Source organism: Eutrema salsugineum, unplaced genomic scaffold (genome assembly GCF_000478725.1).
Source record: "Eutrema salsugineum unplaced genomic scaffold, Eutsalg1_0 scaffold_2, whole genome shotgun sequence".
NCBI classification, from domain to species: domain Eukaryota; kingdom Viridiplantae; phylum Streptophyta; class Magnoliopsida; order Brassicales; family Brassicaceae; genus Eutrema; species Eutrema salsugineum.
The window spans coordinates 411,387-475,150 of NW_006256829.1; the positions used below are offsets into that span (position 1 = coordinate 411,387).

General features: G+C 35.8%; 19 protein-coding genes and 1 non-coding gene across 24 annotated transcripts in view; 11 read left to right on the forward strand and 9 right to left on the reverse strand.

Annotated features, from left to right (window-relative positions):
• Window positions 1-1,771, reverse strand: part of LOC18019407 — a 1,909-nt gene extending 138 nt beyond the window's left edge. Inside the window, exons 1-6 of the mRNA XM_006398601.2 lie at window positions 1,436-1,771; window positions 912-984; window positions 680-828; window positions 341-401; window positions 179-241; window positions 1-91 (exon numbers count right to left, since the gene is read on the reverse strand). The exon at window positions 1-91 is cut by the window's left edge and continues 138 nt beyond it. Coding sequence (XP_006398664.1) covers window positions 225-241; window positions 341-401; window positions 680-828; window positions 912-984; window positions 1,436-1,585 — 450 coding nt within the window. The 5' untranslated portion in view covers window positions 1,586-1,771 and the 3' untranslated portion in view covers window positions 1-91; window positions 179-224. The remainder of the gene's footprint in view (window positions 92-178; window positions 242-340; window positions 402-679; window positions 829-911; window positions 985-1,435) is intronic.
• Window positions 1,772-4,278: 2,507 nt separating this feature from the next.
• Window positions 4,279-5,573, reverse strand: LOC18019408 (MD-2-related lipid-recognition protein 3). Its single transcript, XM_006398602.2, has 4 exons — window positions 5,384-5,573; window positions 5,042-5,143; window positions 4,797-4,939; window positions 4,279-4,574 (listed from the first exon to the last, which is right to left on the reverse strand). The coding sequence occupies exons 1-4, from the start codon at window positions 5,475-5,477 to the stop codon at window positions 4,452-4,454; spliced, it is 462 nt and encodes a 153-aa protein (XP_006398665.1). The 5' UTR covers window positions 5,478-5,573; the 3' UTR covers window positions 4,279-4,451.
• A 1,776-nt stretch (window positions 5,574-7,349) lies between these two features.
• TRNAG-GCC lies at window positions 7,350-7,420 on the reverse strand. The gene has a single exon. It is a non-coding gene; the product is annotated as a tRNA-Gly (tRNA).
• Window positions 7,421-11,704: 4,284 nt separating this feature from the next.
• LOC18019409 (BEL1-like homeodomain protein 9) lies at window positions 11,705-15,269 on the forward strand. Its single transcript, XM_006398603.2, has 4 exons — window positions 11,705-12,539; window positions 13,273-13,667; window positions 14,124-14,184; window positions 14,593-15,269. The coding sequence occupies exons 1-4, from the start codon at window positions 11,817-11,819 to the stop codon at window positions 15,178-15,180; spliced, it is 1,767 nt and encodes a 588-aa protein (XP_006398666.2). The 5' UTR covers window positions 11,705-11,816; the 3' UTR covers window positions 15,181-15,269.
• A 3,896-nt stretch (window positions 15,270-19,165) lies between these two features.
• On the forward strand, window positions 19,166-21,341 carry LOC18019410 (PRA1 family protein A1). The gene is made up of 8 exons (XM_006398605.2): window positions 19,166-19,548; window positions 19,834-19,874; window positions 19,955-20,033; window positions 20,165-20,251; window positions 20,334-20,422; window positions 20,520-20,591; window positions 20,668-20,777; window positions 20,974-21,341. Exons 1-7 carry the CDS (start codon window positions 19,391-19,393, stop codon window positions 20,769-20,771), a joined length of 630 nt encoding a protein of 209 aa, XP_006398668.1. The 5' UTR covers window positions 19,166-19,390; the 3' UTR covers window positions 20,772-20,777; window positions 20,974-21,341.
• Window positions 21,342-21,526: 185 nt separating this feature from the next.
• Window positions 21,527-23,020, reverse strand: LOC18019411 (uncharacterized protein At2g39795, mitochondrial). The gene is made up of 3 exons (XM_006398606.2): window positions 22,643-23,020; window positions 21,910-22,256; window positions 21,527-21,826 (listed from the first exon to the last, which is right to left on the reverse strand). Exons 1-3 carry the CDS (start codon window positions 22,916-22,918, stop codon window positions 21,667-21,669), a joined length of 783 nt encoding a protein of 260 aa, XP_006398669.1. The 5' UTR covers window positions 22,919-23,020; the 3' UTR covers window positions 21,527-21,666.
• A 401-nt stretch (window positions 23,021-23,421) lies between these two features.
• Window positions 23,422-24,819, forward strand: LOC18019412 (CASP-like protein 5B1). 2 transcript variants are annotated; one of them, XM_024155394.1, is made up of 4 exons: window positions 23,422-23,575; window positions 23,918-24,039; window positions 24,303-24,435; window positions 24,564-24,819. In XM_024155394.1, the coding sequence occupies exons 1-4, from the start codon at window positions 23,573-23,575 to the stop codon at window positions 24,753-24,755; spliced, it is 450 nt and encodes a 149-aa protein (XP_024011162.1). In that variant the 5' UTR covers window positions 23,422-23,572; the 3' UTR covers window positions 24,756-24,819. The 2 variants fall into 2 exon arrangements, with proteins under 2 accessions (XP_024011162.1, XP_024011161.1); XM_024155393.1 differs by having other exon boundaries at window positions 23,422-24,039.
• A 3-nt stretch (window positions 24,820-24,822) lies between these two features.
• Window positions 24,823-27,277, reverse strand: LOC18019413 (wall-associated receptor kinase-like 20). The gene is made up of 4 exons (XM_006398608.2): window positions 26,834-27,277; window positions 26,190-26,574; window positions 26,037-26,096; window positions 24,823-25,950 (listed from the first exon to the last, which is right to left on the reverse strand). Exons 1-4 carry the CDS (start codon window positions 27,275-27,277, stop codon window positions 24,857-24,859), a joined length of 1,983 nt encoding a protein of 660 aa, XP_006398671.1. The 3' UTR covers window positions 24,823-24,856.
• Window positions 27,278-29,766: 2,489 nt separating this feature from the next.
• Window positions 29,767-31,670, forward strand: LOC18019415 (phosphopantothenate--cysteine ligase 2). The gene is made up of 9 exons (XM_006398610.2): window positions 29,767-30,012; window positions 30,114-30,231; window positions 30,310-30,354; window positions 30,448-30,533; window positions 30,662-30,714; window positions 30,797-30,856; window positions 31,008-31,109; window positions 31,210-31,329; window positions 31,416-31,670. Exons 1-9 carry the CDS (start codon window positions 29,889-29,891, stop codon window positions 31,653-31,655), a joined length of 948 nt encoding a protein of 315 aa, XP_006398673.1. The 5' UTR covers window positions 29,767-29,888; the 3' UTR covers window positions 31,656-31,670.
• Window positions 31,671-31,843: 173 nt separating this feature from the next.
• LOC18019416 lies at window positions 31,844-32,464 on the reverse strand. The gene has a single exon (XM_006398611.2). The coding sequence runs from the start codon at window positions 32,396-32,398 to the stop codon at window positions 32,162-32,164; it is 237 nt and encodes a 78-aa protein (XP_006398674.1). The 5' UTR covers window positions 32,399-32,464; the 3' UTR covers window positions 31,844-32,161.
• A 5,290-nt stretch (window positions 32,465-37,754) lies between these two features.
• On the forward strand, window positions 37,755-39,516 carry LOC18019417 (putative cyclin-D7-1). 2 transcript variants are annotated; one of them, XM_006398612.2, is made up of 5 exons: window positions 37,755-38,022; window positions 38,468-38,554; window positions 38,637-38,931; window positions 39,044-39,159; window positions 39,247-39,516. In XM_006398612.2, the coding sequence occupies exons 1-5, from the start codon at window positions 37,765-37,767 to the stop codon at window positions 39,514-39,516; spliced, it is 1,026 nt and encodes a 341-aa protein (XP_006398675.1). In that variant the 5' UTR covers window positions 37,755-37,764. The 2 variants fall into 2 exon arrangements, with proteins under 2 accessions (XP_006398675.1, XP_024012552.1); XM_024156784.1 differs by lacking the exon at window positions 38,468-38,554.
• Window positions 39,517-39,898: 382 nt separating this feature from the next.
• LOC18019418 (light-harvesting complex-like protein OHP1, chloroplastic) lies at window positions 39,899-40,656 on the forward strand. Its single transcript, XM_006398615.2, has 3 exons — window positions 39,899-40,102; window positions 40,191-40,313; window positions 40,402-40,656. Exons 1-3 carry the CDS (start codon window positions 39,962-39,964, stop codon window positions 40,468-40,470), a joined length of 333 nt encoding a protein of 110 aa, XP_006398678.1. The 5' UTR covers window positions 39,899-39,961; the 3' UTR covers window positions 40,471-40,656.
• LOC18019420 lies at window positions 40,474-42,971 on the reverse strand. The gene is made up of 12 exons (XM_006398613.2): window positions 42,665-42,971; window positions 42,434-42,560; window positions 42,259-42,332; window positions 42,138-42,184; window positions 41,899-42,037; window positions 41,759-41,803; window positions 41,484-41,667; window positions 41,327-41,388; window positions 41,146-41,246; window positions 41,017-41,071; window positions 40,891-40,935; window positions 40,474-40,810 (listed from the first exon to the last, which is right to left on the reverse strand). Exons 1-12 carry the CDS (start codon window positions 42,861-42,863, stop codon window positions 40,632-40,634), a joined length of 1,257 nt encoding a protein of 418 aa, XP_006398676.1. The 5' UTR covers window positions 42,864-42,971; the 3' UTR covers window positions 40,474-40,631.
• Window positions 42,972-43,935: 964 nt separating this feature from the next.
• On the forward strand, window positions 43,936-45,107 carry LOC18019419 (thaumatin-like protein). Its single transcript, XM_006398616.2, has 2 exons — window positions 43,936-44,169; window positions 44,405-45,107. The coding sequence occupies exons 1-2, from the start codon at window positions 44,103-44,105 to the stop codon at window positions 45,079-45,081; spliced, it is 744 nt and encodes a 247-aa protein (XP_006398679.1). The 5' UTR covers window positions 43,936-44,102; the 3' UTR covers window positions 45,082-45,107.
• Window positions 45,108-45,185: 78 nt separating this feature from the next.
• On the reverse strand, window positions 45,186-47,171 carry LOC18019421 (hsp70 nucleotide exchange factor fes1). Its single transcript, XM_006398617.2, has 6 exons — window positions 47,001-47,171; window positions 46,427-46,569; window positions 46,292-46,342; window positions 45,977-46,198; window positions 45,756-45,858; window positions 45,186-45,645 (listed from the first exon to the last, which is right to left on the reverse strand). Exons 1-6 carry the CDS (start codon window positions 47,084-47,086, stop codon window positions 45,300-45,302), a joined length of 951 nt encoding a protein of 316 aa, XP_006398680.1. The 5' UTR covers window positions 47,087-47,171; the 3' UTR covers window positions 45,186-45,299.
• An 88-nt stretch (window positions 47,172-47,259) lies between these two features.
• On the forward strand, window positions 47,260-48,357 carry LOC18019422. Its single transcript, XM_006398618.2, has 2 exons — window positions 47,260-47,650; window positions 47,969-48,357. The coding sequence occupies exons 1-2, from the start codon at window positions 47,382-47,384 to the stop codon at window positions 48,105-48,107; spliced, it is 408 nt and encodes a 135-aa protein (XP_006398681.1). The 5' UTR covers window positions 47,260-47,381; the 3' UTR covers window positions 48,108-48,357.
• An 835-nt stretch (window positions 48,358-49,192) lies between these two features.
• LOC18018334 (amino acid transporter AVT1D) lies at window positions 49,193-52,275 on the forward strand. Its single transcript, XM_006398619.2, has 11 exons — window positions 49,193-49,440; window positions 49,532-49,812; window positions 50,104-50,318; window positions 50,428-50,451; window positions 50,562-50,745; window positions 50,839-51,058; window positions 51,141-51,276; window positions 51,354-51,519; window positions 51,671-51,714; window positions 51,802-51,864; window positions 52,009-52,275. Exons 1-11 carry the CDS (start codon window positions 49,220-49,222, stop codon window positions 52,102-52,104), a joined length of 1,650 nt encoding a protein of 549 aa, XP_006398682.1. The 5' UTR covers window positions 49,193-49,219; the 3' UTR covers window positions 52,105-52,275.
• Window positions 52,276-54,121: 1,846 nt separating this feature from the next.
• Window positions 54,122-55,812, forward strand: LOC18018335 (aspartic proteinase PCS1). Its single transcript, XM_006398620.2, has one exon. The coding sequence runs from the start codon at window positions 54,264-54,266 to the stop codon at window positions 55,599-55,601; it is 1,338 nt and encodes a 445-aa protein (XP_006398683.1). The 5' UTR covers window positions 54,122-54,263; the 3' UTR covers window positions 55,602-55,812.
• Window positions 55,813-57,459: 1,647 nt separating this feature from the next.
• On the forward strand, window positions 57,460-59,175 carry LOC18018336 (protein FAR-RED-ELONGATED HYPOCOTYL 1-LIKE). Of its 3 annotated transcripts, none has more exons than XM_006398621.2 (3): window positions 57,460-57,579; window positions 58,310-58,800; window positions 58,891-59,175. In XM_006398621.2, exons 1-3 carry the CDS (start codon window positions 57,536-57,538, stop codon window positions 58,962-58,964), a joined length of 609 nt encoding a protein of 202 aa, XP_006398684.1. In that variant the 5' UTR covers window positions 57,460-57,535; the 3' UTR covers window positions 58,965-59,175. The 3 variants fall into 3 exon arrangements, with proteins under 3 accessions (XP_006398684.1, XP_024012203.1, XP_024012202.1); XM_024156435.1 differs by having other exon boundaries at window positions 57,521-57,613; XM_024156434.1 differs by lacking the exon at window positions 57,460-57,579 and having other exon boundaries at window positions 57,627-58,800.
• A 357-nt stretch (window positions 59,176-59,532) lies between these two features.
• On the reverse strand, window positions 59,533-59,796 carry LOC18018337 (cyclin-dependent protein kinase inhibitor SMR4). Its single transcript, XM_006398622.2, has one exon. The coding sequence runs from the start codon at window positions 59,766-59,768 to the stop codon at window positions 59,553-59,555; it is 216 nt and encodes a 71-aa protein (XP_006398685.1). The 5' UTR covers window positions 59,769-59,796; the 3' UTR covers window positions 59,533-59,552.
• Window positions 59,797-63,764: the final 3,968 nt, after the last annotated feature.

The window sequence follows — 63,764 nt, forward strand, 5'->3', positions numbered from 1 at the left end:
TTCTTCCATACTTTTTGTAATAATAAGATGAGAAGTTACTAAACAGATCCACCAGTACTACTCTCTGTTTTTTTCTTTGGTTCCTATGTACCTGTAAATTCAAAAACAGAATCAAACCAAGATCAATTTTTAGAACCAGACCAGAATCAGTTCTAATGGAAACCCGGGTTTACTATACCTTGTTTTCGTATTTTATAACATTAGCTAAGTATCAAGATCTCTACTTAGTAATACAGAGATCCTGCAAGTTACAAAGTTTTCAAGAACGGTTAGAGAAGAGAAGGAAACAAGATTTCTCCGGAATGGAAACAAAACAATAAAAAAGATGGGAATCAGAGACCTTGCCACCAATTTCCTCTTGAGGCACTTCCGGAATCATCTTCGCCTCCGTCTTTCTTGTTCTGCAAAACAAGAAAACACACCCGAAAAGATTCTTAAGAAACAGCCTTTAATACTCATCAAAAAGCTCCAAAAAAACTAACTCTAATCAAAAAGTTTCTAGCTTTTAGTTCTGAAAACACACATAAAGCTCAGAGAAAGTTTCTTTGGCCAGATTCTTTTGATGAACAATAAATAATTCCGGTTCTAAACCCTTTAAAGCTCATCAAAAAGTGTCATAAGACAAGCGCTACAAAACAGCTGAATATATAAAGTTTATAGCTTTTTCTCCGGAGAATACCGTAGAGTTGACGCTCGAATTCTGAGGCTGGTAATAGACATCTGGGCCACCGTAATAGATGGAAGAACTAAGATGACAAGGTTGTACACTCTGGTCCTGATAAATTTGGCCAAGATTCTCTTGTTGTTCCCTGTTTCTACCAACATCACCTGCAACAATAAATTCATTGGTAACAGAACAAAAACCTGGACTTTCAATCAACAAGAACATGCAAAATCTCGATTAAAATTACCAGTCTTTGAGCTTTTGTCGTTCCAGACACCAGTCACAGCCTCCTGTTGTCGCATAGATTCTCTTCCCAGAACCTGAAACAAGAACAAACCCCTTAAATTAGGTTGGAGAACCCTGTGTCCCAAGCCACTAATCATTAAAAAAAACTTTTCTTTCTTTTCTGTGTTCTTATTCTTAATTAGGGGCTGTGGGGTCTTCCGTTATTTGTTTTTTGATTCGAACAAATAAAAACGCTCACAATTTAAAAAATCTGAATACGAAATTAAGAAAAAAGGATAAAAAATCAATCAAAATCCGCTACGATCGAATCAGAGTAATCATCCTTTCCATATCGAAAGCCCTAATTCCTAAAATCCCAATTCCATTCCCTACGAAATTGGAATCGTAAATCTATTAAAGGAGATCGAAACCGAGACAACGATTAGTTTTTAAAAAAACATCTTTCAAGAGATTAAACACCGACAAAAATTGAATTCACAGAAGCAAAGAAAAAATCGTCGGTCTCTGGAGGAGGGTGAAAATTACCTTGGAAGGAGGAGCGAAAATCGATTCGAAAATCCGGGAAGAGGAAGAAGAAGGAGAAGAAGAAGGATTTTCTCTTGAACCAAATAGCTCAGAGGTTAACGAGGAAGAAGAAGAAGAAGAAGCAGCAGCCTTCTTCTTTCTTCCTTCCATTGTCTCTAAAAAAAAACCACTCTTTCAGCTAAACCCACGAATTTGTATAATATACGTATATATATATATATATATATATAGAGAGAGAGAGAGAGAGAGAGAGAGAGATCTGTGTGTGTATGTATGGATTTATACGAAGGTGAAGATAATTGGGAGAATTAGAGGAATGAGAAATTTGGGAGAGGAGAGGGGAAGTAAATTGGTGGGTTGGTCTCGAGTATTTATAGATGGATGGATACGAGTTTGTTGAATATTTATCGTATTTTATTTTTCAATGTAATACTTTTACATTAAATAATTTCATTTAGATAAATTAAAACTTAAAACTTGTCACCGTAAAAATTCCGAACCAATATCATGCATCTAGTGAAAAATTAGCCTTACTTTTGCTACGTTGAAGCATTATATCAACGGAGATACTAAATGATACACACACCCACACAAAAAATCATATATTATACGACTATTATGAGAAATCTGGTTTCTAGATTATAGCTTTAATATATATAATAACGTATAACGTATGTGTTCAAAAAATACATTTAATCGCCTAATTAAGCAGCTGAATATTTACAATAACAATTTTCAACAAGTATAGTCATAATATATATATATATATATGCCGAGAGTCAACTATAGTTTTTTTTTTTGTCGTGAGTCAACTATAGTAAGTTATGTCTTTTGGAGGTTTTCTCTAAAATAAAATAAATGAAATGAACGTTTGTAGTTGGAATATTAATATATGATGTGAAAAAAATGTATAAAAAACAATCGTATAAAAAGTTTTATGGAATAATGTTAACACTATAAATTACCGTTATCTGGTTACTTACGTACAACTCCCACTTGAGGTGTCTGATAAAAACAATCGACACCTGGCAAGTGAATAGAAAGTGGGACCAGATCTAATCTTATTTTTTTGGTGTGAAGGACCAGATCTAATCTTAGGTCGGTAGTTGCCACGAGTAAAAGTGTAAAACAAAATCCAAAATGGATAATTAACTAACTTTACCTCTTTGAAAGATGAGTCAAAGTTCGTTGCATTTTTAATCTTTGACTCTTCTTCTTCGCTCATTCGCTCTCTCTGTGGATATCAGTTTCACGTGACAGTTAACAAAAAACAAAAAAAAAAACCTTATCTCTTTTATCTTGTCGGTTGCAGCATTGAACTTGACCTCTCTATAATATCTCATCGCAATGAATGAGACGTTTTATTAAATGCCAAACACTTTCTTTTTCTTTTCTTTTTTACCCCAACTTCATTTTGCTTTTTGTAACTTTTGATATTAAGGTTTCGAGATGTGAATAAAGTTTGAAAATTCGTGATGGACTAGTGTGGGACAATAGTCTCCACTTTTATTTGCATTTCCATCAAATTCAGGTTTCGAATTTGGTTGTTGACTCTCATGTCTCATGTTAAAGTGTCTAAAAAATCAGAAAGCTAGAAAAGGTGAGATCACGGATAATATGGATTTGACGATAAGAAGGAAAAGGTAAAGGTTAAATTGCGTATTGGATTTTGTGATTTCTTGAATTAAAGTCTAGGAAAACTAGGATTGGAAACTGTATTCTTATGCTTACTCAATCAAACAGTACTTATATTACGATGAAATACATAAGAAAACAAAAGAAAATAAACTATAAAACCAGAACAATAAAAAACTAGTACATATTATTCTTTTAAGCTAAGACTTTAAGTCTAATTTTTTTTTCTTAAGCGTAGAAATTATATATAAATCTTAACAGTTCTGATACAGAATAACTTTCAAAATTGTATAAATTAAAAAATGTTAGTTTTTTATTTTATTATTTATGTTTTGGAACTCGGTTTCATGCGGAAGATACGTCGTGAAAACTGCTTACTGAAACACGTATTCTTGTTCTCTTCCCGAGATTATAATGGAAGGATCTTTCTTTGGTCCTAAAATTCGTAATGTTGCTTAATTTACTAACCCAGTTTTTATTAACAGCATCTATCAAGATTTTAATTTTTAAAAGTAGATATGATTTCTAGATGCAAATATATAGATAGACTCAAACCAACTAGAGATTCCGAGTTTTGAACCTTTTTAATTTTTTTTATATATCTTTTTTCTTTTTTGAAAACTAAATCTTATATATAAATCGATTTAGACATGTTTGATTTTTGTTAGGACTCAGGTTTTAGTCAAAAAAAAAATCTATGGAGTTTTTCCAGAGCGTACCAATAAGAGAGCAAACTACACGGAGATAATATACATAAAAGAGGAAAGAAAAGGAAGAAGTGAAAGAGGGTTCGTTCTTATCCTTGGAAAGAGTCGAACATATATAATAGAAGGAATCTAATCTATAAGTTACGAAAACGGAAATGTCGTTGTGATCATAATAAGACAAATCAAAACTCACATGCTCTAAAGATTCCACTTCAAAATAAAACCAAGGTCACATGGTCTACAGTTTTTTACATTTTTTCCCCCGTTTTTTTCGATTTGGTTTAAGATACTAAAAATTGCTTCATTTTGAAATTAGTATAAGTTGATTTTTCACAATCTTTTTGTATCTACATACATATCTCCTTCTTTCTTTTTTGTTACTTCAGTAGATATTTGGTTTGATTTGAATTAAAACCTTGCTAAAGTATTCAGATCGGATTAGCCATACATATATATATGTATATGTATATGTAAGACACTAAAAATAGATTCCATGTTCATAGGATTAGGGGAAAACCAGTGACGTGCCATGTTCATAGGAACCAACCCAAAAAATACAAGAGAGAGAGATCAATCTCGGTTAAGGATTTTATTTTATTTGTTGCACAACATAAAAATGGGAAAACATGCAAGTCGAGAGAGAGTATAAACATATTTTCCACCTTCCAACTTGACTAAGCAGATACCAATGTGAGAACTGAAGTAGGTAAACTGAAGTCGACACACATTCTCTCTGCTGGCTCTTCAGAGTTTCCCACATCTTTATCAAGCAAAGCTACAACATATTTGTATTCACCCTTCACAAGTTTTAAACAAAAAAAAATCGTCAGTGGCAAACTAAAGTGGAAATGTAAAAATGTGAGGATTTATGATTTTTTTTGTTTTTCTGGGTTTTGTAAAAAAGAGTGAAACCAAAAAAATATCCGGTTCTCAGCAAATACCGAGACTTAGTCTAGGCTTCGACCTCGGATTCCCGGTTAAATGTATATGCAAAGAGTGTATGGATAATGGACCATTACCTCCAGTACATCCTTAGGAACTTCGGAAAGAGGTAACACAAAGTTGGTGCCAGCTTCAATAACGCATGCCTGACGTCTTAGAAGGTCGGTAACTTTTTCTGATTTAGCGTACACCTCTATGGATCCAGAGTCGATGCTTTTCTCTGTATAGGTCAAATATTTTATATATCAAGAACATATTAAGAAATGGAAAAAACAAAAAAGAGGGTTGAAATTTGCGAAGATCACAACAAATTATAACGTACTTGCATAACCGAATACCGTAATGCTTAGCTCGAAGTCTTCAGGCCCAATCGGGTTTGGAGATATCTCCACATGAGTGACGTTACCGAAATCGTATCCACTTTCTACAACAGTCGCAGAGATTAATTTTGAGACTTATGAGTCAAGCAAAAGTCAAAAACTTGGTTCTATACATCTTTCTTACAAAAATAAATCCAAAAATCGAGGCCTGTTTATTATTATTATTGACTTAAAAAAAAGAAGAATATGAGTTCTATACTTCTACTAACACACACAAAACATATTAACATATACATATATAGAAAATAAGAATACCAAATCCACACGGACCACACCACACTTACTGTTGCAGTATTCGAAATCGACGGCACGTAATGCAGGTAAGGAGAAGAGGGATACGAGTAGAATAAGCATAGGCTGGACGTGAGATACCGCCATGATTCAGTTCGTTGAACTTCAAAGAGGAAAGAGTTTTTTCTGTTTGTGTTATGTTATTACTTCCACGCGGACCACGCCTATGATTTTATAGTCTATAGATTATATTAATACTGAATTTTCTAAATCAGTGATATATCCCTGCATCTTGCGATATTTAATCTCCCACGTTATACACGAGAACGTAAATTAAACTATCATTGGTATTGTTAATGCCTTATCACCTACTTTTTCATTTACAAGCACGTGGATTCATCTCGGAGAAATTAAAGCTTTAGCTATTCACTGAATCTGTCTTAAAAAAAGGAGTTTTTGTTGTTTTTTTCTAAATTGTAAATATCAATAGATAAAAAAAGATTTACATAGCAAACCTAAAGTCTGCGCTACTTTGATAAAAAAGAATTAAAAAACAAGGCAGAGCAAAGTGGTTACAAGTCTAACAAGTTATCCTGACGTGAAAATTTATCTGAGCCAAAGAAGCATAAGATTCCAGAAATGCTTTTTGTGTCTTCTTGCAAATATTAAGTTGCGCAATTCCCTGTCGATACTCTTGAAGATCACATGAGCAGGGATGGCAGTTTGGTTGTGGAGAACATTGTTTCTCTGCTTCCACAAGTGAAATATCGTTGTTTGCACGACGAGCTTCCTAAAGAGAGACGGAGACGAAGCGGAGCTATCTCTGATCCATGATAAAAGCTCAGGCCAATTTTTAAATAGCGGCTGCGGTGAATTTAGATGAGAGATCGCAAGATGCCAAACATCCACACTGAAGTCACAGGTCAAAAGAAGATGGTCCCTAGTTTCGGTGGAGGAAGAACAGAGACAGCAAGTAGGTTGGATCTGCATTCCCCAAGCTGCTAAACGAGCTCTGGTAGGTAGACGGTTTAAATTGGCAATCCACCTGGTGAATGAGTGCTTGGGGATACAACCCTTGAACCAAATTAGATCCGACCAAGGTTTCTTCGCTGCTCGAGGTCTCATTACCGACCAAGTATCAAAAGCGGTATAGGAAGCACAGACGTTACCATGGAAAGATGAGCATGAAGGTTTAAGGCCTCATCAGTTCTGGGGCAGCGAGAGTCCAACGAGTGGCATTTGCAGCAGAAGCGACGACAACATGTAGAGGAACTTGCAAACTCCTCGGACCACCATCCCCAACATAATTAATAAGTTGCCTGAATGGAGTCCAAATATCATACCAAAACCGAATAACCTTTCCATCACCCAGAACACCCTTGATGAACTTCAGGGCATCTGGCCGGAGCTTGAGAAGCTGATTCCAAGTCATTGATTCTTTCAAAGCCCAAAAACTTATATTTCTTAAATGGTGGATGTTCTGCTACTGAACCCACAGAGATGCGCCATTGGAGAAGAGAAGCCAGATGAACCGAAAGCAGAGAGCTCTGTTCCAAGTTGAGAGGCGGCGAAGACCGAGACCCCCTTCATCACGAGGTAGGCATACAGTGCTCCATGCCACCTGAGTTTTTGTTGTTGTTAGTTAAAATGTTAAGATTATAAAATAAAGGGGTTTGTTTTTTTTTTTTTTAATGAAGAAATTTAATCTCAAATATGATCCATATACTTTGGGGAATTGATTGTTTGATTTTCGGAATCTTTAAAACAAGCAAATGACAAAACATTAATACATATACAGTATATTTTTTTTACAAGTCGGATTAATTACTGGAGCATTGGAAATAATTAAGTGGGACATTCTTTTAAGAAAGGGCCCTTTTTAAAATTGCCAGACTCTAAAGTCCATAGAGTGAATAGACAAAGTGGGCTATGCGGACCTTAAATTGGGCTCCTTAGTTTGGGTCTACTGGATCAAAGAGTAAAATGGAGTTACTTATAAACAAAAAAAAAAGTAAATGTTGCACCAGCCGGGAATCGAACCCGGGTCTGTACCGTGGCAGGGTACTATTCTACCACTAGACCACTGGTGCTATTGTTAACGTATTTGCTTAATACTTTTAATATATCATATCTGTTTATTTTGAAAATGGAGCAAAATCCACCGTTCGTTGAAGCTGATACTCTTCTCTGATTCGTCCAAAAATAATAATCAAACAAGTGTCGCCTAAATAAATGTTTTAAAATCGCATACCAAATCCGATCAACAAAATAAATTGTAATCAATTTCTCAAGTGAAAAGAAAAAAGAGAGATCTGAGTATGGAAGATAGCGTAATACAGATACAGCGCCCAGGAGTCACGCAACCTAACAGGTGACGTCATCACAGTGATTCTTTCTGTACTACTACCCCCATGGGCCCATTCTCTGTATATGGTTCGGGAGAATAATAAATAATCAAATACCATCTTATCAAAAAATATTATGACATGACTTAAATTACTTCCACATATTTAAAATATTTATAAGAAAAAGAAATAAATTCATGGCATTTCTTAAAATATTGTTTATCATCAAAATTATTAGAGAAGTTAAGTTACTATGCACAGATAGCTTTAAATAATGCTCAGAAAAAATTTTATATAACTTATGCATTATCATATTCATGGTTAAGAGATATTTATCCTCTAACTTGTGTGCTCAATCATGCATTTTGTAGCTACATTTATTCATTGTGCACTATGTTATGGTTTGACATTCTTTAGTCGTATATCTTAATTTTATCAGAACAGTTGTTAAAATTGTACATAAACCATAAAATCACAAAGCTTTTCACATAGATACTTAGTTGGATTTGATGGAACATAACATAATATAGTCGTCAACAAGTGGTGTGGATTTGTCGTTTTTTTTTGTTGTGATATGACCATTTATTAATCTAATTTAAAGCTCCTATCTAATTTGATTAAAGAGCAATAATTATACATATATATCGGTTCAACTTAAAAGAAAAAAGCATCGAATGACTGATGTGATTTATACTTTAAGAAGTGAGTTGTATTATTTTTCCATGTGCCAAAATATGGTATTGGTACCATGATATATGGTTTCTATTTTCATAATTCTCCTTTTTTACATTTCGTATCAAATTCTTTTTTAGGTCGTGTAAAACTTTAATTAGTAGTTCTTCTACATAAATCATGATGTTTCGTACCTGTAAGTGTAAAAATTAATCTAATGACTCTAATTAATTCACGGGAGAGTAAAACTGATTACTACGATTTTATTTGGGGCGCGTGGAGTGTACACGCGAGTGGATGGAGAATGAGTAGATAGAGTATTACTTTCTGAAGACGTACGGAGTTTTGTGAAGAACGAGAAACGCCGTTACATCAACTGACGGCAAACTCGGTGGATTCTCGCTAAGCAAAAGATTTGTGCAGAGACAATCAAACGTAATAATGTTTTATTTTCTTTTAAAAAAGAAAAGTCTAAACGACGTTAGCATGACGACGTCACCTGAAAATCCCAATGGACATTTATCAGAACTTGAGTACTTGTAAGCTACTTTAATTAACTCATACTAAATTTTGTACTGTCTCTATAGGTTCACACTAAAATAGTTTTTTTTTTTCTTTCTATTCCCCTTGCTGTATATATAATATACTATCCAAGAAAATAAAAATGATTAAAAATCCATGGAATGAACCTATTTATTTGATTTTGCTTATTGTGGTTTCAATGAGCTCCTACCAAAATCACAAATTCAAAATTATGCAGAGTTGGGTAAGTAATCAAATCATGCACATCTAGGTTCTGCTTTAATTATTCTAATTAAAAAACATATATAGTATCGATTTGCGAAAAAAATTGCTCTAATTGTTAAAGAGAAAACAAATATTTCGAACAGATAGTCATATTTCTATGTCACGGCATATTGTAATTTATAATAACCCTATCGGAAGAACTTTTACCAAAGTCAACTATACAAGTTACATCAACTTAGTTTATAGAAAGAACGATTATTTCTTAATCAAATCATCTTCGATTGCTTTAAATCCTCTTTAGTTATCAAATAAAGAAATTTCAGGTCGCCTATCATTGCTATAAAATGCCGAATAGAAGCAACGATTGAAGTATGACTTCTTATCTCAGACATTAGGGTTCGAGTCCTTCCTTTACCATAGTGGGATCAAATGTATATGCCAGTGGCTCCCACCAGAAAAAAGATTATATCTATTTATTTACAGTTTTTGTCAAAAAGATTACCTTAAGTTAAATTCCAATAGTTCTTGTGGTTGGGATGTTACCAAGCCATTAATATTTTGTGCATTATTATGTTTTCACTTTCTGAACTTTTATACGAAAGAGGTTTAAAATGTTCATACATTCTTAGGCCGGGAACGAATAGTTTAATAATTATGGACACTACAACAAGAGTCGCAAAACACCAATAGTATATACAGAGAGTGCAAAACACCAATAGTATATACAGAGAGTTTTTCAAAAAAAAAAATAATGGAAAGAACGATTGCTTGGAAAAATATTCATATAATGTGGGTAAACCCGTGATGTAATGTAAAAAGAATAAGAGAAGAACTAATAATTACGTGCACTTTAATTTACTGTAATACTTTATTGGAGTGCATTGGTTCTTTTTCAATTTTGTGGTCCATCTTAGCCAAAAGAGGAAATACTTTATTTATAAATAAATACAACAGGAAATTTTGTTTCTGCTTAATGTTCGAAACACATTTTCAAATGATTTACGTCGCATTATTCCCATGCAAACGAAAATCCTCTAATGATTATTTCAAACACGATTATTACAGTACAGTGGAATTTACTTTTCCGTTTTTGATCATTGTCTAGCAGATCTTAGATTGCAAATTTATTCGTTACGTTGTTGAACATAAAATCTAACTCACTGAGAATAATTGCAATTTTGCCATTCTTAAGAATTTTTTTTTATCAACTGTAAATGCATGGCTGATCGCACTAATTTTTATTAAAATATTTACTGTATATGTTGATATATATTGAGTAACGATATGTTACTATGGTTTACCTTAGCAATTTGTTAAAAATAAACAAAAACCATTGTTATTGCTCTTCAACTCTATACAAACAAAAACAAAAGGCTATATACCAAAAAAGAATTGAATTGCACAATGCATTCTCGTTAAATTGTTGCGGGAACATACCATCCACGCGTACTAGAGCGATCAGTATGATTAAAATTTCAAGAGTAAAAAGGTATTTAGTCTTTTATTTTTGTGTGCAAAAAATGAAATTTAGTCCAGCAAAATAAAAGAAGAAAAACGACAAAAAGAAGACTTAAAAAGTAGTAGAAATGTCAGTAAGTATGTGAAAGACTGAGACACAGAACAGTTTGTACAAAGAACCTGTTCGATTGTCACCGGTTACAGCCGGTCACCTTCTCCCGATTTCCCATATAGCCTCTCCCACCAAACCCGGGACTTTTCACTTTTTCAGTTCATAACTTTAAATCATTTTTATACAGACCTCTAATTTGCATTTAGCATAATAAAATATCCGCAGCAATTACCAAATTCCAAAGTTGACGATAGTTAAAACGATTTTTTTTTTCACTAAAAAAGATATGGAATATCATGTATCTCTTTTTAAAATTAAGTTTTAGGACATAAGTAAATATAAACTACTATTCACTAAAAAATTGTTATTTTTTAACATATTTTCAAGAATTTTGTAGATGCGATCAAATAAATGAAGTTAATGTGTATTGGTATGACGCAGAATATTATGCAACCAATTGCTACAACAGAAGAATATAATGCAACCCAATTGGTACCAAGGTCGAATAATTTGTATTTGTTAATTGTTATTTTGTGTTCAAGGTTTACACGCATCCTGATTAATTATGATTCATAATCGTGAGAAAATAACAAAGAAATCACCCGAATCGTTTAACTTCACTAAAAATGATATGGAATATTGAATTGAAAGAATATCAATGACAGGCCCGAGATGTAGCATGTATGTCCTTTTTTTTTTGTCACGTATGTCTTTTTTAAATTAAGTTTTAGGACATAATTAGTAAATATAAACTACTGTTCAGGAAATCAAGTAAATAAGTAGTAAAATTCTACGGAATCATGAAACATTTTCATCATTCTATGATTACCTATGAGAGCATTAACGAGCTAGTAAACAAACACCAAAAGATGATCCTTGACCAAAATTGTAATGCTCAATAAATTCTTCCGCCTAAACGTTACACATCTACAAAACAAAGATATTTTAGATATTTTAGTTTTCGAACTAAATAATACTAGCTATGAGAAAAATGATGATATACATATTCTTGATCGTGCTTCAAAAAGAAAGCAAAAGAAGCCTCTTTCTCTCTCTCTCTTAACCTCTCGTTTCACCGTCACCATTATCTCTTACACTGTTACTCTCTCTCTCTCTCTCTCTCATTCTGCATCTCGGAATCATCCTTTCTCCATGGCCGATGCTTACGAGCCATACCATGTTCTTCAACAAAGCCGGCGAGATAAGCTTCGGATTCCTTCTATCGATTCTCACTTCCACTTTCACCCTCCTCCTCCTTCTTCCGGCAGCGGCAGCGTATTTCCTCTCGCCGACTCCGATTTCCTCGCCGCCGGTTTATTTCACTCCAACAACAACAACAACAACAATAATCCCATATCCAACCCTAGCTACAGTAATTTCATGGGATTTCTCGGTGGCCCATCTTCCTCTTCATCCTCCGCAGTCGCCGTCGCCGGAGATCATTCCTTTAACGCCGGTCTTTCTTCCGGCGACGTCCTCGTCTTCAAACCCGAGCCGTTATCTCTGTCTTTGTCTTCTCACCCTAGACTCGCTTACGATCTAGTTGGTCCCGGCGTTGTTAACTCCGGATTCTGTAGATCCGCCGCTGAAGGCGCCGCCGCCGCTGTCACCATCGCGTCGAGAAGCTCCGGTCCTCTCGGACCGTTCACGGGCTACGCATCGATTCTGAAAGGATCGAGGTTCTTGAAACCAGCACAGATGCTTCTTGATGAGTTTTGTAATGTGGGTCGTGGGATTTACACCGACAAAGTCATCGACGACGACGATTCTTCTCTGCTTTTTGATCCGACGGTTGAGAATTTCTGCGGCGTTTCTGACGCCGGCGGAGGAGAAAATGGGAAGAACAAATCAAAACTCATCTCCATGCTCGACGAGGTATGATATTGATACTTGATAGACAGTTATTAATTTATAAATTTATTAAATACCTATAAATTCTGATTTAAAGTATAGTCTTTTCTTGTAGCTATGTGTATTATTGTGTTGAATATTCATAGTTTATGGTCGTCGTCCTTTGAATTTGGAGACAAAATGTGATAAATGATATGTTTCTTAAAAAGATCTTCCTTGGAAAATGAAACTCCTTCAAAGCCTTTTTAAAATTATGTCGTTTTTATTATATTTTATCTCCCTCATAATAAGAGGATGGGTTATTTTAATTAAACGTTCCCTACGTTTTGCATGAATAGAAGATGTTATTGAGTCCACATTAATACACGATAGGTCTACAAGGCTTGCCCTCCTCTTACTTCTTAGCTTACTTTTTTTTAATAGAAATTTAAGGTTATACTATATAAATGATATTATCTTCGGGACGTAACTTTAGCCCTATAGAGCTTCCTTGTCTTGATCTAAATTTGTGAATTGGATTCTTTATTAGGGATATGAACTTAAAGTGATAAAAAGAGAATTTTCTTCTTTATGAAAGGGAATATATTCACAAGATTAATATTTGATCCTAAAGTCGGGGACTTGAAGATTTTAATTAGTTTATTCCGAGGTATATAACATACTTTTTGAGCGAGGAAGCCATTGGAGTTTATAATTACACGTTTCTATTATATATTTGGTTCGAATCTAAAAACACTTTCATGTGACTTTTTACAAGGTTTACAAGAGGTATAAGCAATACTATGAGCAGCTTCAAACTGTGATGGGCTCATTCGAATGCGTCGCTGGTCTAGGGCACGCAGCTCCTTATGCGAGCTTAGCCTTGAAGGCATTGTCTAAGCATTTCAAATGTTTGAAGAATGCTATAACGGACCAGCTTCAAGTTAGCGCCAATAACAAGATACAACAACAATGTGGTCATGCGATGAACTCTGAGAATAAGACTGATTCTTTGAGATTTGGAGGAAGTGATAGTAGTAGAGGCTTGTGTTCTGCTGGTCAAAGACATGGATTTCCTGATCACCATGCTCCTGTCTGGAGACCGCACCGTGGCCTACCCGAACGTGCTGTTACCGTTCTGAGGGCTTGGCTCTTCGACCATTTCTTGCATCCGTAAGTTACCTTTTTTGGCCATATATATGCTTTTGAAAGCATTTGATTTGAGTTTGAGCTTACTTCTAACTATGCTACGCGTTAACCATGTCAATTTGATCAGACCATCAATAAATTTCACTGAAGTTACACTTGCAACTTGACATAAGCAAAGTCCAATATCCGTATAACTATATGTCTATATCATATCTTAATTTGATATTCATGTGTCAGGAAGACATGAACCACATTATATATATGCTTGTGAACAAATATCTATAGATGGAAAAGCATATATATATATATGTATGTATAGAAGTGTATGATAACTTCGAAGTATGTTTTAGATGGGACATGTCGAAAGCTTGTTTGTTTCTCAGACTTGGATATGTCGCTTTATAAGTGTAATTATGTGTGTGCATATGTAAGTATATATTTGTGAGATATTAAATTATTGTTGTGTGTCTTTTGTTGCAGTTATCCGACTGATACAGACAAGCTCATGTTGGCTAAACAGACAGGTCTCTCCAGAAATCAGGTTTTCACTTCTGATATCTTCAGCTTTTTTTTTTCTTTTTCTTATTGTTTTCTTTCTTCTTCTTCTTCTTCTTCACAGATAAATTTCTTGCTATATAATTAACCGCATAGGCTTATAAAATGAGGTTATAAAATGACATTTTCAATATAACAAATAAAAATATATTTAATATTCAAATGTTTTTAACAAAATACTACACGATCATGCGGTAAAACATACGAAGAAAACAGTTGCCAAGTGTATTTAGATCACTGTAAGGGATTCAATTTCTTATTATTATTATTATTATTATTTTTAACTCATCGGAAATTAACTCCTTAGGTTATTGATGGTTAATTGATAATTAATGCTTATTCAGGGATTTAGTTTCCTGAAGGTCACGTATTGTTGGGGGATTATTATTTTCAGGTGTCGAATTGGTTTATAAACGCACGAGTTCGGGTTTGGAAACCAATGGTGGAAGAGATTCACATGCTGGAGACTCGACAATCTCAGAGATCATCTTCTTCTTCTTGGAGAGACGACCGTAGCACCACCACCGTCTTCCCCGACAACAACAACAACAACCCATCTTCCTCGGCCGCGCAACAACGAGCTAACAACAACTCATCTCCTAGACGAGCTCGAAACGATGAAGACGTCCATGGGACCACCAACAACAGCAACAATAACAACAGCTTTCTTAACGCTGGGAACGGTGGAAGCGGTGCGGTTAGCTTCCCATACGGTATTGCGTCGTCCAATGTCCCGGGGATGAGTAGCAGCACTAATGGTGGAGTGTCGTTGACGTTAGGGCTTCATCATCAGATTGGGTTGCCTGAGCCTTTTCCGATGACAACTGCTCAGAGGTTTGGGCTTCACGGTGGCAGTAGTGGTGGCGGTGGAGGAGGTGAGTCCTACGGTGGTGGCGGTGGCTATGAAGGGCAAAATCGTCAGTTCGGGAGAGATTTTATTGGAGGTAGTAATCATCAGTTTCTACATGATTTTGTAGGATGAGATCAATTGTGTGGGAAGAAAAAAATTTGTTTGACGTTTGGATAATGTATTGAGATATGGGAAATTGTATTGCATATGATGTGTATATTGAGAATGTTTTTCATTTTTTTTTTCCTTTCGAAAAGTGAAATCTTTCTAAGGAATGAAATTGAAGTGAAACTGATAATCCATTTCGAATAAACCGAGTTATGTTGTTGTTAATTAATTGTTAAAAGGATGTTCACTTTTCCAACGTTTAAGAGCCTGAAGTAACTGAACCACTGAGTAGCTCAACTATTTGTTTTGAAACCCTAAAATTTGTCAGAGTAATTGACCTATTTGTTTAGACTTTTAAGTAATTGAAATGAATACAGTTTTGAACCTTTCTTGATATTTGTTTAACTCGACTAAAAACAAAACAAATTCAAACCGGATTTAACACACAATTCCAAATAGTTTGGTTTAAGTTTTTATTCGGTTTGTATCCCTTCCAATAATGATACAAGGGTATCAGGCTTGGCTTTTGAAGAGCCCATGATATCAAAAGAAGAAAAATTGTGCTGTTGTTGCTTCAAATAACTTTGCATTTGCTTTTGGAAAACAAGGAAAGATGTATAACCTTTCCCTCTCATTAGAAAAGAAGAAATAAGACAAAATCTTTTGTTGTTACAGAATTTATTCTCCTAACCATTTTCACCCTTTTTTATACACCTTTATGCTTTATTTTCCAATATAAGCATTCATTCATGAATTACATGTCTATATAAAATTAAATTAGAAATGATTAGTTTTTTTCTTTTTTGAGCAAATGATATAGTGTTCTTATGTTGTTCAAGCTCATATATATAAGAAACTGCATTCATTTGTTTTTAGTTGCACGAGGATTGCTCGAATTAATAGAATCAAACTAGTTGTTTTGGTTCTCAACGTAAATTTCTACTTTAATAAGAAGATGTGAACATATGTTAGCTGACTGTCTTTTCCTTTATTTGAAATTCAATAATTGGAAAAGAATCGGTTCATGTGATGAGTCGAGATAAGAAATAAATTCAGTCAAACAAAATTTCAAAGAATATTTGTATATTAAAAAGCAAAAGAAATTTTTTTTCCATCATTGGCTCGTAAGAACAAAGAATCAATTTCTCATGATTTGATCACTCACAATCATTCTCCTTTATGTGGATGCGGAAAAACACCCTCCACACGTTTTATGTAAAAGAATTAATTTAAAATTCAAATCTAATACATATTATTATTCGATTTATTCTTCAATATTTTCAACAAAATTATCTTCAATTTTCAAAAGATTATTAGGATTTGACCAGCTTGTTGGAGAAAAGTTTAGAAGTAGGGTAGAAATATACTGTATATGGAACCGGGTGATTTTTTAGAAGTACGCACTTTCCGAAAAGAATGATTTCGATTCGACTATTACCAACGCATAACACGGACTATATAAGTTTTAAGATACCAAGAAAAACAAACATTTTTACGCTTGGTCGACATAACAGTCACAAAAAATGTTTTTGGTGAAAAATAAAGATAACACATAGGACCTAATTGTTACCCAAAATAATTAAAAAACATATAGGACCTAATCCTAATGTGTGCATTTCTTCTACGAGGTGTCAATCAAAACTTCTGAACCTTGTCATATGGAACTTCTAATTAACTTTCATGCAATTCAACTAACCTTATATTATTAAGTTCAAAATATGGAGTTTATTTCAACACATAGACCCTAATGCACCTTCCGTATAATATACGTCTAAGTGCATACAGATTGCTAAGTCCATAAAACACCATATTAATTAATTTCCTAGTCGGTACAAAGTTGGCATAAATAGAATTCATAGGATGTTTAATGAACCGACTGGTTACTTAAAACCTTCCAACAAAACTATGAAGACTACAACATATCGACATGGAATTTCGCATAAATGCATTTCTTTTAGTTCATCATATTAAGAAACTTTTAGTCATAGTTTTCAAGATCTCATATATAATTCGTCCACTACTTCCGATAAAATCAATCTAAACAAAACACGTTTATGCAAGCAAAGCTATGTACATGCAACCTTAGACAATATTAGACACGTCACGTGTACTGTGTACATATTATATAATATAATTAAGTAGTATTAATATTGATCTATGTATATATGCTGAACTCAAGATAAATGTAGGAATACATAAGAAACCATGGACAAGACAAGATATTGTCTTTCTGTATGAGTATTTGTTCCAGAAGCATTAAACCATTGGAATAAGTATTATTCTTTTGAACCATTACTATTTTTAAGCTTCACCGCCTCTATATATATATTCTCACCATCAACGACAACAAAAACAAGGAGAAATAAGAAGAAGAAGAAAAAGGTCTTTGGTGATGAACGGGTAATCTGCATCCTGAGGTTTAAAACTCTCTAAGCATATACATATGCGAATGTCTAGTTTTGATCCTCGGGATACAGATTACCTCTTCCTTACTCGTACTGCAATATACAACACCTACTCAAGAAAAGACTTAATTAGCTTTCATTTGTTTGGAGAAAGAGGAAGCATCACATTATCACATCTTCTCCGTTGAAATTGGTTTGCAATTGCTCAAAGATAATCCTTTTTTTTTAACACATCTCAAAGATAATCCTTACTTCCTTAATTTTACTCTTTTCGTCCTTTATAACAGGAATTTCCGAGTTGAAGGTTAGCAAACATGATATACAAAGGATATATGAATTACGTTATGCCTAACTTTAATCACTTAATATAAATACGAATTGCATTGTAAAGCTTCAAAGTTCTGGATATTTCGAGATATTAAGAGAATTATTACAGAATAAGTGAAAGTTTTTATTTGGCGGATTTTTTTTTTGTTTAAAAGTTTTGTACCTTCTAATTTTACAAATGCAAGCCTGATGTTTTTTTATAAAATATTGTTTTTCATACTTCGTTATAACTTCTCTAACTTGATTTCTGAATAATAATTACATGCAAAATCAAATGTATTAACAACGATGTCAAATCGTCAAATGATGCCAAATATAAAATTTGATTATGCACAAACCATATTCACTTATCAATTGATTGATGGATGTGAATGAAAGATACATGAAAACGTAGATTGGTATGGTAGATGTATATAAGGGAACCGGCCGGGTATATACGTACGAAAACATGTGCTATATGTATACGTACATTTTAGCTAGGTTTATGGTTTTTTTTTTCTACTTCATTTGTTATCCACAGGTGATGTACTTATGCAAGTGAAGAATATATTCATTAATCATTTGGTCTAGTCACAAGAAGTGGAATATGATTTTAATATTTGTAAAAGTCCAGAATATTATTATTTGATCCTATCTAGTCCTTTCAAAATATTGAACGTGAAGGTTTGAACCTTTTCCATTTTATCCGATGTAACTATTTTACAACAATAGATTCTGAGATTTTATATATGTTAATTCAAAACTTTAAATAGTTGAATACTCAGATGTTTATAAAATTTTGTTTTTTTGAAACGGCGACTCGTAACTTAAAAACTTGAATGAGCAATAATAAACGTGAATGCGTAAATCACCTCTATCCATGTCAGTGTAATTACCGCAATTTATCTGTTATCAACGAGTTATGACTGCCGGTTCTAGTGAAAAACCGAGGTTTTGGTTCGTGTTTAGAATCTATTTTTGGTTTATGGATATAGAAAACATATACTATAAAACCGTTTTCGTCAAACTAGACTATAAATTCAGATCAGTTTTTAGTTCGTAAAGAATCGAATCAGTGCTGGTTATCCACATTTAAATATTTCTAGTGGAGAATATGGATAACTTAATTTTTATATAATTTCTAAAAATTATTTTACGTAATTGAACCGGGTAAGCCTCGGCTCACACAAAATGTGGTCTACGCATAAGGAAAACCAGGACTAAAGGGCGTAAATGTCATTTGACAAAAGAGACGCGTGGCGTGCTCTTTAACATTTCCCACAATGCAATGCATTGAAAAAGCGATAAAGACTTTTCATTTCGATTATAATACAATCCCTGCACGAAATCGGTTTTTCTTCATCTTCCCAGATTTCTCTCGCGATCTCTCTTCGAGGAAGCTTTGATTTGATCATAATCGGTCGACTCTGTGAAGATTATTCTTATTGTTTGCTAGGGTTTAACACTGATCGGATTCTGGGATTTGGAGAGTTGAGTTTGTGATCGGAGATTTTCACGAGGTCATGGATTGGGGAAATGTGACGGTTGAGGATCTCGTCGATGCTCTCCGAGAGGTTGACTGGTCGTCTCCGCCGCGTCCGCTCTCTGAGTTCTTCTCTAGGTTCACCGTTCCTAAATCTCTCGCGAAATGGGATAGCCGCCTCAAGTGCAATCTCTACTAGTACGATCACTCTCTCTCTCTCGTCTCTCTACTTGTCTCTCTTGTTCGCTAGCTAGGTCTATCATTTGGCAGATTGATTGTTTAATTGTTCAATTTGGTGGCTGGTGAGAGTCATGTTTCACAATATTTATTCGGATCTGTATCTGTTGGTGCGATTAATCTCTAAACAATCCCGTTGAGAATTTACCGATCTTATTCGTCCCGATTGCTATATTATTTTACCTTATTGCATCATAAGATAGTAATTTGAGCGTAATATTGACCTGTGATGATGTATTTTTGCAGCTACCGTACAAACTATTTCATCATGATCGTCTTTATACTTGGTAAGTGATGTGAGAAAGTGGCAAGTCACATATCTGTATTTGATACTCCTACTTGAAAATGTCGAAATTTTACTTTGCAGGATTGGGATTTCTGACAAGGCCTCTCGCGATTCTCTCTTCCCTTTTGACAGCACTAAGTGTGGCATTTCTAAATGACAGGTTTTTGGTTTTTCTTCCTTCTATTGTTTTCAAGCTGATTAGATCTCACACCTTTGAACTTCTGGATATATTTCTATGTAAGTTAGGATCCTTATTGGAACAGAATCCATAATGACGATTATTATCTACAGCTTTGCAGGTTCCTTTAGTGAGAAGGCGACACGAACCATCAGAAGATTCTCTCCACCGTTAGCTGCTAAAATGAGACCTCCATTGACGTATGTTTATTGTTTGCCTCCCCTTATTACGTTTCTTACTCTTTGTTACTTGTTTATAATCTATATTATGTGTGCTTTATAGACCTGTCATTCGTGGACGACCATCAGCAAAGAGAGCAATCTATATATGTGGTCAACCTCGTTGGGTCTTCGTCTTGATATTCTCACTTGGTATGTGGATGCATATATTTTTCATTTGATGAGAAACTTTATTGGAATATATTCTGAAACCATTTGGAATTATGTTTTCAATATTTTTGTTTCGCAGTGAGTTTTGCCCTTTGGTATATTTCCTGTGGTTTGTTCACCGTCTCTTTGGCACTACTCATTGGACTTCTTGGTATGCCATCTACACAAATTGTCGTAACTTAGTTTCTCTTACATCCCTTATAACCTTTTTGTTATTTGTGGTACAGCTACAGTTCTTCATGCAAGCTTAAGAACACCAAATTTGAAGGCACGTCTTAATACATTCAGGGAGGAATTTCGAGCAGTGTGGCGTAACTACAGTGAGATTTAGAGTAATGTAAGTTGAAAAAACCTTGTTCTTGTTCAACTTAAACCTTTTCATCTCAACCACCAGAGTTTATGGAACTATATGATGCTATAGTGAACTTCCAGAATCCGTTTTGTTCTTGAATTTAATATTGAAAAAAACCTAAACTGCACATTGGTGCTTAATTGGACGGTTATTTATTTGAAATGTTTAACATATTCCTCAGCTTGTGGTTTTGTCCCGGGAACCTAACGCGGTGAAGATCAACCTTACAGCATTTCTTGAAGATAGAACCAGTCTCTGTTCTCTGGTTTTTGGCTCTGGATTGGTCCTCCATGACTCGGTTTATCTGTTTCTTGATCTGGTTTTGCTTTTTGTAGCAAAGTCGTCTTTTTTCTTTGTTAGAAAGACTTGTAAAGCCAGCTTTTTTGCTGTTCTTGTTTTTCCGAACATCTTTATGAATTATGATGCATTACTGTACAAATCCTAGAGTCGTTAACTTTACAGGTTGTATTTTTATTTTTCTTTCCTTAGAATTCGAGTTCTAGATGAGTTGAATGGAATCTAAACAATAGCTAAAATGTAATCTAAATAATAACTAAAATGAAAAAAATACAAAGCCTAACGAAGAGTGTTTTGCTCAAATTTTTTTTTTTTTTTGCAAAATAATTGGAAAAAAAATGTTGCCAGTAGTGCTTATAGGGGAAAACGTATTATTATTTCCATTTTCTAAACCGAAAACTCGAAAGGAAAATCGTACACGTGGCAATATTGTCAACAAGCAACAACTCTTTCCAATAAATTTCTGAATCATCATGGATCATGGTGATATCAAGTTCATCTACGATAAACTCAAAAGTTTTGAAGTAAAAACCTCACCTAAAAGTTTCACTCTTATTCTACTGAACAAAGTTCTGTTTTACTTCTCAACAAAAGACTTAAGATCCTTGAGCCATTGAAGATACTCTCTGCTATCTTTGTTGGCCACGTAATCTGCCAGAAAGTCAGTGAAGCTCGGTTTGATCCCCCTGATCTCCAAGAACCTGTGGAAAGCCTTCTGCAAGTTCTCATCCAAGTCACTGCACAAAACCCAAAATTCAATCACACAACAATATCCAATCTCATATATTGCAACAACGCGCTATGATTGAACAGAGCTTACTCAAAGTCAGGTCCTTCGTAAGCAAGCTCATTGTCAGATCCTTCAGGATGTTTGATCGATAAACTATCAATCACAATCTCATCAGCGTAGGCGCTGACTCCAAACTCAAGACAGACACCATCACCTTTCGACACACTCACAACCATTGGAATCCGGATCTTGACCGAGTTTTCTTGCTCTTCTTCATCATCGTTTTGTTCCGCTTCTTCTTCATCATCATCATAAGGTGCGCTAGAGTCAACTTCCACTTGGATGGTTTCATCCTCAAATTTCCTTTGTAGCAACACAGTTCTCTCCCCTGGAGTATCAATGATTTCAAAAGGAAACCCTTCTGGCTTATCTTCCAACTGTTTTTCCACAATTTTTAGTAAACGAGAATTCAAAATTCAGATTGCTGTGCGAATCATAAAGAAATCGACATTGTTACTCAAATTCAGATGCAATTGTCACACATCTTGACTTCGATTTAAATCAAGAAATGATTCAACACAGAACACAATAAAAATCATGAAATAATTTAACACAGATCACAGAGAGAATCTAGCAGATACCTACAATGGGAGTATCATAAAAACTCGATATTGTTACTCAAATTCAGATAAAGTTGTTCTAAAATCAAACAACTCTGCAACCTAAGAAATGTAAACTTCATGTAAGTTAATAGAATGCATCTGCACTTTAACCGAAATCAAATCATTTAGCGCATATACATATATCGAAACATAAAACTTACGACGTTTTCATCAGGTGCCTCCTCGTTCACGGCGCATTCAATTTCAGATTCGAGAACGCTAACCAGATTCTCGTCGGCGGTTTTTTTAGTGACGACACTTTCCGACGAAAATCTCGAGAAAGAGATAATCGATCCACGGCTGAGCTGCTGGCTACCAAGAATCAGTCTCTCGGCGGAGACGGCGCCAGTGCGGAGGCTCACCGGAGATCTAACTGCACGAAAGGCAAGAGTGGCCACTGTCGACGAGGCTCGACGAAACACGGTGCTTAGCGACATTTTCGGTGGATTCTAGGGTTTAGCTGAATCGAGGAGGAATGGGGCTACACGAGACGATCGAAATGAGGGTTTTACTGAGAGAGATTGAGGTTTAAGGTGTCTAGTTTATACATATTGAAATCTCTAGCATATAATAAAATCCGAAGAGGCCCAATATTTTACTGGGCCACTAGAAGCCCACCTTTTGGCGGCTGTATGATTCTTGTTTGGAACGGAAAACCTATTGACCAAATCCGGGAGGGAGATTTTAACAAATTTGTGCTGAGATTGTATGAATCAATCCTGACGTTTTCAAATTATTATTATTTTTTTTTTATCGTTAATGAAATTTAAAACAACAAAAAATTGGTGGTTTTTTTATGGACGACAATCAGGCACTGGAATAAGATAATATAAAAATATATTGTTAGAATTGAGTTAAGAACAATCACCATATTGGCGAAAATGTTCTTAAAAATAAAATATTCAAAGAGAGAAATTGGGATATTCGTAGAGTGAGGAGGGATGTCACTGTGCAGACACGTGCCAAAAGGCAAAAGAGAAAACAATAGCTCTCGTGCGTCAGAATTGCGTCACTTTCCGTCACTGTTTCTTCAATTTCGTTGGCTTGAAGTTTAGGGGAACATAATTGTTCCTCCAAAAACAGAAACAATTATGGTAGATACATCTTTTAATAATCAAAGCTCAAAAAGTTGTCTTTTTTTTTAGTGTTGGTTTTCTGGTGGATAGGCTCATAATTGATTGACCCACAATTTGGTTTCCTTAGGGTTTATGATCTTAAGTGAAAATTTCTTGAAGTATAGTGAGAGATTTCGGAATCTGAGGTTTTGGGTATGTGAATTTCTCAGATAAGATGTTGAGTTTAGGGTTTCTTATATCGATTTTGTGGCAAGTAGCGATTTTTTCTTAGCAGGGATTTTGGTGAGGAGCAGAGATTGAAAGTCTAGATTTTTTATTATATTCTTCTAGTTTCTGATTTGCTCGTGGTCGATGAAGAAGATGATCGGGAGTCCTGGAACGATGAGTGGATTGATATTGAGAATAGGGCAATGTGCAACCGCTGCTGCTTCGATCGGTGTTATGGTTTCTGCTCCGGGCTTCTCTAGTTACACTGCTTTCTGGTAACTTTCGATAGTGAGATGGAGTTGCTAATTTCTTGTTGATTACGATTGGTATGTCTGTTTTTATTGGAATCGATCTCATAGGTCGTGTCGTGCCTATTTGAAGACAGAATCAACATAACTAGTAATTGTGTCTGATTGTATCAGTTGAAATTTGCCTGAATCTTTAACAAAGTTTATTTTGTTTCTCTGTTATAGTGAAATGGGATTGTTCTATACTTTGGTTGCTGCATAATTATAATACATTTTGCTTATGATTTCAGCTTCTTAGTTGCATCTATGGGTCTTCAATTGATTTGGAGCTTTGGACTTGCGTGTCTCGATGTATATGCGATAAGGCGGAAAAGTGATCTACAAACCCCCATCTTATTGAGCCTATTCACTGTTGGTGATTGGGTACTGATTTTATTTTCCATTTCATTATAGCAAACACAGTTTCATTCGAAATGGTTTCTTATTACGCATTTTGGATGTTTCTGTTATAAAGGCTGAGTTTTTGATAGATTTCTGTTTGAACTCTGCAGGTCACTGCACTTCTCTCTCTTGCAGCCGCGTGTTCATCTGCAGGAGTTACGGTTTTATTCACAAAAGACACTGAATTTTGCAGGCAGACCTCTCTCTCTTGTGATAGGTTTCAGATTTCGGTCGGTTTAGCTTTCTTCAACTGGGTTTTGGCTGCTATATCTTCTCATGCGATGTTTTGGATCTTGACATGACATTTCAGCAAACCCATCTCCTTGATTTTACAAAAATCCATTTCTGCAAATCGTTTCTCTAATTCATAACCGCAAAAAAGGGCAAGGGTACAAGGTGAATCCTAAGACAACTGTGTCTCAGTAACCTCTTGCGCTAAAATATTGATAATGTATTCGATCTCATCAGCAACCTCTTTCATGGAAGGCCGGTTCTGTCTCCGCTCGTTAAGGCATGCCGATGCTAAATTCCCGAGCTGCTGCATCGTCTCCAGGTCAAGCTTACTAGCCGTCTTCTTCAGCAGCGGATCGATGCATTCAATCAGTCTCTCTTCATCCATCATCTTGTTTATATACATCACTAGGTTCACATCTTCCTCTTCCCTACTGAAATCTAGGGCCTTTTGCGATGTAACTATCTCCAGAAGCACAACTCCGAAGCTATACACGTCGCTCTTATCGGTGAGCTGGAAATTCCTGTAGTATTCTGGATCGAGATAACCCAATGTACCTTGCGCACCCGTGAAGATATGGCTCTCGTTATTAGCAGTTTCCGTCAAATCCACGAGCCTGGATAACCCAAAGTCTGAAACTTTGGCGTTTAACTTGTCGTCGAGCAAAATATTGCTGGATTTTACATCGCGGTGGTAAATGGGCGGCATTGCTGCGGAGTGAAGATACGCTAAGCCTTCAGCTGTTTGGTATGCGATCTGCAGTCTTCGTCGCCAAGTCAGCGGTTTCCATTGGCGATCTGGATCGCCATGGAGATGTTCGAATAGCGTTCCGTTGGGAATGAATTCGTAGATCAAGAGAGGCAGCTCGAGATCGACGCAGCAACCAAGAAGCCTAACTAAGCTTCTGTGATTGACTTGGCAGAGTATCCGAACTTCGTTTAGGATTTGATCGGTGCCTTTGGTGTTGTTAAGCGTTGCTCGTTTGATCGCAGTTATGGTTCCATCATCAAGAACAGCTTTGAACACTTCGCCAAAGCCTCCGGTGCCTATGAGATTGTCTTTTGAGAAATTGCTGGTTGCTTTTGTGATTTCTCTGCCGGTGAAGATTCTTGATGATTTTCCCGTGGATTTTGCGCTAAGCATCTCTTCTCGCTCCTTAACGATGTTCTTATGGATCTCTTTTTTAACCTTTTTGTGGCTATGTTTGTTTGCAAGAACCGCTACCGCAATCGCCAATGTAACTCCCACAACCGCAGCCGCCGCACCTTCAAGAGAAAGAATTTGATTTTTGTTTTTTTGGGTTTAGTTCATTTGTGAAAAAGTGAGTTTATATGTTCATCATCCTTAATACCTGCGAAAACAAAGGTCTTCTTCTTTTTCTTGCAGTGTTTCCCATGGCGACATTTACCACCTAAAACAGTTATGTTAAGAACCAATCAAAACACATTTATATATGATTCAAGAAATTTGATTTAGTGGTTCATTGGTAATGCGGTGTGCTTACATATGGCGTTAACCGGATCCCATTCCAGACCCTTTTTGCAGAAGCATCGTTTCAGACCGAGACTCGTTGGGTCAGGCAAGCACTTTGATTTACTCAACAAGAGGTTACAGTCTACATCCGTCTTGCAGACTGGTTCCTTAGGCAATGCCCATTGCAACTCGAGCCCCGGTTCAGGCCACTTCCCGGGAGGGGGTATCTCTTTGTTCGGATTCAACCCGACAAAGCTCTGGTACGCGAGACATCCTCCACCGTTGATCCTGATCGTGTAAGCGGTTTGAGACCCGTCGGTTCTAAAGGTGCAACAAAAGGGAGCCTTGGAACAAGCTGATGCGTTGTTCTTGACGTAGCTGTGGCATAAGCTAGTCCCGGTACAATCTATTGGCGCCTGCAGACCCCAAAATCTCTTGGTCAGGCCTGAAAACCGGGTTTCAGCACATTTTTTACCAAATTATCTATCTAGTTTCATTCAAGAGCCCTTGGACATTTGAACCTTACTGATTTAACGAATTATCTCAGAATACCAAATCAAACCGAACTGAATTATGTGAATGCTACACCTAATGAAACAATCCAAAAACCGGTTAAGACCAGCTAAAAAAGCTATTTGAATCAGAAAAGAACCAAAAAAAAGTAAACTGCTTTACCTGTAGCATAGCTTCAGGGCAACTAAGCAGCAAGATAGTGTTACTGCTAGTGATGCTGAAAGGGAGATTGGGGTTGAGCTCAAGGCCCGCTTTAGAGACATCAGCCGAGAGACAAGACTCGGAGCTAGCTAAACCGGGAGGACGTAGAACGATCCGCTGGGTCACCGGGTTAATGGACTTGATGACATACGATGACCCGTGAAGAGCGCCAAGATAAAGCTTACCCGCGACACAGTATATCTTGTAGGCTTGATCGCCACAACTTGGACCCGTGCTTAGCGGGTAAGGCACAACCGCAGGTCCACAATTCGGACACCGTGGTGGTCCGGCCATGGGATGGTTTGTCTTAGCATGGCGGGCACAAGAATTGCCTACGCATGATATCCATACGATCAAGAGAGTTGGTACCATCAATACGGCGTCGTATGATCGCTTCTTCTCCATCTTGGTAAGTAAGTTGATTAGTGTGTGGAGAATTAATGATACGAAAGATGTGAAGAAAGGTTTAGGCTTATGTACTAATGAAATGTCATTTATTATTAATGTTATTATTGTGGTTATACAATTGTTACGTATTTCATAGTGATAAGTAGAAGAAGCAATTCCCGATTTGTTGTAAAACGAGAAAATGTTAGGATTGATTTGGGTTTGCTCAAAATCATGTTTGTATTTTCTAAGGAAGATTGTGCAGATTCAGTGTCTGTCACGATCATCCCGACATTTTTCATGTTTCCTAAGTTTTATACTGTGCTTACGTTCTTTGGGATCCTACGCGATTACAAAAAAAAAAAAAAGACTAATTAAATAGGCTCTTCGATTTGATTTTCCTCAAAATTTAAATGGCAGAGCCGTTGGCGCGCGAATGTTTCTTAATTAGCACGACACTGTCCACCACACCTCTCAGCCATTTTTGTTAGGATGATTTATCATTATAATTACTTCTTTGAACCACTAGATATTTTAAATTAATCAAAGTATATGTATATATATATATATATCTTTTTTGTTAAAGAAAATTATTACAATATACAATTTTTAAAAAACTGTATTTACGCAATCTATTATAATTAAGTAGGTCTTGTCCATATATCTTATGTGGATCTTCGATATATTTTGTGTGTGTGTATGTATATACTTCTTATATGTATAACTAAACCTAGAGAAAATAAAACAGAATATACAAGATCCAAAGCTTTGCACATGCAAAGATTTTACGTTTTTCACGTATTTATATTTCATTATTTTGGTGTTTGTTGTTTAAACCCTTAACATGATCTAGAGTGTCCGGTTTCAATACGGAGTTATGTATCCAAGTTTGCGATACCGTTCCCATTTCCCACATCACTGGAAGCCACTCGGATCAAACAACTCCATATAATTTACGTTAAAACCAAAATAAAAATAAAAATAAAAATAATTACCCGGCCCCTATGATACTAATATAAAAAAACCATGATTACATATATGTTAAATTGTTTCATCAATATTGTGGACATCCTTACAACACTTAGATTTGCAGTTTACCATGATTATGATGGAATTACCACAATATACAATTACCACAATCACATGCAGACCATTAGATATGCATAATATATCATCATATTCATCACTGTCCTTTTGGCAGAAACTTGGGGTATCCCTAGTGGGAAGAAGTACGAGACGACGACGTTGTCTCGAACAATCCAAGACGGTCCGATCTGAATCGCCTGAGATCCGACGGTCGAAACTCATCTAAGGAATCGTCGGGAAGTCGCATGTAATAACCGGCGGTAGAAGGAGAGTGATGATCGCTGAACAAAACCAACGATAAGTTTCTTTCTCTTCTATACATAACAATGGCTTTGTATAAAAATGGAATCAAGCCTTCCATTTATTTTTCTTACAAAATCAAATTCTTTTAAACCTTTTTTTTCTTGGAACCTGCAAAGAGATTTTAGTTTTTATGGTTTTGTGACCAATGTGAGGGGAATGTTATAATTTATAGTACAAGAGAGAAAATGATATAATGACGTGGCGTGATGGTTATTATGCCACGTCTTGTTAATCGTGACGGTAAATAATGTTTGTTAGTGGCTTAGAGGATATGTTTGCACTTTGCATTGAGGAGAAACCAAAAAAGAATTATGAGAACGAAAGAAAAGATGTGAAAGGAAAGTCTCGACTTCCATGAAGCAAACCTTGAGGTTGAACTTCGCAAGCAATCTAAAGCTAAATCAATATATCATTAGTTTATTAATTTCCTTTAATGACTACATATCCTCAAAACCTATACAATTAACTTAACTTAATGAATACTGTCCCAAAAAAAATTAACATAATGAACGAAACATATTAATTATCGATCGGAATACATCGTAAGCTGCCAAAATGGAAGAAGCCAACCGAATACTTGTTACTCATCGTTTAGAAAAAGAAGTTACGAAGAAATTTTGACATTCCTAACCAATAAACTAATTTTGAAAAAAAAAAACATAATTTGTTTCTGAAAAGCATGCTCTAGCTTGTTTAATGAATAACATAAGTTCATTTTTAGACGAGAGAGACTTTTCGATCGTCTCCACCAAAATTTACAAATGTAATATGAACCCATTAGTTCAGGTCAAACTCCATAACATGTTTATACGATTGGATCAGATATTTGTTTGGTTAGATTTTTTGAATTTCTTTCATTGCCACAAAAAGACTTGGACGCAACCAGGCAAAGCAAATAATCAAATCCAAACCCCCTGGGGACTTTCTTGTAAAAATAAAACTGAAAGCGCAGATATATGAACTTCTTAAAAAAAGATGTCCCTATTTGAAAATATTCGCGTGTAATTCTATTCGCCGTTTCTAAGGCCCAATGTGTAGCTAACTGAGCCTTATAACCAAAAACCCAATATGTTGTAGCTCAAAAGTCTACCTTGCTCTCTCACTCCACCTTCGATCTCCCTCATCTGGTTTCGTTTCTAAAAGCAATTCTGTTGAAGGTTTAATTCAAGCTATATAAATCCACGAGGAAGAAAAAAAACAAAATCTGATTTTAGTTACACTGTTTGCGTAGAGAATCGAAATGAGTTCGATCCCTGGGTTGGTGGAAGATGAAATTAGTTCGTTTTTCGAATCGTCTCCACCTCTGAAGAACATGGAAGAGATTGTCGAGAAGCTTAATGGGTTCATCGATTCATCTTCGCAAGGCGAGATCAGAATCATTATCTATAAACGTGACATTTCGATTGTATATGTTGTTTTCTCGATGTGTGAAAATTGATTTTGGAGGATTTTTCAAAATTTTCAGGAGGAGGGAGGAGGATCGTATGTGTGACTTCAGGCGGAACAACGGTTCCATTGGAGCAACGATGCGTAAGATATATCGATAATTTCAGCTCAGGAAATAGAGGCGCTGCATCTACTGAGTAAGTTTAGGTTTTGTCTTTTCAATGACTCTTAAATAATCATTCTTTGGTCTAAAATTGTTTGGTTTGATTGCAAAGGAACTTCGTGAAAGCTGGATATGCTGTGATATTTCTCTATAGGAGGTACATTAATCTCGTTCTGTGTTTCTGAATTGTGTAAAAATTGAACCTTTTTGCTTTGGTGATTGTTTATAATCGGTTCTATGTGATGTTTAGGGGAACTTGCCAGCCATATTGCCGGTCTCTTCCCGATGATCCATTCCTTGAATGTTTTGAGTTTCCAGATAAGACAAATATTCAAGGTTTTTTTTTATTAGGACCCTTTTTCGCAATCTATATACATATTTAGGTGTAATGTGCGGTTGATGGATAATAAGTGCGTGTTTCAGTCTGGGTACGGTAACAGCCATATTGTTTGTTAACTTTGCAGTTCATGCATCACATTTAGAAGCTGTGAAAATGGCTGTCATGGACCAGCAAGCTGTATGTATTTAGACCACTTGTTTCTTTCTTCCTGCGTTTGTTTTACAGAAAGATGATCACTTTCTGTTAACCAACATTGCAGGCAGTAGCAGAAGCTCGCTTACTGAAACTCCCATTCTCAACCATATATGAGTATCTCCAGGTTCTTGAATCCTCTTACACATCCTATTTTCAGTGATGTTTATTGTTTTTTTCTTGATCACCACTGTATAATCGAACCCACCATAAAATAGACTTTTGTGAGAATTCTTCAACTGAAATCACTTTCTCTTTGTGAATGTTTCTGGTTACAGATGTTGCGGTTGATTGCAATGGCATTGAAAGATGTCGGTCCATGTTCAATGTTTTATCTTGCTGCTGCTGTATCCGACTTTTATGTCCCATGGAATAGCATGGTAAGAGTCTCATGTCCCTATGACCGATCATAGCTACACGATTCTTATATTTTGTCTGAATAAATTGTTTTTTTTTTCCCCATATATTTGGTTAAACCAGACAGAGCACAAAATAGAATCAGGATCTGGTCCTTTGGACATAAGACTAGCTCAAGTCCCTAAAATGCTTTCAATCCTGAGAACGAATTGGGCTCCAAAGGCTTTCTGCATCTCATTCAAGGTCAAATCTCTCTTTCACTCTTTACGGTCTCTCTGGTACCAATTATCGAAAACTCAGTAAACTCATATGGATTTTTTTTGATCCAGCTTGAGACAGACTCAAAGATTCTGATAGAGAAGGCTACAAAGGCTCTACGAAAATACAAAGTGCACGCGGTTGTAGCCAATGAGCTCTCAACACGTAAGGAGGAAGTTGTGGTTGTTTCAAGCAACGGTAATGTTGTGGTGCGATGCGATCCCGATAAGCCTGAATCTATTGTCGAAGATAATCTCATTCGTCTCATCGTAGATCGACATTCCACATACATCAAAGAATCTCACACTTAGATTCTCCAAATTGCTTCCAATTCAAGAAAAGTTTAAATGTTTCCTCCACGCAATAGATATCTATAGATGATTTGTATGTGTTCCGTGCGATTGTGTATTTATGAGTGATGATATATTTAAATACATATGATAATTCACTAAATAAAAGAAAGAACCATATGATAACACACTTGACTTTATAATTCCACAATCAACAACCCATTAAACAAATTATACATACATGATCCACCAAAAGTCCAGTAAAATTACAGCTTTGTTAAGTTTCATCATCAAGATTATGGACATCCTTACAACACTTATATTTACAGTTTTACCAAAATCTTGACGATTTAACAGAGCTTTGTTTCACAACTATAACAATTCACGAAGTGAACCAGAGCTTTGTTTTGCTCACAACTATAACAATTTACGAAGTGAACCATAACAACGTATTATATAAATATAAAATAGTTAATATACAATTACCACAGCACATTGTCTGTCCCTACGTACGTTTGGCGATGTTCCTAGTGGGAACACGTACGAGATGATGAGGACGTCGTCGTTTCGAGCAATCCAAGACGGTCTGAACCAAATCGCCGAAGATCCGACCTTCGAAATCTACCGGAGGAATCCCCGGGAAGTCTCATGTAGTAACCGGAGGTAGAAGAAGAGTGATGATCGCTGAGCAAAACCGACGAAAAGCTTCCTTCTCTTTTATATACAACAAAGGCTTTGTACAAAAAGGGAATCAAACCTTCCATTTTGTTTCCTTCTAAACCCTTCACAGCTTTTCTTATAGTTTTGAAGGGACTTTTTTTTAATGGGTTGTGTGTGATCAAATGCGAGGGCCTTTGGTGTATAATATAGGAGGGAGGAGGGAAGAGATAGTGACGTGACGTGACGTGTATGATGCCACGTATGCTTAGGCGTCACGGTAAATAATGTTTTTAAGGATATGCATTGAAGAGAATTAAAAAAGGAACAAGTATAAATTTTGTGAGACGAAAAATAATATGTGAAAGGAAAGTCTCAACTTACATCAAGAAACCTTGAGCTTCCCAATCAATCTTAAAATTACCACCTTTAGATAAATGAAAGCTTCATCATAGTTTGTTAATAAACTTAATGATAAACACACGGCCAACAATATATTAACAAAAGAAATTAGATACATGTATTAGTTCCTTAATAAAACAAGTATATGATGTCAAAATCACATCGAAGAAGTACATAAACCGTGTTTTGCTACGTTACATTTGTTACTCTGAGTTTCGAAAGAGAAGATAAGAAAAACATCTGTTATTCTTACTTAAATCTTTTTTTTTTCTGAAAAACCATATTTTATTTTTAAATTTTAAGAACAAATCTACAATTACGAATTGAACTTTGTTTTTGATCAAAAAACATGCAAGCTAGCTAAACTATTAAAAACTCAATTTCTATTGTCAGCAATCGATTTGGATTAATTAATTTCTCGTATCAAATTACCCACCCCACTAGCCTCACAATCTTGAATGAAGTCATAGTTTGCATCATATATCGGGAAAGATTAATCCCATTGTCATTTTATTCTTTATTATTTAATTAAATGGTTTTCTTATATACGTTTTCCTTCAAACCAGATATGATTGCTTCTTTCACTCAAAAAGTGATGACTATACTTTCTTACTTTTCAGTATTGTTAATCGGGTTAGGTGAGTAGAATTACAACGAACACATCACCATTAAAAAAAAACAATTAAGCCAATTATATTGGGCTGTTTTTGTGGGCAAAAGAACATAAGCATTTAAAACATTTATCCAAGTGTCCTGTGAGCTAAAACCTGAATCGTAGAGAGTAGAAAACTTTACCGTGTTCAGATCGTTGAAATTCAATAACATGACGATGAGTGCACAAGAGAGCAGTTACAGTAAAAAAAACAGTTTAATCATAATTGCACAACCAGTGCACAAGAAGATAACAGCTAGATATTTTAGAAAATGTTGAAGGAGTGAATTGAAAGACAGCTTGCTTGCGGATTAAAGTAAAGAAGAAGAAACTGAGAGAGTTGCTTACCGATTTTGGTGGAAAAGAGTCAGCCGATCGTGGGGAATGCTGTTAAATTTTCAGTGCACCAAAAAACTTAGGGTAACAAAACAAAAAAACATATAACTATAAATAAGAAATTGATCCATCAAATCAATCAAGAAAAAAAAGAATAAAATTCACATACCATCATCGGATTCTCTAAAAGAGAGTTCTGTTCAATCCTATGAAATTAGGGTTTACATCAGATGTGAACACTTTCACCATGAATATGATTAGAGATTAGCGGAAGTTACAATGGCTTTTGCAGAAGGATAAATTTGGGCGGAGATGACAGACTTTTTTCGACTAGAATTTTGAAACAGATCCCAAAGTGTTTGTGGTGAGACCTGTGGGTTAACACCTGAGAGGTAGAGTGTAGTGACGCTTAGTGCTTTAGTTGGAAAAGAGATATTAGATATTTGATATTTGAAATCCAGCAACTTCAGGATCAAGCGTGCACAAGAGAGCAACTATTAAATATATATATATATATATATATAATCAATCAGATAGATACAATCAAGACTTACTTGTAAGAAAACGAAGAAAGGTAGAAGAAATATTGTACCAGTTGTCTTTGAAACAAAGCACCGCCCCGGTGAATATAGGGTTTACAAGGGATTTGTATATTTTCACTTTGACGAGTGATGTAAGACCAAATTCATATCTAACTACCCTGAAAAGTTGATGTGCCAAAAATTTGAGATCAAAATCCCAGATAAACACTGGAGTCGTGAACCCTTCATTAACCAAGTCAGGAAAAGAGACATCGAGTATGAGAGTAGGATGATTATTCATCTTCTGAAATTTTAATTTGACAAAGGTTTCAGAAAGTTCAAGGTTTGAGAAAGGCTTAAGGGTTATTAGGTTGATAAAGGAGCGTATAGAAGGGCAACGGCTAGATTTTGCTTGCGATCAAAGTTTTTAAAAAGGGTTTTAGGCGGTGATCATAAAAATGTCGAAGTTTTTAGAGCTGTAATGTAACGGCTATTTTTGTTTTATATATGCTCATCATATAACACCTTCAGTTTTAACAAACATTAGCTTATGCATTTTATCTTATTTTTACATCCCCTTTTTTTTTATTAATGATATTCCTAGATAACCGCTGCATTAAAACAACTCATATTTCATCATAATATACCTTTTACAATCAATGTTGCAATGATCAGCAGTGTTTTTTTTTTTTCCGGTTAACGTCAAGACTAATTTTATATATATAATATAAATTAATTCATGTAACGCCACGGTTTTTGGGAAAAAATTAACAAGAGACTACCAGATTTATAAATAAATAAACAAACAGTAGACATCGTTATACTAAAAACCAGTTCAACATATAATAAAACCAATGCTTTACCCTGATGTCTTAGTCATCCGAATCTAAATAATTCCACACGGTTTCTAATTCTGCCTAACAATCTCATACGTTGGGTTGATAAGAATCCGAATAAAAATACATCTTTTTCTAAAGTCGATTCCATCAGCTAAAAAAAAAAAAAAATAACAGGAACAGAGGCTTGACTGAAAATTATAAGTAAAATATTAAAGCAGTTGGTTAAAAACATAGTCTCAAGTGAAATTACAATGAAACAGTAGTATCAGTGTGGTTTGCGAAAAGAAATAAAGAACCTTCTGATCCACGGTCAGAGGGGAGTTCAAAATGGACTTTCCTTGTAGTGTTTTTCTCTAAGCTAAGATGCCAAGTAAATCCAACTCTAGCTGGTGGTGCGAAAACGATTTCGCCGTCACAAATGCCCAAGATGGAGCGAGAGATTATGCAATAACTGTCCGAGTATAGTTGACCTCGAGCCCAAGGTAAGTGAAAATATTTTGACGACCATTCCTTGCCTTGCAAGAAAGACAACTCGATAATGCAGTCTTTGAGACGAGAAATAAAACCTAGCGTCCCTTGAAAGTCAATCAGCTTTGAAAACCACGAAAGATGAGGATTGGGCTCAACAAGACTGAATTTTTCAGAGTTGAGGTCAAAACTCACTACATGCGTAGTAGCTGTATCAGACGACTGACTAGAACCTGGGCCGGTATGGCAGACAGCTATCAAGTATATAGTTCCATTAATGCATATACCACTTTGGCCAAACTTTTCTGCACACCTGGAGGCTTGAAGATGATCAGGCATGGCTTGTACCTTTCTCCACAAGTTACCACCGCCTTGTCCCATTGTGAAAACCCAAAACTGATACTGACCTGGGGATCCAGATATGCACAACACTTTTGAACTGATCAAATATTGGGTCGTATCCGAAAATCAAAAACTCCATCAAGTCAACACTTTGGATGATCCTTGGAAACAAGAGACGTGGCCGATTCAAAGACAAGCATGAGTCCACAAAGTTTCGACTTTGGATGATCCTTGGAAACTCTTTCGATAAGCACTTCAACTTCAAGAGATTTTTTACGGGCATCCTTGAGAGTATCTCTATCACGAGATCCACATGAATCGAGATTATACCCTCGTCTTCCTTCTTCTTCATCATCTTCTTCTATTCTAAAAACCTGATGAGTCTCTTTCGATTGTTTTTGTATGATTTCGAGAGGATTCTTCGTGATGCTTTCTTAATTGATGGATATGACTTTTTTCCAACCCTTATACTAATGTCCATTTATTTCCCTAATCCTTTCCCACAATATATATTCTTATTATTCCTAATCACTATATGAAATTTAACTTAATTTAATTTGTATTGTTACTAGAAAACTTAGACATCATTTCCTTATTATTATTTTTTTTAATGATATTGATTTGAGATGAGGTGATTTTGAAATCACAAGAATATCGAAAATATATAATATCTTGGTTGGTAACAAAAAAAAAGGAAATTGTTGCAAAAAAAAAAAGAAACAAATTTAAAATATAGTGTATTTGCTGTCATGGGAGAGAAGTAATTACTCACGAGGTTGGTTAAAATTAAAAACACTGTGCCAATATATATATTCTCTGAAATTAAACATTTATTTTTTTACACGTTTTTGTAACATGAAATCTCTATGAAGATAATCAGTTAACCAATTGGGTAGAAAGCATTTACCGCGTTTCATGTGGGAAGACGTCTTCGTATTATATCCTCGCAACTATCTCCAGTCAATAACTTTTTTTTGTAAAATGATATTTTATTCTTCCAACTCTGAGATAAAATAATATAAAAATATATATACAAACACTTCTCTAGTAGGAATTGGGAAACATGTAAAGTTTAAAACAAAAAAAAAATTATAGATATTAAACATAAAGAAAAAATGGTAGATTATTGAAAAAAAAAATCTCTAGTCTCCAACTCCCAAGTTATCTATAAAAGTAAAACCATGGTTTTCTATAGATTATAATATATTATACGTGATTCTTAAAGCTCCATTGAATTTCATAATTGAGCAGAATTATGGTCAAAAACTTATTCTCCACCCCTGGTCGTCAGTCTTCAACATTGTTTAGTTTCCCTTTTGACTTAACTCTTTTTATGGGTACTAATTTATTTGCTGACTTGTGATAATATTTCTCAAAGTAGTATGGAACCTTCGCAATTTTCTAATATATAATGATGTTAGTTATTCAACATGTATTTGCTGCTTCCATTTTTACTTTTTTACGTACTGATTTCTGATACCATACAATGACTTTTTCTAAATACATTGAATAACCCAAGAATTTTCTATAAAATAAAAAAATAATCCAGAAATTCTCACGCATTGTTGTTTTTTTTTTATTAATTGTTTATTTTTCTTAGCTAAAAACGAGGGTGGGTAATTACTTAATTCATTATCAGCATCCGGTTCAACCCGGTTTGAACAAAAGGCGTGGCTCGTGTTATGCAATCTCTTACTTAGACACTAATAAACCGACGCATCTTCTTCTGATTGAACCGACGTGTCTTTATTTGTAACTTTCAACCGTCTTCATAACTTCCCATTTTCTTCTCCACGACTCTCTCTTTTTCTCCCTCCATATATATTTACGTCACTTTCTCTCTCTGATCGCAAAACACTGTTCCCAGAGTGAAACTGTATATCTTTAAACCGGTTTGACTAAAACCGGTTCCAATGGATAATCTACTCTGCGACGAGTCATGGCTCTCGTGTCCACTAACTCCGGAGCCCATACCAAACTTCCGCTTAAATATTCACGACGATGACGTGGAGATGTCTCCTGCGATGGACGCAGCGACGGTGGAGGAATCCATTTCTATGGATTTAGAGAAAGAATCATGTTTCAGTAATCACGGAGACAAATTTATTCAGTTTCTTGTTTCTAAGAAGTTAACCGATGCTAGGTTTCGATCGGTTCAATGGCTAATCCAGGTATCTTAATTCCTATACAAATTTCGGTTCTTCCTTTGGTTTTTTTTCGGAAGAAATAGTTCGCATCCTCTGAATTTTGTTTTTAATCAAAAATTAATTTATTCATATTAGCTAGTGTGCCAAAATGCCAAAATGCAATTCTTTTCGTGTATTCAAATTTGGTTTTAGTTGTTTATTTTGCACATTCGAAACTATTTAAAACTATCACTGAGAACGCTATCTTGTGTTTCAAAAGGTTAAATCGCTTTGAGTTTCTTGGTCACTAAGTCAATTTTTACAAATACGTAGTATTTATGATATGCATGTTTGTGGAAAATATTTATTGCATATCTATCCATTCTAAAGAGTAATCTGACTTTACGTTAGTTGGAGTTTTTTTTTCTTTTCAAAAGTTACCTTTTATATATCTAGAAATGGGAATCTAATTTTTGTTTTTTTCTCTCAGACTCGGAATCGGCTTAATCTTTCATATGAAACTGTTTTTTCCGCCGCAAATTGTTTTGACCGGTTCGTCTATGTGACCAGCTGCAACGTAAGTATATGGAATTTTTACATATGTTAAGAATTTTACTATATGATGGTGTAAAGTGAATGATCATTACAAATACATGCAGGAATGGACTAATTGGATGGTGGAATTAGTCGCAGTAACTTCACTATCGATTGCATCAAAATTCAACGAAGTTACGTCCCCTTCACTTCAAGAACTTCAGATGGAAGGGTTAAACCATTTGTTTCACCACAAGACCGTCCTTGAGATGGAACTCATACTGTTGAATGCTCTGGACTGGCGTGTTAACTCGGTCACGAGTTACTCTTTTTCGCAACTTGTCGTGACAAAAGTCGGGTTGGTAGGAGGAGAAGCGATGATGAATCTAATCACTGATCATCTGCTAGATGATTTATGCGGTGAGAAGATCTCATATATGGATTTCTGTTATGAAAATGTTTCTTGTTGCAGAAGAAAGTATAATTAATATAACAGGTTGATCGAATTTTGAATCTTGAAATTTTGATGCAGATTTGAAGATGCTTGAATATGCACCAAGTGTCGTGGCGGTTGCGGCTGTGTGGGATGTAGCTATAGAAGAGAACCTTGTTGGAAAAATCATGAATCTTTTTGGACAAGGACACAAGGTAAATAAAGTGTTATGATTTTTTTTTTGTAATATAGTTTTCACAAATTGAAAATGTTTTGATTATTATCAATTCGGATTATCGCAGGAGGATATTGTGAAATGTGTTGATGTTATGAAATCTCGAAACAACGTTGAAAAGGGTTGGAGAAGAAAAGCTTGTGAAGTGAATAGTCTTGCGAGTAGTGTGTCGCAAAGAGGGGAAGTGATGAACATCAACGGTGATAACTGCGTTGGAGATCTTTCTGCCATTTTCCAGATTTTACGATCCGAAGGATTCAATAAGAAGAGAGATAGAGATAACTATGAAGACAACTTTCGTCCTGCAAAAAGAGTGACATTTGTTATGTCAAATTAATTTTTGCTTTTATGAATGCAAAGCGAATTACATTTTAGCTTTTTCGAATTACAAGTAATAACCTATTATTTTTTTTCTCTTACACAAATTACTGACCAAACTGTTTGACAATATGAAATGAAATGATTTTTTTTTGTTATTTTTTTTTGTCATTTTTTTTTGTCTGACTGTAAAGGAACAATATAATTTCAAGATGAGATGAACAATTTTGACGTTATTCTCATGGACTAAAACAACTGAAATTAATATAAATTTATTATTGGAAAAATCACATTATTTATGTTGAGAAAAGCTGATAATATTTTGTAGAGGTTACAAGTGCCAAGTGGCAGAAAATGAATGGATGCGAGAAACAGATCGGTATATCCACAAGCTCTGTTCTCTGACTTGTGAAGATAAAAGGGTGGTCGAGTGATACAGATTTTTCGGAAAATAAAAATAAAAAATGAGTTCGTCGCCATTATCGTCATCTCTCTTTCTTCCTCTTTCGAATTTGTCGGCTCATGTCCATGGTCGAAGCCGGAACCTCTGTTTCGGTCGGAAGCATCAGTGTCTCCGCGTTCGAGCCGCTAAACTGCCAGAGGGGGTAAAATTCGATCTTTTTTTTTTTTCCATAATCAATTTAAAACGAAAATATCCTCCTCTAGGGTGGTAAAATCAAAATCCTTTTGTAGGTGATAGTGCCAAAAGTAGAACCCAAATCGCAACCTGCGTTTCTAGGATTCACATATACAGCTGAGATATGGAACTCAAGAGCTTGCATGATTGGTCTCATCGGAACTTTCATCGTCGAACTGGTGAGTTTTTCCATAAGTGGGCTTTTGCAAAAATGATTATTTTAAGATATACAGGGAATCAAAACTGAAACTTCATTATCGTTTCCAGATTCTGAACAAAGGAATACTTGAGGTGATTGGTGTAGAGATCGGAAAAGGGCTTGATCTTCCTCTGTAATATGTTCTTTGTTGCCAACTCTGGACGCAAAAATATCTTGTGAAATGTAAAATTCCGAGTTAATTTTTACACATCAAACTCGTAAAATTTGTTATGAAAGTTTACATCTTTCGAGACTCTTCACACCATTGTTATAGCTGTGTATTGTTGACTTGAGAACTTTAAAGGACACGAGTGGTACGAGCATCTATGATCGCTACTTTACCTAATGGCTCCGAAAGAGTCAACGCCTCTGAAAGAGAGATGCGTTTGTTTTTCCACGCAGATTCAGCCCATGATTTCATCTTCTCTCCTTCGCTTTTTCTGTTCTCTTGAATCAGTAATAGCTCTGCATAGCCGCCTGCACAATCAAAGATCCAACATGCTTATTAGCGCATTAAGCAATCCTTTCTGTTTGAAAGAAAACGAGCTAAAGCTTACCTCTTGCTAGAGCCATTACTTCTTGAGTTCCCAGATTTGTCGGCCCTATTGAATACGGAAAAGATGGTAAGGACACTTATGTAATCAGGGTTCAAGAATGCCCTTGAAGTAACTATTTGTGAGTACCTTCTGAATCCAATGGAGGTGCTTTCATGAGCTCCAATGCTCTTCTGAAGAGACCCTGTGATCAAAAAAGAAAAGGAGTAAGATGAGGAAATTCCAATGTTTTTTACTACAAAGAAACTTGTTTCTCACCTCTTGAATCAGGATAGAACTCGAGTGTTCTTGCTTTGCTTTGTTTCGGTACACCAGAGCTACTCCAGTTAAAATTACACCAACCTTAGGATGATTGTGACCTGATCCGAAGAAGCACAGAATCCGTTAGGCTGGTGCTTTAATCACTGAACTGATGGAAAAAACCAACACCACACAGTACCGTAATGTTCCTCAGCGCTTGTCAGTGCACGTGTCAGAGTTTCCTCCGCATCACCAAAGTTTCTAACAAATAGCAAAACAAAAACAGGGACTAATGATATAACCAGAAATTCACGATTGAATTAGCGAGGACCCGTATGCACAAACTCAAAGCCTACCCAATGTGTGACTCGAGTTGCCCGAGAGCAAATGTGGCTGCCAATGAGACTGCCTTCAAATTCATGTTGCAAGAACACATAGATTCTTTGGTGTCCATTTGAATTGCCTTTTGATACATCTCCTTTGCCGTTTCAAAGTTTCCGGTGGCGTGCAAGAATTCACCATAAGAAAGTGCGACGTTACCTGTTTTTATGTAGTTATTAAGAGGTCCCAAATTTCACCATAACAAAAGACAGGGCTAAATCCAGATTAACCAAAAAAGACTAGTGTGTACCTTTGGAGATTTCATGATTTTCAAGTCCGAGAAATAAAGATTGGGCTGTACACACACAAAAAAGACCTTACCATTAGGCTATACAAACAATCTCATGGAATGAAAACACAGAAAGAAAGGTTGAGGCTTTGTTTCTCTACCGGATTCGATACTTCCTTTCACAAGCTCAGCGAGGCCTTTGATCGTTTTGGCTGTAGCAGCTACATCCTGTAAATTCTCATGGCCTCTCCCTTTTACCAATTCCAGAAATTCGTCGGCAACATTCGATGAAACATCATCCTAAACAAGCAAAATCAAATTAAAAAAAAAATCAAATTTCTACACAAGTTCCTAAATGTAGACTGACACACAAAGACAGTAGCACTGTTGGGATTTTAACCTGTCCTGACTGAATCAGCAGACCCACAAGGGCTTCCACAGCAACAACTGGAGAACAAAAGATAGTTTAGTCACAACAACCTTAAAAAGCACATACCCAAAAATCAAGGTTTTGAAAAAACCTCTAATAGCCAACGAAGACAGTGTCAGAGTCATGACTTGCTTGAGGCGTTCAATGGCCTCACTAGAGTTCCCACTGTAAACACAGAAAACCAGACAGTAGACGTTTATAAAAGGAAACAAACTTAAACTTTCGATTGAGAAAAAACAAAAGAAAGAGAGTTAAAAAAATGAAACCTTTCGTATAATAGATCAGACATAGCAAGCAAGACTGTTGCTTTGGAATCTTGAGAAACCTGATCATCGTTCGGTTGATTCCCAAGGCATTGTTCAAGCACTAGCATCCCTTGAGCATAAGATTCATCTGCAATTTTCAAATTTCACGGAGACCCATTTCAAAATTCTTTCACAATCCGGTGAGAAAAATAGGGTTTAAGCAACTGAAAAAACCCCGATGATCGTAAAAACCTGATTTTTGTGCCCTAGCGTGGGAAAGAGCGTAATTAACCATCTGAATAGCAACATGATTCGCGTTTGGAACGCTGATTTCACCGTGAATCAATCTCAACGGCGTCGAGTATCGAACAAGGCTGCTTCTAGCAGAGGTCGTGCGGCCACAAATCGTTGCGGCTGCTTCTCTTGAACATTTTGTAGCCGCGCGAATCATAATCGCTCAGTTTTCTCTTTATCTTTAGTTCTCTAAGAGGAAGAAATGTCCTGCGTCTATGGGATCACTCGAGAAACTTGGGAGCCTATTCCTCGCCGTGAGTGACTAATGATGGTGGCCAATTTTCAATCGGTTTGCCAAATGATTTTGACGGTTTAATAATTCGAGTTTGGTTTGGATTAATTGGGTTGGTCTTGTGATACCAATAAACAATCCAAAACCCGTCTTTAATCATCATGCTTTGTAGAATTCAGTTCAATTTTGTTTTTTTTTGTAGATTTTGTTCCGTAATCTGAATAGTTAGTCTAGTTTATCTGCTTCTATATGTCTCTTGCAAGATACCTATCTAACCAAGAACTTCAACCTCCCAACTTGTTATAAAGATCAAAGTCTAGAGTCTAGTGACATTCTTGGCTTCAATCTCTCTTGTTACCTTTAAAGAACACATTTTTTATATGAAAAACACTAAAGAAATGAATGTAATAATTTGTTTTGTGCAACTTTGTATAAAAGAAAGCAAATCCTCACATTGAAGCAATGTATATATGCTCTCTAGTCCCTGCTGATTTGCTCTACAAAGTGAAAAAGGTCATCGCAATAGTAAGAAATGTCAGGAAATACCACCACCATCGCATAAACATATCACTAAATCTTGAAATTATGTAACATATTTTATTTCTTTTTCTAAAAATTAAAAATATACAAGAACTCTATACTTTTTATTTTTACAATTTAGACATCCACTCAAGACTGAATTTGGGTGATAACACAAGTTAAAGAAAAAGTGAAAACTATTCAGACTACAAAAATATGGTCAATCTACAAGTATAAATTCTTACAAGGGACGGTGAGGTAATTATATAAGTGAGGTGAATATTTGTCGAATAATAAACGTTGAGAGAAATATGTCTCCTCTTTTTCTAGAAATCCTTCTTTAACCCATTCTTAAAATGAAAAAGGTAGAACTTTATAGAAGGCTCACTATCAAGCCTCCCTAGTTTCATCCTCTTTCCCACTAATCCCATCAAAGACTCAGTTTATAAAAGGTTTTAGTACTTGGCAGTTCCCTATACAACAATCCACTTCACCACACCAATTAAATCTTGTCACTCAAGTTTCCACTTCTTCCTCAACCACGTCGTCCTCCAATTCCTTTATTAATATTCTCTTGAAAATTATCTAACCAAAAGGAAGAAAAATAAAACTTTAGAGTGGAAGATCCCCACACACAGAACAAGAATGTCGAATTCTGCAACTCTCTTCCTTCTCTTTCTCGCTATCTCAACCTTCTCATCCTCCTTCATTGGTACGGTATCTCTTCTCATCCCCCGAAAACTTACGAAATGGGTTTATTTCTCTTTTCCTCCTCTCAAGTGGGTTCACTTCAAAATTTCATTTTTTCTAATTTATGAATCCACTTGAGAGGAAAAGAACAGAGATAAAACGGAAACTGTTTTCTTAAGTTTGAATATGCATAACAAATATGGCTTATTTATTTGTCAAATTTCGTAAAAAAATGCGTGTTTTATACATTTGTGCAGATGGAGCTCAGCTTATACTAGTGAATAACTGCCAGGAGAGCATATGGCCGGGAATCCTCGGCGGCGGAGGTCAAATCACGCCGAGAAACGGCGGATTCCACATGGGAAGCGGCGAAGAAACAATCATAGACGTACCGGATAAATGGTCCGGTCGAATCTGGGGTCGACAAGGCTGCATCTTCGACCAAAACGGCAAAGGCTCGTGCCAAACCGGAGATTGCAACGCCGGTTCAATCAACTGCCAAGGAACCGGCGGTGTTCCACCAGCAACCGTCGTGGAAATGACATTGGGGTCATCCTCCTCGCCGCTTCATTTCTACGACGTGAGTCTCGTCGACGGATTCAATCTTCCGGTGTCGATGAAACCCATCGGAGGAGGAGTCGGATGCGGCGTGGCGGCTTGTGAAGTCGATTTGAATGTTTGTTGCCCATCGGCTTTGGAAGTTAAGAGAGATGGCAAAGTCGTTGGGTGTAAAAGCGCTTGCTTGGCTATGCAATCGGCCAAGTATTGTTGCACCGGAGAGTATGCGAATCCCAAGGCTTGCAAGCCGACGCTATTCGCGAACCTGTTCAAAGCGATTTGTCCTAAAGCTTATAGTTATGCGTTTGATGATTCGAGTAGTTTGAACAAGTGTAGAGCTTCTCGTTATGTCATCACTTTCTGTCCTCCAAAGTGAGGATTTTGATTGATCTGTGTTTTTTCTATTGTTGTTTTGTTTATGCAGTTGATTGATTTGATATTGTAAGGTCTGGTTTTAGGTTATTGAATGAAAATTAGATCTTGGAGTTCAAATCATTAAAAGAACCATTTCCTTAACAAGTGTTCTCAAGATACAAAGTTTGATCCACATACCAGTTTTGCGGGTCAAAGTAGTTTTCAGGGATGCATTTGTTTCTAAAGAGAAGAAGGTTCATTATACAATGTGACCCACAGTGAATCCAAGAGCTGTCTCTCCTCTTCAGCCGCTGAGAGATCCTCTTGTGACAGCAAGCTGATTCCTTTAATCTGATCTTCTAGAATCTGTCTCAGTTTCTCATTGTCTTTCCCTAAGCTGGAACCACAAGTACATAATTTTCTATTTTTGGCGAGCTCAAGCAGTCCTCGAAGAGCAGCTTCTCTAATATCAGCATCGAAGCTAGACACGAGGTGTATCATCAGACCGTGAAGCCCAAGCTCTATAGCAATATCATAGTCTGAGTCATTCTCTTGTAGAAGATAATGCAACAAGTTCAGAGCTTTCCTGAAGAATGAGAAAACAATGACAAAAGTTTTGAAAATTACGTAACAGAGGAACAATTCTCCAAGTTCAATGGAATCCGAGTGTCAAGAGAAGTGCAGATTATTTCTTACCTTTGTAATCTCACGCTATCAGATTCCAGAGCATCTCTCAATCCAGTGTAACCATCTGCAATCCGGAAACCTGTGATCCCGGAGTTATTGTGGCGAATCAAAGCTGTTACGCCAAACAAAACAGAGTAGATCATAATACATTCATCAGATACACCATAACCCAAGTAAAAAAGAAGAAGGCATTTGATCATATAAATTTATTAGGACTCAGAGCAGCTTACATGATATTGCACCGAGTGCCTGTGTTCGAGAATGCATATCAGTGTCTGAAGTAAAGTTCAAAAGCAATGACTCTAAACCATTGGCCTCCATAACCGATTGCTGACTTCGAGGATTGTTCTCAACCATTGTGCTTATGACATCTGCAGACTTCGCCCGGATATTAGCATCGGAGTTTTTGAGGTAGCCAAGAAGAGGTACCAAGCCTCCAATGGAATGAAGATCTGCCCACACATGCAAAGAGGTACATGTTAACCCAAGAGATAAAATAAATGCAGATACCGAAAACTAAAAGGTCAAAATATGAAGAGATTCACCATTAGCCATATCGATCGATTCAACATGATCCTTCAACTCATCCAGCAAATCTGCCAAAACATGACAACTCAAATTTTAAGTAACCAACAAGAGAAAAATAGCTAAGAAAAACAATTAAGAAGTGGATTTTAAACCTTGGATATCTTGAGAGGTTACTTCATGAGCCTCCAAAACGTGTTGAGGTGTCAGCATTACCTGCGTAATCTCCTTCATCCGTTTGACTACATCTACGGTCTGAGATTGCATAGCTTCCGTAAACCATTTTCGATCCTCCTCGCTGTCTCACCAAACAATTCAAATCAACAAAAACATCCACCACAAACATAAATTAGGCTCATTTAAGCTAGCCAAATGATTTATCTCATAATGTGGGAACTGAAGGAAATTTTGGACCTTGTATTCCCAGATTTGCAACATTTTCTTAGCAAAAGAATTGAACTTATGGTTACTGGAAAAAAAAGAAAAAAAAAAAGAGAGGCTTTTTTCTTCACTAGCAGAACAATGAACATGCATAATGCTTTAAATCCACCAAATCAGACCTTATAAGCTTGCCCAAAAAACCTAATTTACATGAATCGAAAAATAAAATAAAAAAGAAGCTCAGATTCCATTACATGATTCGTTTCCTCATTAGATACAAGAAAACATTCAATTGAAAATAGAAAGCTCAGACAACAAAACCTGAATTAAAAAAGAAATTCTTCATACCTCAACTGGCGAGTAGGCCGAGTACCATCGGCGTGAGAGAGACTCCATTTAAGCAATCCGTCCCAGTTAGGTCCGTCTTCCGCCATTCAAAGCCGCCAGCGAAAGAGAAGAAAGACTGTGACAATGACGTGTCCCAGAAACAAATAGCTTGGGCCTCGAAAATTACTCAAATGGACTTACGTGGGCCTAAATCGTCAACTCGAAATATCTTGAAGGGGCCCACCTTATCCACAGACACACACACAAAAAAAAAGGAAACTGAGAACTGAAAACGTTATCCACTTCCAGAGAGTGACACGTCGCGAAGCAAATCCAGATTTGAAAGCGCCAATAAAATCAAATCGCAGCTTTACTTTCCCCAAAATCAGAATCACTTAAGTCATGGCGATCGCACCGGCATTGCAGACGACGTTCGTGTCATCTACCAACTTTCTCAAACAATCGAGACCTTCTTCTTCTTCTTCTTCGTGGGGTTCTTCACCGAGCAATGTGATTCTTCCCAGAAACAAGAGATCGTCCTCTTCTTCCTCCGTAGTTGTTGCCGCTGTCGGTGATGTCTCTTCCGACGGAACCATCTACTTGATCGCCGGAGCCGCCGCCGTCGCGCTCGTCGGGACGGCTTTCCCTATCCTCTTCAAACGCACCGACACGTAACCACTCTAGTCTCTCTATCTTTTTGAATCGTAAACCGAGATTGATGCTCGTTAAACCAAATCCACCAAATCAAATTGGATTCAGTTTCTGTGATTACTGTTCCCAGAGTTTACTGTGCGGTTCAACATTTTAGATTACTTTTAACCATACAGAATCTAATTAAATTACTGTGAAGATACAATTGAAACAAATTAAAGCCTGAGTAGATTGGAAACATGCACACATAAAAACACTTAAACCGATGTAGTAAACCGGGAAAACCAACTACATTGTATAATATAAGCTCTGGAATTAAACGGTGTGTGTGGGTTTAGGTGTCCGGAATGTGACGGAGCAGGATTTGTGAGGAAGCAGGGAGCTACTTTGAGGGCGAACGCGGCACGCAAGGATCAAGCTCAGATCGTTTGCTCTAACTGCAATGGTCTCGGAAAGCTTAACCAGATCGATAAATAACTCTCTCTCTTTTTTTCTCTCTTCATAATAATAATATGTAAAAAACAACACTTCACCTTTACTCTTCTTCTTCTTCTTCTTCTTCTTCTTCTCTGCAATATACTCTGCAAGTCTTCTTCCTGAAACCATAAGAGAATATTCTATCCGCGATAGCTTGGAATGATTAGCTGTTTGTGCTTGTCTTTAAGTTTCTTTGCTCTGGCATAAGAGAATATTAAATGTTTTACACGTAATATTAATGACCATCTGGCATTCTCATTTCGCATTGCTAGAAACGTGATATATATATATATGATTATGTTAATATTCTACTATTTTTATCACCAAATACGCCTGCGTCCGTGGAGTATAGAGCTACGAGTTAAATGAAGATAGAAAAATATGGACTGTAATAGGTGTTTGTGGATCAGATTTATGATCAATATTCTAAGTTTCTAACACAAAATAAACGAGGGAGGAAGATTTGGCCATGTAAATTACCATAAATGGCTCATGCCTTAAACGTAGTTAGGAATAAGAAACGTACGAGATGAATGCGAATGCGACATTGTGAGTGAAATATGAGCCACTTAATTTAGTCACATTTATCTCGACGAGTCTTCATGTCGGACACTTGGACCCATTTGGCTATGGCCAATAAATATATCTGACAAAGAAGTTACTACGTCACGGTACCTTTTAAATCAAACCGAACCAGATTTAGATATCAAAATCACAGGTAACAATCTGACCTCCGGTCTGATGAATCTAGTAAATAGAAGAATATTTTGGAAAATGGGACTGTTGATAATAGATACAAATTACAGACTACAGTTTTTGGAAGTTTAATCAACAGAAAAAAAAAAAACAATAAATATTTTTGGAAGTTAGTAGAGCACAAAACAAATCCTAAGAAGAATATCGTCAGGATCAAATCTATACCGCAAGAAAAATCGAAAAAGAAACAAATATTAAAACATTAAATATTTTACTCTCCATTGATATGTTTCCATATATAGAAGAAATCTCTTTGACTCGCCGGAAACTAAAACCCGTCTCTCTCTCTCTCTCTCTCTCTCTCTCTCTCTGCACATTTTTTCTGCATCTCCTTGAGATCGAGAAAACAGAGGAAGATGAAACTCGACGAAGAATTTTTACACGACAGAGACCATTCGTTTCTGACAGATGACGAGGAAAATCAAGCGGAGCTTGCTTGTTCCGACGATGAACACGACGGAGACGATGACGACCGGAGAGGCGGAGCCAATTCCGATTCCTCCTCTCCCTTATCTCGAAACCGTTCCGATAACAATTTCTCCGATGTCTCAAATCCTCCTTGGCCACAGAGTTATCGGTAAAATTAATCAATTTCCTCTGTTTTCTTTTTGATTTTCCCTCAAAATTTTAGACGATTCCAAGATCCATTTTTGTTTTTTTTTTTTCAGACAATCAATGGATTTGTTGACCGGAATGACTCCACCTTTGGTAAGTTTCATGCCTCGAAGCGGTTCTCGAAGATTAGTCTCTTCCTTCCACAAGAAGCAACAATCTTCATTGTTCGATTCGTTTTCTTCTTCCTCAAGCAAACCCCTTCTCTCTAAACCACATCCCAACAATGAAGAAACGATATTACCTCCCCAATTTCCATCTCAGATTAAGCTCTCCGTCACCGATCTTCAATTACCAGAATCTAAACTCTGCTCCTTCTCTCAGTCCGTTCTCAACGGTAAAATAAAAATGATCAGTTTTTAACAGTTCTTATGATTAAGAATCTTTAATGATGACTGTTATATCTCATAAATCAAGGAACGATATAGAAGAGCAGTAACACTAGAGCTAAATAGAGAGATTCTGGAGGATAATTTTGAAACGTTTGGAAGTTGATTTTATTTAATTAATGAACTTTGGTTTGTTAAGTTAGGCTTTTAACTAGCGAAATCATTTGTTCACACTTCAAAAAAAACAGTATATCATTCCATCACCGGGGTTTTGTTTTTTTTTTTTTTTTTAAATGCAGGAACCAATGTTCTGTGTGGATTAGGATTAATAACAATGCCTTATGCAATAAAAGAAAGTGGATGGCTTGGTTTGCTCATACTCTTGTTCTTCGGAGTCATCACTTGCTACACAGGTGTTCTCATGAAGAGATGTCTAGAAAGTTCTCCTGGACTTCAGACTTACCCTGATATTGGTCAAGCCGCCTTTGGAATCACCGGTCGCTTCATCATCTCCGTAAGTTTCCGGTCAATCAAACCCAATACCAAAAAATATCCTTCAAATTTTCTGTCTCTTGAGACTGAATGCTTTGCTTTTTTTTCTTGTTCTGTTTCTTGAATCACAGATCCTTCTGTACGTGGAGTTGTACGTAAGTTTTTCTTTCATCATCGCTATTGTTGAATATTCTTCGAATTCTTCCATTAATTTCTGACATTATTTTTTGCTATTATAAACTTTGGTTGTGAAAAAATTAAATAGGCAGCTTGTGTGGAATACATAATCATGATGAGCGATAACTTATCAGGACTATTCCCAGACATTTCACTGAACATTGCTCCAGGGATATCTCTGGATTCTGCTCAGAGCTTTGCAATCTTAACCACTCTTCTTGTTCTTCCAACAGTCTGGCTTAAAGATCTTAGCCTGCTTTCTTACCTTTCAGGTTTTGATTTTCCCTCTGAAACCTCTCTGTTTTAGCTCGATTCCATTCGCTTTAGTTCATTCTAATGGACCGTTATGAAACTCTCTAATCTAGTTGGAGGAGTCTTGGCGTCAGTCTTGCTTGGTCTCTGCCTCTTTAGGGTCGGTGTGGTCGATGGAATCGGGTTTCATGCAACAGGAAGAGTGTTGGATCTCAGTAACTTACCCGTCACTATAGGGATTTTCGGGTTTGGTTACTCAGGTCATTCTGTTTTTCCCAACATCTACTCTTCCATGAAAGATCCTTCAAAGTTTCCTCTTGTCTTAGTCATCTGGTAAGCCCAGGAAACCTCTCTTCGCTTGTTTTGCAAGAAAACCCTAATAGAAGTAGTAATTTCTCTTCTCTCTCTTCTGCAGCTTTTGTTTTTGTACGGCCTTGTACGTCGCTGTTGCGATCTGCGGTTACACTATGTTTGGTGAAGCTATCGAATCGCAGTTCACATTAAACATGCCTAAACAGTTCATCCCATCTAAAATTGCGGTTTGGACGGCGGTAAGATAAACATTAATTCTCGTATATTCTCTGTATACATAGGCTTAACCAGAAATTGACTTTCTTCAATCTTCTAGGTCGTTACACCGATGACAAAATACGCGTTAACAATCACCCCAATCGTTCTGAGCCTCGAAGAACTGATTCCAAAGGCTAAGATGAGATCACATTGTGTATCGATATGCTTCAGAACAGTCCTAGTTACCTCTACTTTAGTCGTTGCTCTTTCAGTTCCCTTCTTCGGTAATAACGATATGTCCGACGTTGCCCTGTTTTTATTTTATTTTATGTATTTTCCTAAGCAAGTAACTTAATACCAAGCTAATTTATTTAACTTTCTGCGCAAGAAACCCATCTCCTCATACCTTCTCTGATCAATTTCTCTCATTTACAGCGATCGTGGCCGCACTAATCGGATCATTCCTTGCAATGCTTGTGGTGAGTTATTCGACCTCTTAAAAAATAATTTTTTAAAAAAAGTTGATGGAACCCACCAAAAATAAAAACTGTTTATTTTGGTTGCAGGCTCTTATCTTTCCATGTATATGTTATCTCAGTATCTTCAAGGGTAAATTAACTAACACACAAGTAAGAACATATTACTTTACTCTAAATGTTTTTGATTTTTTTTTCCTTTTATGTATATATTTAAATAAAATGGTTTGACCCTCGTGGAGAATTGTGTTAGTCTTTAACCGATCTTCTGTGTGTCTGTGTGTGTTATTTGTTCAGATTGGATTGTGCATGGTCATTATAACCTTCGGGTTGGTGAGTGGTTGTTGTGGTACTTACTCAGCTATCTCAAGATTAGCCGACCAAATGACATGATTAGCCGAGCAATTTTGTTGTTTTCAATTAGGTGTATGTTATTGTAACCAAAAAAAAAAATAGGTGTATGTTATATATTCTCAGATCTTTTGGTTTTATAGAAAACAAGCCGAGAAGAAACCACATCTAGTCCAGTGGGTTCTTTATTAATTGTAACGCAATGTATCGTCGTATATTTTCTAGTTTGGATTTAACAAAAAGGATTTATTTCAACCTGTACACCGTTTAACTTTTTAACCATCTTCGTTGTTAAACAACGCCTTTTGAGTCAACCTTCCTCGTCACTAAACTATGTCGTCGTAGCTATTATAAATCAGAAAATTTCAAAAGATAATCTTGAAAAATTGGAGGATTTTTGTTGCATACTAGAGAAAATAAGCGGAACATGGTGAGAAAATGTTCTCTTCTTTTTCACAGATCCACAATCCAATTGAATTTAAAATTATTAAATCGATTAAAGAAATTTGAAACAGTAAGCTGGTGATAAAAACTAACTAATTAAGGTTTGGATAGTGGAATTTTGACTTCTAAGCTCTTTTCAGTCCCCTCTTTTCAGCGACACTGCAACAAATTTCGGCAAATAAAGACAATACCATTTCTTCAGCAACGTCGTTCAAGTGGAAACTGGAAAGCCAAAAGCATCACGACAAAAGAATCCAAACAATGCCATAAAAAAATCAGCAATAACCATCCCAAAGAGACTACATAGTATGAAAACGAAGTCTTTATTTAGTATATATGTATAATGAAAGAATTTAGAACTAAAAGTATTATGAGTTCAAATTAATGTGTCACACGAGCTTACCTAGTGGGCAAGTGAGAAGATGTAAACAAGACTGATTGGTAAGTGAAGGTGTCCTGATTTGGAGCAGGAATCAAGAAAAACGGACCCAACTCATAAATGATGGGGCTTTGTCCTAAAAACAGCAAGGCAAACAACATGTGCAACCATCCCTCTCTAATTTCAAAAGTCTATTTCCATGTGAACGTCACATCTTTGAACTCTCTTTTTTTTCTTTTCTTATTTTCATCCATTTTTATTCATTCTCCCAAAAGCAAACATTAGTTCATCTTACAGCTTGTTTATTCTTTTTCTTAGTTGATACTAATTGTTTCAATGGTTTTGGGAAAAATGTGTGGAATATTCGTTAGTAGAATGATTAGTTGAAGAAAGTAAAAGTTTTTACATCTGAGTGTGGGATCCAAAACCCCTATCAAAATGCAAAATATTACAAATGGTTGATTTAAAATTTCCCAAATTTTCAAGTGTTGCACTTCGAGTTTTTTTTTTTTTTTCTGCTCTTTACTGAAGTTAGAACTAAAAACTGAGACGTGAATTTTCAAATGTGCAAAAGAAATTGACTGTTGGAGTAAATAATTATGCCTGTCTGTATTCAAATTTGCGCACCGTCCTGACTCCCATGGCCAATAGCCCAATACAGTGAAGAAACCAAGGTAAAAACACATGCTTATAGTGGTTTTTTTAAACAGGTGTATTGTTTAACGAATTTCAGTCTAATGAGGAGATTTAATAATATTAAAATCATTCCCCTAATTATTTGCCTTGCTTTTAGAGCCGTTTGATATGTTCACTGCACACTCTAATTAAAAAAACACCTCACTAAAATTTAAGCTATTCTAGAGTTCTAATGTCTTCATTACTTCATGTCGTATGTGCTTAGTGTCTTACTCTTACAGATTAACTTACTTTTATTTTCTTTTAAATATATACAAGAAAAAATGATTAAAAACAAAAGCATCACAACAATTTTGTAGTTTTTTCTGTCTGCTAACTAACAAAATACATTGGGTTCTATTTAATAAATATTAAATTAAAAATTCGCTAGTCAAAACACTAATTTGATAAAAGAATGACAGTGATATACAATGCAAAACATTATTTCGAACAATTTTTTTCTATAACATTAAATGAGAAAGTCTATATATTACATGGGAGAAAAAGAAAACAAAACAGAGATTTTTCCAGCTGAAAAAAAAAAAGAACAAAGATCTCATTGCTGTTCAGTGAACTTGCACCAAACTCACTTAAACTTCACTTCTTGTATACTTCTTCTTCTTATTCTTCTTCATCTTCACTTACACAAACTCAGCAATTTTTAGCAATTTACACAACCTCTCGTAATCAAAATTTTCTCATCATGTTTTCAAGATTTGATCCTGCGTTTTCTCTTCTTCTTCTTATTCTTTTCATTAGAGCCCATAGATGTTTCTCTTCTTCTTCTTCGCATTCTTCTCAAACTCTTGTTCTTCCTCTAAAGACCCGAATAAACCCAACGGATAACTCGGGTCATCGACCCACCGACAAACTCCATTTCCACCACAACGTTACTCTCACCGTCACACTCACCGTCGGTACTCCTCCCCAAAACATCTCCATGGTCATCGACACTGGCAGCGAACTCTCTTGGCTTCGCTGCAACCGTTCCTCAAACCCAAACCCGATTAATAATTTCGACCCGACCCGTTCCTCCTCATACTCTCCAGTCCCCTGTTCCTCACCCACTTGCCGGACCCGGACCCGAGATTTCCTCATACCCGCTTCCTGCGATTCCGACAAACTCTGCCACGCAACTCTTTCCTACGCCGACGCCTCCTCCTCCGAAGGAAACCTCGCCGCCGAGATTTTCCACATCGGAAACTCCACCAACAACTCGAGTCTGATTTTCGGGTGTATGGGATCCGTATCCGGATCCGACCCGGAAGAAGACAGCAAAACAACCGGGTTATTGGGCATGAACCGTGGGTCCCTCTCCTTCGTCTCTCAGATGGGTTTCCCCAGATTCTCCTATTGCATCTCCGGCACCGACGATTTTCCCGGATTTCTTCTCCTCGGCGACTCCAATTTCACGTGGCTAACGCCGTTAAATTACACTCCGTTAATCCGGATCTCGATGCCGTTACCTTACTTCGACCGTGTCGCTTACACCGTCCAGCTCACGGGGATTAAAGTTAACGGTAAGCTTTTACCCATACCTAAATCGGTTCTCGTACCGGATCATACCGGTGCTGGGCAAACCATGGTTGATTCCGGTACTCAGTTTACTTTCTTGCTCGGACCGGTTTACACCGCCCTTCGAACCGAATTCTTAAACCAGACAAACGGGATTTTGACGGTTTACGAAGAACCGGATTTCATTTTCCAAGGAACCATGGATTTATGTTACCGGATTTTGCCGGCAAGGATTCGGACCGGGATTGTCCACCGATTACCAACGGTTTCTCTGGTTTTCGAAGGAGCTGAGATAGCTGTTTCTGGTCAGCCGCTATTATACCGGGTTCCACATCTCACGGTCGGGAACGATTCGGTTTACTGTTTCACATTTGGAAACTCGGATCTTATGGGAATGGAAGCATACGTGATTGGACACCATCATCAGCAAAACATGTGGATCGAATTTGATTTACAGAGATCGCGAATCGGTTTAGCTCCGGTACAATGTGATGTATCCGGTCAGAGACTCGGAATCGGATCGTAAACCGTAGTTAGCCGACCCGGTAATTCGCTATTACCTGTGTAATTAACTAATTATAGACTTTTTCGCCGTACGTAGAAATGGTTATCTTAGTAGACGGTGCAATGCTTCACGTTGTTACTAGAGTGAGTGATACTCGTCTACCACTACCAACACGTGATTATGGGTAATAACTTCGAGTTGTTAGTAGTTGTCTATTATTTTGTTTGATTTTAACACGCTACTTTAATTTCGTTGCGTAATTAATTTTCCTTTTTAGACTTTATAATTTTATTTTTTCTTTGTACAAGCTTAACCATTTACCACTACTGTTGTTTAATTTGCTGAACGTAAACATAGTTATTAAGCAAACGTCAAACGACCGTTGATAACATGTTGGGGAATAGTAGAAGAGTTTTCGAGGTCGGAATTTGTTGATGAGCCGATTTAGCATAAGCTTATCCGATCGGCCACATGTTTACATTCTTGAGCAACTTATTTGAATTGTATATCTCCAAATTGTTACGCTCGGTGTTGTATGTGTCTAATTATTTAAGTTCTGAATTTAAACTATGCTTTTTTCCGATCGCCTGGTTGTTCTTTTTTTCCTGCCGTATGAAAGCAATATACTCTAACCACTGAGTTAAGTAAGTTGAAGAAGACGAGCTACAAGAAAAATTTCCGCCGCTACCATAGTAGCAGCATGTATAAGAGCCGAAAGCCTGGCTGAGGCAGAGTTACGGGGCTTCAAAAAATATGACGAAGGAGATTCTTATTTATACAAATGGTACTTCGAACTTGGAACGAGCATGAATAAATTCACGGTGTAGAGAGATTAGCGAATGATCTGGAGTCCGATCATATATATATAATGATCCAAAGAAATCAATCAATCATTTTTATCTTGTGAAGAAGATTCAAAAGCCCTCTGGTTCCAGAGTGTTTTTTTTTTTATTGCTCTTTCGAGAGAGTATTGTAATATTTATCTACTCGAATATGTAGAAAGCTATATTTATTCAGCTCGATAATGTTGTGTTGTATTGAGTTACTAATGAAATGTGAACGTCGAAAAACCAGGGAGAAACACAATAACCAAAACATGGCCGAGACAAATAAAAATGAAAAGGCGATAAAAGCCTCCACAACAGTATGATTTTTTTATAGAATCCTAAGATAAATTTATGCAAAATAAAATGAAAAAAAAGTTGTTTCAAATTCTTAGAAATCGTAAATTAACGAATCTGTTTTGACCTTTGTCATTATGATTTATTAAACATAAACAGATTCAAAACTATTATATTGTTTTTTGTTTTTTGCAAGATTTAAGATTGAACCTGCCTCAAAGGCAAAAGCAAAGGAAGGACAAACCCAACCACCTGCCCAAGCTGTCATTTTATAACATAAATTTACCAAATCAATCTATTTTTTTTTTTCAGTTTTTTTATTGTTTTACTCTCAATATTGCAAATTGAGCTCATTCTTGGAATTTGTTCCTACCATATATAAATATATATTTTATTGCTTTCGTTCAAAATTAAATTAATAAAGAGAATACAATCGGTTTTACTTTTTTACAAATTATTTAAAGTCAGAGCACTTTTTCAGTGGTTTTTTTAATTAATTTTTCAATGCTGACGTGTTATAGGGCCCACCGTGAGTTCGCTCCCACGTGGGAACAGCAGGGGGTCTACTGTCTTTTACTGTAAATATTCTTAGCTCACGCGCCGTTACACGTGAGGCCTCACACATGATCCAACGGTCGCTAGCCAACAACTCAGGCCGTGATCTGCAGTCGCTTTTGGTTGAGAACTTGGGTTTGCTCTTCTCCTTCTTCGAATTTTATTATGTAATATTCGGACATAATACATCATAGAACACTTTATCAACATCAAGTATCAACAAAACTCTTTTCTTCTGGGTTTCGTGGAAGAAAATTGTTGGTGGTGTATTCTAAAACTATGGATGCAGATGAGATTAGTATTCCATCGCTGGATGATAATAGGTTTATCTATTTTTCGTCACATCTCATGAACATAGTATATATATATGTGTCTTCTTATTACTTATTTATTTCTCTTGTTCATGTTCCTACTATTGCAATTTGAAAACATCTTATTTGTAATATCTTGAAATTTGAATTCGAAAAACTCGTATCTTGAATCTGAAATATCACTTCAAGTTTCCTTCTTTTTTTTTTGTGGTAAAATCTTCAAGTTTCCTTTTGAAATCGAAACACTCTCTTGTGTTCTGCTTTCGTATGTTTCCGAAAAGTTTTCAATCTTCTGTCAATAGTAACTTCCTGAGCTATAAAGTGTCGTGCCTTAAAGGTGTTCGATGGTTTACCTCATTGCGTTTTAAGGTGAAATGTGTTTAGTGTTTAGAATTTGTATTTCTACTGCGATCTGTGATGAGTTAAGAGATACTGAACACTTTAATCTTAAGCAAAGCTTCTCTTTACTCTTATATAAAAAATTACTTGTGGATTTAGCTCCTGGACTAACCCGTTTCGTGCTATAAAAGATCCCTTCATCTCAGTGTCAAAAGATTTGATATTTGTTTCCACTTGCAATGGGGTTACTTTCTTCTCAAAACTGTAAATTGCATTTATTTTTTATAGGACCCTGAATGGTATGAGTTAAGTATATATAGTCATGTCGCATGGGAATAGAACTTATGATTGCTTTATGTAGTAGAAATTTCCGACCTTACTATCGGATGTTTGCTCTCATCAGTGATATCAACGATGTGATGATTGTTGCTGAGGAATCTCCTGACTCAAGCAAAAAGAGGAAACTGGGAGCTGAAGAATCAGACTTGTTACCATTACCGAAACACTTTTGTCTTGAGCAAGCTGCCCATCCTGATTCTTCATGCCCATCATCAGATATAGAATCTGCAGAATGTTCTTATGCTATGGAATACACAAAAAACAGCGATGAGACCTCTTCTTCTGCATCTGGCACAGTGGCTTCTTCGTACATGTCTAAAGACTCTTCTTATTCAACCGGAAGTTCGAGTTCGGGTTCTGGTCATGCAACATCAAGCATAGACCAATGCTGTTACAAAGACAAAACACAAGAATATGTTGAAGACCTTAGTGACATGGATTTCCTTTGTCCCGAGCTTGCGGTTGAAGATCTTCAAGAGCTTCTCCACTCTCAAGATTCGAATCTAAAAGGGTCTTACACTCTTTCTTCCGCAAAGTGGAGTGTTAGCAACCAAGGTAACTAACAAGAAAAGCTAAAGCAGTTGAGATTTTTAGTGTCACATTTTATGGAGATTCATTGTGATATTACCACCATGTGGTTTACAGATTCCGAAGAAGCTACCACGAAACCAACCATTGATCAAGAGTTCGAGGAGTACTTTTCAACACTTATGATGTAACAGGGAGCTACACACATATGTATCACTTATCACTGCAATGTTTATGTAAATATTTCACCTTGTTTTTTTGACATAAAATCCAAAACACACCTAAGGGCATGGCAATGGTCATCTGCAATTTTTTGGAAGCTTTGAAAGTTGTCATTTTTTATGACACTTTTCTCACCCAAAATGTAACCGAAGAAACACTTAGTTTATTACAAAACAGAAGCATCAGAGATTCAGAGTTAATTTCCTCTAATTTTCAATTTCCAATTTTTAACATCTACAGACTCATTTCTCTCCAATATGAAAACCTCAGATCAACAGCAAATGAGAACAGAAGCCAATAATCAAATCGCAATTCCTTCAGTGGATAAAAGCCGCAACTGATAGAAAGGAAAAGTTTCTGGAAATTTGAATTCGAAATCTAACAGATCTCAATTCTGAGAAACAAAGCAAAAAAAAAAAAAATCTCAATTTTGTTTATAAAGTAAATTTCAATTCCATAGACAACAAAGTCGTTGCGGAGAGGTAAGACACATATGAAATCTAATCACTGAGAAACATGTATCTACAACCCTAGAAAGAAAAAAAAAAAAAAGAAATCTACGCGCAAGCTTCTCGTCGAGGCTGTGCATAGAACAGAGTCTCCAGATCTGGCGGCTGAAAATAACCGTTCATCGGCGGATCTCGTCTCCTCACCACCATCGATTTCTTCCTCGGTGGCGGTGGACAAACAGACGTCACCGGAATCCTACACTTCCTGCTTCTCGGCGTCGTACAGCCTTCCTCCATCTCCGTCGTCCTCTCCACCACATCCATTTTCAAAATTGAATCCTTCCTCTCGATTTCAAAATCGTTCGGCGGAAAAAATTTGAAGTCGGAGAAGAAGCGGGCTAGATGCTTATATTATATATCAATAAATAAATCAATAAAATCACCGAAATTCTTTTGATAAATTTTTTCAGATTTAGTTTCCTTTTAAAATTTTCGAAATTTTGGAGGGAGAAAGAAAAAAAAACGGGAATCTATGATTTTTTTCTCTTTCAAAATTTGGACGGTAAAGATTGTTTCGAACAGCTGAGTATGAGTTGGATTAGCTGATGTGGACAAATATAAGTGGTTGATAGCACCAAATTTATGTTACGTGTGACCCCACTCCACCGTTACAGACGCTCCACCATCATTATTGGTAAACTTTTTAAATATTGATATATTTATTTCCATTTTTAAATATTAATATTTTATTTAATTATTTTCAATTTGTAGTTTTTCCGTTTGTGGCGGCGCCAACTTGCGCAACAAGTCCTTTTGCGCGGGAACATAAACTAAAATAAAGACTCCTTCCTTTTTCCAACAAAGGCCAGAACTTTAGATTCGTACCAATCGGTTAACTACAAAGCCCAATATATCTGAACATAAGGCCCGAAAAACCCACCAAAATGTCTTAACCCAATAACAAGCAAACGTTGAAGAGAAAACCAATCAACAACTCTGAGCAACAGCACAATCAGATCAACAACCTCATACAACCGTTCTAGCCCATGAAATTAGACCGGAATAGCTTTCTGTCCCTTTTGAACTTTGCCGGCGGCAAAGCTCCTATAATATAGCTCCGGCGATGAATAAATTAAATTCCAATTATGGATGCCATTTTTTTCAGCTTCTTTTCTTCGTTGTCGTCGTCTTCTTTTCTTCTCACTTCTTTCCATTTGACTCGGTCTTCTAGGTTCAACACCGGTTGAATTCTTCTTTTGTTTTATGTATGTTTAGCAGCTTCGTTTTAAAAAAAAAAAAAACATTTTGGAGAATATTCAAATAAAAAACAACAAATTTTATGTGGAATTAGACTTGTTTGCAGGTCTTTGTTGTCAGCGAAATTTTTTCACAATCTACTTTCACAGAAATGTCAACATATATGTGAACATGGAGGGAGGAGGACCTATCACAATCTCCGTGATGGTTAAGATTACCAGAAACTTAACTATAGTTATTGGATTTACAATTAAATAAAGAGACACTTGACAAACCAATATTTCTTGCATGTCCCCTTTAGTAATTACATTATCAACCAAAACGTAGTCCTGCACTCCTAGCCCGCTAGGCGACATCAGACAAAAATAAATAAAAAATAAGAAGAAGATATTCAATTATCTATAATTTTCGTGAACAAAATAAAACGAGATTTAACCTTTCTGGTAAACCTAACAATTAGTCTGAAAAGGTCTTTCGAATCACTGTAAAAAAAAAAAAAAAAAAAAATCTCCTATCTGTGATATATATCATGGTGACAAGCATATATTCCGTGAATTGTTTGAAATATTTTTGTTCAGAAGTTCTTATTTTTGTGCAACTTTAGCAGTTCTTAATTATCTAGATGTAACTGCATTTTCTATTTTTCTTCAGATGAAATATATTTTTTTTTTTTTGGTCAAGAACCTCAGATGAAATCTTTTTTTTCTTGCTTTTAGTGTTTGTTCATGCCATGGGAAAATTACGAAAATGATTAAAAAAGGAGAAGAAATTAAAAAGTGTAAGTGGGGTTTGCAAACTTTGCATACATTAGTCATGAACTCATGAGATGTTGTCTTTCTATAATATCGAGGATTCAAGGGTATTTGACAAATAAGGAATAAATATTCCTTGTATTGTTACTTTGTTAGTAGTTTAGGTTTGGTTTTCTCTCTTTAATCTGTTTTCTTACGAGTCCGTAGTTCTACTTAAATTCCCGATTTTTTTTTTGTAAGTATCAGTTCATTAAAATTTAATCGAGTACCCAGAAAAATAATCTAAAAAAATGACATACAAACAAACAAACAATAAAACAGAGACCAAAGATGTCAATATCAATGCCAACTAGCTGCTTTTGATATAAATGCAGGTAATAGTTTGGAGAAAATAAGAGTTAGAATTAGTCCAAATCAGAAAACCAATTATAATTTCATTCCTAATTATCAATGTGATATATTAATATATTGTACACGTAATTCCAGATCTTAGTAAAGTGTTTAAATTAAGGGGAATTTCATACAAATATCTAACATTCATTTTTAAAGGTATACCAAAGTTTCTAATTAGGACACTTGCGTTTATTGTTTCTCGTTCGTATTTCTTCACGACTCACGAGTCCAATAATTTGCCAATTTAATAATATATCAGAAAACAAATATTTATGTTAGAAAAGCTGAATTGCATACAGCTGTTGTTTCCTCCTAAATTTCGACTCTGTCTTTTTCGAAAGTACCAATTATATGGCCACTATGTACTACCCATATTTCTTACAAATTATGACATAAATATACTCAGACGGATTCGCGCTTTAGTATCTTTATATTCACGTCTTAGCTTATTTGGTTAAAACATTATACAGTTATCAAGAAGTTAAAAGTCTTTAGTTTCATACATCTAAAATAAAAAGCAGCATTCATAAGAATATCAGTAGCTAGCAAAACAAAAAATGTATTATAAAATGTAGGAAGTTGTTATAATATATGACAGAGTGAATATAGTAACTATGTTGTAAATATGTATAAAGAAATAACAGTAATTTAATTCATCTGATATATTTTTAAACTATCATAGGTTTAAATATATGAACTAATTTACTAATAAAAAAAAGACGATGACGGTGGTAATAGTTCATCAAATGATCAATTTACAATATTTTAATATATTATGAGTTAATTAGTTTTTAAAAATTGTTTTACTTTTCTTTGGTTTGGTTTTCTTTTCCACATACACGATTAACCCTAATTCTATACAATATATCTTGGAACTTTTTTTTTCACAATCATGCTAAAATGATAGTGATACTCGCATGGTAAATATTATATTAATTTCTCTGGAAGTCATAATAAGCTTGTTTAAAGTTTAAACAACTAACAGTTAATAAGTATATGATTAAATTAATAGGTAGATGTTGTCTGATAAATATGTTTTTATTAACAGATATTCATGTAATTGAATGCCAAAAAAATCCACATAATTTATGAAATATTTCTAGTGTAAAAATATGATAGTGCTGAAATAGTCCCGGAGTGTCAAGCATAAGTGTTCAACTGTAGAATTTTTGAAAGAATCTCGATCCGAAGGTTAATGCACGAACTCCGTAATATTTAAAAGAGTTGTCTACATGAGTTTTTCTCGATGTTTAGTTACATGTGAATCTTTGAGTTCACACCATTAAATGATTCCAGGAAAATATGTTTATGTGTTGGTATTTAATAACTTCAAATAAAGATATGGAGATCTGTGCAATATATATTTTTAAATGGATTATCTGTCTTTAATCGATTATTAATAAAAACCAAACAGGAATTAATTTCGTTCGATTTGCTTTGAGAATAATCGTGCAAGTTGCAACTTGTAAACGAAGACACGAATTAGATAATGAGATGCACTTATGAAACCAAAGCAGCATAAATTGTAATCCAATCAACCGAATCGCTCTCAAACCAAATCCAAATTGTACACTAATTAATTTCAATCAATTCCAACTTAAAACCCATATTATTTATTTTATTTTATAAGTTAATTATACAAATATATGGAAAATCCAATAAAATTATTTCGTCCGTTTTGTCAAAAAAGAAAAAAAAAAATATTTGGTTCGAATGCCAGAACAAAGGCTAACTAGTCTTTTCCCCATCCTCGAACAGTTGAGTATATAAATATTTGTATATATATGGGATGTACTCGTTAACAATAGAAACTGCAGTTTTAACAATAAAAGTAAATAATTTGGTCAAAAAAATAACTATAAACGTAGCTTAAATTACTTAATGTTTACCGGTATGGACGGCAGAAATAAATAAACAG

Coding starts and splice junctions, on each gene's coding strand:
- LOC18019408 (XM_006398602.2), bottom strand. CDS start 5,477: ATGGCGGTATCTCACGTCCAGCCTATGCTTATTCTACTCGTATCCCTC. Junction 5,144..5,383: donor CGATTTCGAATACTGCAACA/GTAAGTGTGGTG, acceptor CGACTGTTGTAG/AAAGTGGATACGATTTCGGT. Junction 4,940..5,041: donor TACGGTATTCGGTTATGCAA/GTACGTTATAAT, acceptor TGACCTATACAG/AGAAAAGCATCGACTCTGGA.
- LOC18019409 (XM_006398603.2), top strand. CDS start 11,817: ATGGCCGATGCTTACGAGCCATACCATGTTCTTCAACAAAGCCGGCGA. Junction 13,668..14,123: donor TTCGACCATTTCTTGCATCC/GTAAGTTACCTT, acceptor CTTTTGTTGCAG/TTATCCGACTGATACAGACA. Junction 14,185..14,592: donor CAGGTCTCTCCAGAAATCAG/GTTTTCACTTCT, acceptor TATTATTTTCAG/GTGTCGAATTGGTTTATAAA.
- LOC18019410 (XM_006398605.2), top strand. CDS start 19,391: ATGGATTGGGGAAATGTGACGGTTGAGGATCTCGTCGATGCTCTCCGA. Junction 19,875..19,954: donor CATGATCGTCTTTATACTTG/GTAAGTGATGTG, acceptor TTTACTTTGCAG/GATTGGGATTTCTGACAAGG. Junction 20,423..20,519: donor CGTCTTGATATTCTCACTTG/GTATGTGGATGC, acceptor TTTGTTTCGCAG/TGAGTTTTGCCCTTTGGTAT.
- LOC18019411 (XM_006398606.2), bottom strand. CDS start 22,918: ATGTCGCTAAGCACCGTGTTTCGTCGAGCCTCGTCGACAGTGGCCACT. Junction 22,257..22,642: donor AGGCACCTGATGAAAACGTC/GTAAGTTTTATG, acceptor GTGGAAAAACAG/TTGGAAGATAAGCCAGAAGG. Junction 21,827..21,909: donor TACGAAGGACCTGACTTTGA/GTAAGCTCTGTT, acceptor GGTTTTGTGCAG/TGACTTGGATGAGAACTTGC.
- LOC18019412 (XM_024155393.1), top strand. CDS start 23,909: ATGAAGAAGATGATCGGGAGTCCTGGAACGATGAGTGGATTGATATTG. Junction 24,040..24,302: donor TCTAGTTACACTGCTTTCTG/GTAACTTTCGAT, acceptor TTATGATTTCAG/CTTCTTAGTTGCATCTATGG. Junction 24,436..24,563: donor TATTCACTGTTGGTGATTGG/GTACTGATTTTA, acceptor TGAACTCTGCAG/GTCACTGCACTTCTCTCTCT.
- LOC18019413 (XM_006398608.2), bottom strand. CDS start 27,277: ATGGAGAAGAAGCGATCATACGACGCCGTATTGATGGTACCAACTCTC. Junction 26,097..26,189: donor GGATCCGGTTAACGCCATAT/GTAAGCACACCG, acceptor TAACTGTTTTAG/GTGGTAAATGTCGCCATGGG. Junction 25,951..26,036: donor GAAGACCTTTGTTTTCGCAG/GTATTAAGGATG, acceptor TTTCTCTTGAAG/GTGCGGCGGCTGCGGTTGTG.
- LOC18019415 (XM_006398610.2), top strand. CDS start 29,889: ATGAGTTCGATCCCTGGGTTGGTGGAAGATGAAATTAGTTCGTTTTTC. Junction 30,232..30,309: donor AGAGGCGCTGCATCTACTGA/GTAAGTTTAGGT, acceptor TTGATTGCAAAG/GAACTTCGTGAAAGCTGGAT. Junction 30,857..31,007: donor CCATATATGAGTATCTCCAG/GTTCTTGAATCC, acceptor TTCTGGTTACAG/ATGTTGCGGTTGATTGCAAT.
- LOC18019416 (XM_006398611.2), bottom strand. CDS start 32,398: ATGGAAGGTTTGATTCCCTTTTTGTACAAAGCCTTTGTTGTATATAAA.
- LOC18019417 (XM_006398612.2), top strand. CDS start 37,765: ATGGATAATCTACTCTGCGACGAGTCATGGCTCTCGTGTCCACTAACT. Junction 38,555..38,636: donor TCTATGTGACCAGCTGCAAC/GTAAGTATATGG, acceptor AAATACATGCAG/GAATGGACTAATTGGATGGT. Junction 38,932..39,043: donor TCTGCTAGATGATTTATGCG/GTGAGAAGATCT, acceptor ATTTTGATGCAG/ATTTGAAGATGCTTGAATAT.
- LOC18019418 (XM_006398615.2), top strand. CDS start 39,962: ATGAGTTCGTCGCCATTATCGTCATCTCTCTTTCTTCCTCTTTCGAAT. Junction 40,103..40,190: donor CCGCTAAACTGCCAGAGGGG/GTAAAATTCGAT, acceptor ATCCTTTTGTAG/GTGATAGTGCCAAAAGTAGA. Junction 40,314..40,401: donor GAACTTTCATCGTCGAACTG/GTGAGTTTTTCC, acceptor TATCGTTTCCAG/ATTCTGAACAAAGGAATACT.
- LOC18019420 (XM_006398613.2), bottom strand. CDS start 42,863: ATGATTCGCGCGGCTACAAAATGTTCAAGAGAAGCAGCCGCAACGATT. Junction 42,561..42,664: donor CGCTAGGGCACAAAAATCAG/GTTTTTACGATC, acceptor TGAAAATTGCAG/ATGAATCTTATGCTCAAGGG. Junction 41,072..41,145: donor GTTCTATCCTGATTCAAGAG/GTGAGAAACAAG, acceptor TTTTGATCACAG/GGTCTCTTCAGAAGAGCATT.
- LOC18019419 (XM_006398616.2), top strand. CDS start 44,103: ATGTCGAATTCTGCAACTCTCTTCCTTCTCTTTCTCGCTATCTCAACC. Junction 44,170..44,404: donor CTTCTCATCCTCCTTCATTG/GTACGGTATCTC, acceptor ACATTTGTGCAG/ATGGAGCTCAGCTTATACTA.
- LOC18019421 (XM_006398617.2), bottom strand. CDS start 47,086: ATGGCGGAAGACGGACCTAACTGGGACGGATTGCTTAAATGGAGTCTC. Junction 46,570..47,000: donor CGGCCTACTCGCCAGTTGAG/GTATGAAGAATT, acceptor TTGGTGAGACAG/CGAGGAGGATCGAAAATGGT. Junction 46,343..46,426: donor AACCTCTCAAGATATCCAAG/GTTTAAAATCCA, acceptor ATGTTTTGGCAG/ATTTGCTGGATGAGTTGAAG.
- LOC18019422 (XM_006398618.2), top strand. CDS start 47,382: ATGGCGATCGCACCGGCATTGCAGACGACGTTCGTGTCATCTACCAAC. Junction 47,651..47,968: donor CTCTTCAAACGCACCGACAC/GTAACCACTCTA, acceptor GTGTGGGTTTAG/GTGTCCGGAATGTGACGGAG.
- LOC18018334 (XM_006398619.2), top strand. CDS start 49,220: ATGAAACTCGACGAAGAATTTTTACACGACAGAGACCATTCGTTTCTG. Junction 49,441..49,531: donor CCTTGGCCACAGAGTTATCG/GTAAAATTAATC, acceptor TTTTTTTTTCAG/ACAATCAATGGATTTGTTGA. Junction 51,520..51,670: donor TCTTTCAGTTCCCTTCTTCG/GTAATAACGATA, acceptor TCTCATTTACAG/CGATCGTGGCCGCACTAATC.
- LOC18018335 (XM_006398620.2), top strand. CDS start 54,264: ATGTTTTCAAGATTTGATCCTGCGTTTTCTCTTCTTCTTCTTATTCTT.
- LOC18018336 (XM_024156434.1), top strand. CDS start 58,236: ATGGGAATAGAACTTATGATTGCTTTATGTAGTAGAAATTTCCGACCT. Junction 58,801..58,890: donor GTGGAGTGTTAGCAACCAAG/GTAACTAACAAG, acceptor TGTGGTTTACAG/ATTCCGAAGAAGCTACCACG.
- LOC18018337 (XM_006398622.2), bottom strand. CDS start 59,768: ATGGATGTGGTGGAGAGGACGACGGAGATGGAGGAAGGCTGTACGACG.